Consider the following 72,089-nt stretch of genomic DNA (forward strand, 5'->3'; position numbering starts at 1 on the left):
TGAAAACCAAGTGTCTTAGTCTGTGTTTGTATGTCTTTAAGTCAACATTACTGAATTTTTTCATGTGCTGATTATTTGCTTTCTGTTTCACTAGAAGTCTTCCGAGAAGGGTTTGAATGTTGAAAGTCTATTTATGCCAGCTGTATAAGATACCTGATGAAAACTAAGAATCTCGTACTAAAAAATTTGAGCTGAAAATCAAGTCCTGTAAATAGGACACTGGGCAGTTATAATACTCACGGCCAATTTCCTTTTCTGTCAATAATTCTAATATGTATTGGCAGAAAATATTCCAATCAGCAGAAGAGGATGTAGAAAACTTGCTTCTGAGGATATAGAGGAAGATGTGGTTGTATTGCCAGCTGATATTGTTGAAATGACAGATGAAGGGAGTTTCGATGACGATGAAACAGGGTGTCCTAAGGAGCTGGATATTCCAGGGACTGTAGAAATCAAAGTGCCATAGGACGACGACGACGACGTTCCAAGCTATTTTGAAACATTTTCATGTAATGCCAAGGAAACGGAAGGTCAGTCACAACCGCAGAATGCTTCCTGTAAAAAGAAAAAGCGTGAACCAACGAAAATATGGTCTAAGACAAATCCTAATTACAGTTTCGGCGATGTAGGTGATCTGACACAAATTAAAAACGAAATTATAGCGTGCGCTCTGGAGAGGTATATGCCACTGGACATTTTTGAGGAGTTGCGTACTTCTGAGTTGCTAAATAGCATTATGGAAGAAACTGAAAAGTGTACAAACAGTGGAAAAACGAGCCACAGTATTCTACCTAAGTAGATGAGCTGCAAGCTTTCATTGGTTTCTTAAGTAGGAAAAGGAAGAGAAGGAAAAGTAGTAGGTGAATACGGACTGAGGGTAAGGAATTAAAGAGGAAGCCACCTGGTAGAAGACAGAAATTTCGGAAACAGGTTTTAAATTGTAAGACATTTCCAGGTGCTGATGTGAACTCTGGCCACAATTCTTTGGTTCTGAACTGTAGACTAAAACTCAAGAAAATGCAAAAAGGTAGGAATTTAAAGAGATGGGAGCTGGATAAACTGAAAGAACCAAAAGGTATAGAGAGTTTTAGAGAGAGCATTAGAGGAATAATAGGGAGCTTAGAGAAATGAAATAGTGAAGCCAGCAGAGGATCAAGTAGGTAAAAAGAGAAGTGCTAGAAGAAATTCATAGGTAACAGAGGAGATACTGAATTTAACACACGAAAGGAGGAAATACAAAAATGCAGTAAATGAAGCAGGCAAAAAGGAATACAAACGTCTCAAAAATGATATGGAAAAGAAGTGCAAAATGGCTAAGCAGACATGGCTAGAGGACAAATGTAGAAGCATGTATCACTAGCGGTAAGATATATACTGTAGATACAGCCTACAGGAAAATAAAAGAGACGTTTGGAAAAAAGGAGACCACCTATATGAATATCAAAAGCTCAGATGGAAAACCAGTCCTACGCAAAGAAAGGAAAGCAGAAAGGCTGAAGGAGTATATAGAGGGCGTATACAAGGGCGATGTACTTGAAGGCAATATTATGGAAATGGAAGAGGACATGGGAGATATGATACTGCGTGAAGAATTTGAAAGAGCGCTGAAAGACCTAAGTCGAAACAAGGCCCCAGAAGTAGACAACATTCCATCAGAACTACTGATAGCCTTGGGAGAGCCAGCCATGACAATACTCTTCCATCTGGTCAGCAAGATGTATGACACAGGCGAAATACCCTCGGACTTCAATAAGAATATAATAATTCCAATCAAATGGCTCTGAGCACTATGGGACTCAACTGCTGTGGTCATAAGTCCCCTAGAACTTAAAACTACTTAAACCTAACTAACCTAAGGACATCACACACATCCATGCCCGTGGCAGGATTCGAACCTGCGACCGTAGCAGTCGCACGGTTCCGGACTGCGCGCCTAGAACCGCGAGGCCACCGCGGCCGGCAATTCCAATCCCAAGGAAAGCAGGTGCTTACAGGTGTGAAAATTACCGAACTACACTATGTGATCAAAAGTATCCGGACACCTGGTTGAAAATGACTTACAAGTTCGTAGCGCCCTCCATAGGCCATGCTGGAATTCCTTATGGTGTTGGCCCACCCATAGCCTTGATGACAGCTTCCACTCTCGCAGGCATACGTTCTATCAGGTGGTGGAAGGTTTCTTGGGGAATGGCAGGCCATCCTTCACGGAGTGCTGCACTGAGGAGAGGTATCGACGTCGGTTGATGAAGGCTGGCACGAAGTCGGCGTTCCAAAGCATCCGAAGGGTGTTCCACTGGATTCAGGTAAAGACTTTTTGCCGGCCAGTCCATTACAGAGATTGTAACCACTCCGCCACAGGCCGTAGATTATGAATAGGTGCTGGATCGTGTTGAAAGATGCAATCGCCATCCCCGAATTGCTCTTCAACAGTGGGAAGCAAGAAGCTGCTTAAAACATCAATGTAGGCCTGTGCTGTGATAGTGCCACGCAAAACAACAAGGGGTTCAAGCTCCTCCATAAAAACGCGAGCACAACATAACACCACCGCCTCCGCATTTTACTGTTGGCGGTACACACGCTGGCAGATGACGTTCGCCGGGCATTCACCATACCCACACCGTGCCGTCGGATCGCCACATTGTGTACCGTTATTCGTCATTCCACACAATATTATTCCACTGTTCAATCGTCCAATATTTGTGCCCCATACACCGAGCAAGGCGTCGTTTAGCATTTACCGGCATCATGTGTGGCTTATCAGCAGCCGCTCGACCGTGAAATCCAAGTTTTCTCACTTTCCGCCTGACTGTCATAGTCCTTGCAGAGGATGCTGATGCAGTTTCGAATTACCGCGTGTTGGTCTGGATAGATGTATGCCTATTATACTTTATGACCATCTTCAACTGTCGGCAGTCTCTGCCAGTCAACAGACGAGGTCGGCGAGTACGCTTTTGTGCTGTACGTGACCACGTTTCTACTTCACTATCACATCGGAAACAGTGGACCTATGGATGTTTAGGAGTGTGGAAAACTCGCGTACAGATGTATGACACATGTGACACCCAATCACCTGACCGTAAGTTCCGCGGAGCGCCCCATTCTGCTCTCTCACGATGGATAATGACTACTGAGGTCGCTGATATGGAGTACCTGGCAGTAGGTGGCAACAAAATGCACTTCATATGAAAAACGTATGGTTTTGGGTGGTGTCCGGATTCTTTTGATCACATAGTGTATCAGTTTAATAAGTCGCGGTTCTGAAATATAAACACGAATTCATTACAGACGAATGGAAAAACTGGTAGAAGCCGACCTCGGGGAAGATCAGTTTGGATTCCGTAGAAATGTTGGAACACGCGAGGCAATACTGACCCTACGACCTATCTTAGAAGATAGGTTAAAGAAAGGCAAACCCATGTTTTTAACATTTATAGACTTAGAGAAAGCTTTTTATAATGTTAACTGGAAACTCTCTTTCAGATTCTGAAGATGGCAGTGATTAAATACAGAGAGCGAAAGGCTATTTACAATTCGTACAGGAACCAATGGCAGTTATAACAGTCGAGGTTCACGAGAGGGAAGCAGTGGTTGAGACAGGACGGGGGCGTGAAGGGTAAAAATCGTAAAGGGAAACCAAGAGAAGAATACAGTAAGCAGATTAAGAAGGATGTAGGTTGTAGTAGTTACTCGAAATGAAGAGGCTTGCACAGGATAGAGTAGCATGGAGAGCTGCATGAAATCAGTCTGTGGACTAAAGACCACAACAACCACACATTGCCACACTCGTTTGAAGATGATAATTGGATGATGCCACTTGCAAGAAGTGCCACACTGCGTAATAAATACCCTGAACTAAAAGCAATGCTTCAAATTGTAAATAATAATGAAACGAATGCTAACAAAATTGATCGAATTTTCAAGGTCAGAAATTTGAGTGTCACTATGAATAAAAATTTCCACAAGTAAGGAATTTTTGATAAAAATCTCTCGTCGATGAAACCATCAGATGCTGTGGTCGTCATTCCCTGAAGCAATTTGTAAAAGGGAAAACCATTAGGTTTGGGTATAAATTTTGGGCTTTGTGTGGAAGTGGTGACTATTAATATAATTTTGATATATACTGTGGGAGGTATATTTCTGAAGATTCCTAACCTTTGGAAAATCGAGTCGTTAATAAAATGCTAGAGTGTCGCTGACCCGAAGTGCCATATCAAATACGTCGAAAACTTTTTTAATTCATATGACCTGTTTCTAGAATTAAAACAGAGGGGGTTCCGTGACACAGAAGCAAATAAAATCTTAGCAGGAAAGAACAAGGAAGTTATGATTCCTGTTTCGACAAAACCACAAAATCAGCAAGGCACGCTGGAATTGCAACAGCGGTGTTTCATTGGGAACAAGTTTTGATCTAATTAAGCCTCGGTTTCAGTTTCTAGACGACAAAAGGGACAAAATGAAAAGAACCTCGTCAAATAGCCTCATCTTGTGGGTTAGAACAACAAATATATGGACGGCGTAGACCACCATGTCTGAATTCTGGAGAAACATCCGATTGCCGTTCTTGGGAAAGAATGGTATTGGCCAATTTTCATTAGAATTGTTGACATGGGTGTGGTAAACACATATGTACAAAAATGTATCACAGGAGGCCAAAAGTATCAAGGATATTCGGAAACACACTGCCACCTCACATCTGAAATTTGAGCAGAATGCATGAAAAAGTACTGGCAGACCAATACCATTGCAGATCTCTAGGAAGAAAGTCTGGATACTGTGCGGCTGGATGGGAGAGGTCACATCATTGAAAAAAGAGAAAAACAGAGAAGATACCAATTCCAAAACTGTTCAGGGAAGCCACTAACAATTTGTATTAAATGTGGTGTAACTTTATGTACTTCAGTTTTCCTAAATTTCATAGTGAACCCGATTTCCCAAGAAAGTGGTTTGATTTCAGTTGTACCATCCAACCATCTATTAATTTTAATGAATACTTGTTTTCCAACATTTAGATGAATTATAATCAGTTTTAACATTTTTAATAAGTGTAACTCTTAGGCCTGAATGTTCTAATCACGAACGTTTGTTGATAATCACAATTACTATTGTTCACCAAGTCTATAACTGATGTGACTCCATTTAGAGGCTAACGACAGATATTTATTCATTATTTCTCATAATCTTTCGAGAGTACTGAATGTATTTATTAACTTGAGAATTTAAATAAATCCTTTCCTACTTTGAAATTTAGTGTTTTGTTTCTAATTTATCTCCTTGATAATAATTGGAACAAAACTTATAAAACAAGAAAGAAAGTTCAAGACAGATTGTTTTCTTCATAGGACACCGCAAGTTCCCAGCGTCCTATTTATAGTACGTGATTATTTTTATTTCTGCCAGAGTGAATCAATTTGAACTTCAGCGATATGTTATTTTAGATCTTTTAAACAGTTCCGTTACAAATTTAAAAGGAATTCATATAAAAGAAAAACAAATTAGGAGCGAATGGGTTACGAATACTCCATGGATGCTCATAAGATTTGTCGACGTAGCATTCGACTATTTAGAATGGTGCAAGATGTTCGAATTCTCAGGAAAGTCGGGCAATATGTAGAGCATGTACAAGAACTGCGAAGGATCGAGAAGAATGGAAGACTAAGAGAGTTGTGCACGAATTAAAATGGGCGTAAGGAAGGGATGGAGCGTGTCTCCTCCACTGTAGAAACAAAAACAGTACTAAAAGTAAATGCAATTTTTGGGACCTGCCGGTCAGTGTGGCCGAGCGGCTCTAGGCGCTTCAGTCTGCACCGCGCGACCGCTACGGTCGCAGATTCGAATCCTGAGTTCTAGGGGACTGATGACCTCAGATGTTAAGTCCCATAGTGTTCAGAGCCATTTGAGCCATTTGTGACTTGTAAACAGTCTTAGGATGAAATTTGTTCTTTTGTTTTGTGACCGGTTTTGACATTGCGTCTTTCTTCCTGAACGAGTAAACATATAAAACAAGCTGATACAGCCACAGCCAAAGGTGGTATAAACATAGCAAAAACGCAGTATGCTGACAGTGAACCTACAGTATGGGCCGGTTACGTTTTACACATTTTTATTATGCCTTAGTTACTTTGGACGGTGCCTATCTATGTTTACGTTTTTAAATTTGGTTTTATAGATGTGGACGACAAGAGCATCTGATAAACACAAGGAAATCGGTCATAAAATAAAGAAGAAAACTGTAATCGGAGAGTGTCTTCGGGTCCATAAATTTTGAACTTCAGTGTCCGTGTGCCACAAGGGCTTCTACTGATTTATAGTGCTGGATATGCTGAAAAAAACGTTGTGAGGTTTCCAAGAATGTACTGAACGGATCGCAGTAAGAAGTCTGTTACTAACAGATAACATCATATTTATTGAAGTACGTAACTGACGAACTTTAAATAATGTACTACTATTACTAGCGGTTTTCCACATCCCACTAGGTGAATACCGGGCTGGTCCCCACGTTCCGCCTCAGTTCCACGACTCGGAGACATTTGAGAAACGTTCGCACTATTTCACGGTTTACAGTAAACGCAGACAGCTGTGGTACATTATTTCTGTCCCGGAGGGTACGGGGTGGCGTCAGGAAGGGCATCCGGCCACGCTCTGAAACTAACATTGTCAAACTTTATAGTAACGATCCAGACGCTGCAGTAGCTGGAGCGGGATCCGGATACAACAACTACTACTAATACTGTACCCGATGTTTGGTCATACAATTTGTTCTTTTGCGAACAATAAATATGGCCAGCAAAGAAGGATTGCTAAGTTTCTAACTCCCTGCGATCCATTCTGACCTGCTACATTGACACACGTGAAAATTTCGAACATATTCTCAATTTCTGTCTTTATGATCTGCCTTGAGATTAAGGAATTCTGGACGGCGTCAGCCAGATGGCAGAATTTACAGTTTTTCGTTTAGGCCCTAGACGGAACGGTCTTTGAAGCTTTCATTCTATTAAACAATCTGACTCCATCATAATGCAAGCAGGGAATAAAGAAAAATATAGTTATTGATTGTATTGTAATCGACAAATCAATGCAATGAAACATAATGTAAATAAATAAATTACATAATTAGATAGTGAAACGGCCCCTTAGAAAAATTATACATGACTGTGGTTAAACTGACACACAATATTTTTTGGCGCAACGCAATCTGACTTTCAAAAATCCCTACAAAAGAATGGCCCTGACTAACCTTAACCTATACCTTTCACAAATCACTTACCTCACAAAAATCTTCGTTACTCGAACTACTGCAATACAGCGAGCGCCACTACTGCCAGCTAAATAAAAGATTCAAACTACTGAAGGCACTAACTACTGATAGGTATAGTTAGCAAATGAAAGATTTTGATAAAGAACAAACAATGTATTTACCTCAATAGTGTTCAAAAGTCATTATATATATATATATATATATATATATATATATATATATATATATATATATATATATATATATATATAACAGTTCATGGCATACAGTCTTACAAATTTACTGTCTCTGTCCAAAACTCCGCCATCTCACTCCCCACATCCACCACTGCTGGCGGCTCACCTCCAACTGCGCAACGCTACGCGCTGTTAACAGCCAACAGCCCAACACTACAATAGCGAATGTTACAACAATGCCACCCAGCCACAGACTGCACACAGAACAGCCAGTGATTTTCATACAGAGCGCTACGTGGCGTTACCAATATAAAAACTTAGACAGCCTACTTACAATAGTACTGATATTGTAATCGAACTTAGAAGTCGGAAACAATAATTCTAATTCTAATTTCACTTTCACTTTAAAAAAATCTTTCGCCATGCGCCAGCTAACCAGCTTTACGCCAGAAGAGCCACAGCAATCACATCTACCGCTTTCGCTGAATATCCTGTCTAGGGCGCATGTGCTCCATTACGAGTATCGCACAAGTAGCTCTCAGTTCAGCACTACGAAGTGCCGCTTCTCCATTGCAGAAAAGCGAACTGCGGGAGGAACTTCCGTGTCTCCGGAAAGTAGGAGAATGGTTTGGGTAAACGGCGCTTACCTAACATACGCGTAATGTAGGCTCCTGTCGTGCCACTGTCCATCGAAAAGAAATGGTGAGTAGTGGGATCAAATATCGGGGTGAGGGGAATGGATTTGTTGATGACATTCCTACTGGCAATGAAAATCAAGAGTTGCATAACCTCATGAATAGAATGACGCAGTGTGAATAGCCGCGCTAGAATTCCATATTCCCCACAGAACTGCTGTGCCGCGTGTACTCGCCGGCTGGCCACAGTGCTCTGTGCTGCGAGCTGCAGCGGCGGCAACAGATGGCGGTGTCCGCCCCCAGGGCTGGCCGGCGGCTGCGCGGAATACAAACTGGCGGAGCGGAGCGCCGGGCCGCCTCCCTGGGGGAACCCCCTCTCACCTTGCAGCGCACGTTCCCTCCCTCCGCCCGACCACAGCGGCTGACCCTAAATTAATTCATCTCGTAAATCCGGAGCGACCACGCAGCTCCGACGTCTGGGGACCCCCACCTGCAGCGACGTGGTTCTGCCTTGGTCAGATGTGTATGTAAGGCCAACAGCAGGCTCCGGTGGGTTCATTCTCCTTGCAGTTGATGTTGGCGCTACACAACCATCATTTGGGCATTATGTTTCATGCGCACTAAGGATGTTACCTGTAGTTTCCATTTCATGACATATGTGGAGGTGCAAACAAGTCTCGCATTGTGGACAGCGTTAGGTTGCGAGGTTCTGTTCCACCTGTGCATTCACAAACATATGCATAGTATCCATAAAATTGCGCTATTAGAAACCATAGCTTGGAAACTATTAGAGATGGAGATTCCTTGTTGCAAAACGTATAGGTCTCTTAGTAAATTTTTTGTCTTTATCCTTTGTCCATTTGAATTGTTGAGCATAAAAAATATGACACACTAGAAGAAGGTGCTATGTGTCTTGTGCTATACTGAATCCAAATCAGAGACGATTACTGGTGCCACTATGGGAGGGTACCACCGGCAAGAACAAGGATTTAAAAACTTTAATGAGAAAGGCAATGTCAAAAACCTTCATTGAAGTGAATGTACCCTTGTATCTCAAACATGTGTTGACAGAATGCCAGCTGTATGTCAATTAGTCAATATTTTTCATGCATCACAAGGAATGCAGGATGCAAGGTCAGCTGTCCATAAAGTGTTCCATAAGCTGCTAGGCTTTTTTGTGTACAAAGTTTGTGTACAAGAATTGGAGTCAAGCCTTCATCCAATGCTGTAACGTTAATGTCCTCCATGCTACTTCGTGAAAAGCTCCTGTTTCCAGATGATGCCACGTTTGACGTTTGTGGCCATGTGAACTGCCTCAGCACTACGATTTGGGGCTCCAAAAGCCCACAGAACAAACACAAACATATCTTTGATGGCCTGAGACTAAGTGTTTCCTGTAGCCTAATGCACAATAGGATAGTAGACCAATTTTTCTTTGCAGAGAAACTCATAAACAGAAATTTACAGATGAGAGTATTTTTTGTCTGTCGTTACAACTACAAAATGAGTGATTTTTTCATCAGACGCATTTCGCTTTATTGAGGTAAAGCATCATCAGTGGTGATGAGTTACATCGCTTACATCGGGAAATGCGGTCACTATAGCCACACAAACGAAGAATTTACAGATGATTAGCAACTGTATGAAATACTATTCCTAATTATTCACTGAATGTTAATTTCATGACATTAGCTGCAGTAGGTACAGATGAATTACCCAACTGTGCCAGGCCAGGACATGATCCCAGACATCACTTTATCTTACGTGGTCGACTTAACTACTTCGACTATGCGGACACGCCTTCTGGCCCAACCTAAGCCTCCATATGTCATAATCAATGTCCTTACATCATAATATTTCCCTTTTAAACGGTTGCCGGCTGCGGTGGTCTAGCGGTTCTAGGCGCGCAGTCCGGAACCGCGCGATTGCTACGGTCGCAGGTTCGAATCCTGCCTCGGGCATGGATGTGTGTGATGTCCTTGGGTTAGTTAGGTTTAAGTAGTTCTAAGTTCTAGGGGACTGATGACCACAGATGTTAAGTCCCATAGTGCTCAGAACCATTTGAACCATTTTGAACCCTTTTAAACTTGGCACATAAACCGGGACAAGGGCATCTGACAATAAAAATGTTATCGATTCCTTGTGGTGATGTCATTCTCCATAAATGAAAATCAAATAATGTTGCAAGCTGAAAAGAGAGACTTACATGAAATTAGGACATAAGGACGTGGACCGCGACATATGGAGGTTTGTGTCGAGCCGGTTGAGGCGACTTCTCGATAATTGAGAAATCCGAGTTCAGCCCTCGGTCTGGCACAAATTTTTATGTGTCACAACTGGGTAATACATTTATACCCACTGCAGCTGATTTAATGAAATTAGTATTCACTAAATAATTTGGAACAGTAAATAGAAATGTTTATCTGGATATGATCCAATGTTGCCTGATACCACAGATCGAAGAACTGCAGCTGTCCATCATGTTCCAGCGTGACTATACTCAACCACATTAGAGTTTCAACGAGCGGGATATGCTGAATGATACATTTCCTGAGAGGTAGATGGGCCTTGATGGTCGTATCGCACAGTCTCCTGATAACTGCCCAATTAGACTCCTTTTGGTTGTGTTACATAAAGGATCACGTGTATACAACAAAGTCATTGATACTACTTCCCTTAATGTACAAATCGATGAAGCCATCAGAGATGCTCATGTTGCAACGCTGACCTGTATATAGGGAGAACTTGAATATCGACTTGATGTTTTACGAGCGACGAACGGTGCACACACTGAAATCCTGGCATAACAGACAAAGAATTCTGAAAGGTGCTAAACTTTCTATGACAAACCACGGTGTTCTTTATCTAATAATATCCTAGTTACGATCTTTTGAAATGGTAGCAGGAGTGTACAGACACCCTCTATAACACAATTCTATAGTTAAAGCAGTCTGTCCATCCATAAACACGTACTGCACAATTCTACATAAAATCAAAGAATTCTTCTGCCAGATACCGCTTATTTCCCCTCTTCCGGTAACTCGGTAATGTGTCCGTAAGACAGTTAAGTGTGAACCTCAGAGTAACTGTGTATGTGTAGATGCAGATATAAAAAATAAAAAGTCGCACTGTAACTTGGAAAACACGTCAAACTGGAGGTTTCCCTATTACTGGCAGTGTAAGTCTGTGTAGCGAGTAGAGGAAGGCAAGGGAATGCCACACCGATTAGAGGCACTTCTGTACTCTGTATGTCAAAAGATCACTGACAGCTAGTGGCGCTGTTGGTAGCTTCAACCGCAAAGTGCAAACGTCCGCCGCAAAACCGAAAGCGACAGTTGCGTAATCGTGTGGCAACATTGACACGTTGCCAGAAACACGTAAACAAACAAAACCGCGTTATGTGATTGATCGTGGCAGATGCGCAAAGCAGCAGTGTCAGGGCCAATTTCACTCTCACGTTCCTTCTCTCTTTCTGTATTGACTATGATAAACCACTACAGTACTCAAACCAGTTTAAAAAAAAGCCGTCACCTAAGAGAGTGGACAAACAGATTTTGTTATTTTTCACTAAAAGTGGTAATTTGTTCTAGGTGTGAATAGTAAAACGGGTTTGTTGCAACTAACAACCAGATTTTACTCATCTACCTTTAGCCACTGCTGGCTGTTGTGGTCTAGTATGTAGAGCACTCTGGATTCAGACCTCAAAGATCATAGGTTCGACACCAGACAGCAGTGGGGTACTTTTCTCGTTCCAGTTACTCCTGGACGGCGCTTGGTCCACTGAGCCTGCTATCAAGTGAGTTGCTGTGGGTTTTCCTTGGAGTAAACGCAGTCGGGGCGAGGGGTCCATTCTGCCTGCAGTCACTTCAGCACCTGGTAATAGGCTAGTAATACATATCTTATTTACTTTTACCTTAAGTCATTGGAGTTACGTGTTCCACAGAGATGATTATTTTCAGTGATAAAGCATTATTTCTAATGTTTTAGCTGAAGACTCACGGCTGGGAGTTGGTTGTGGTCTACAGGACGAACACAGATTCAATATAACTCTCCAAGCTAGTCTATCCTCGGCAAGCCTCTTCAGCTCTGCATAACTAGGAGCTAGCCGATTCGAAGAAATTTGCACCACCATTATGTGACCATTTAGGGGAAGAGAGTTGGTGGTATGTAGTTTCTAATTCGTAGATCTTCATCCACTGTCGTAGATTAAACTTGTCCTTTCAGCGTCTCGTCATACTGTGACAGCATGTTTATAGTGATCTGTCCATTGGATGAAAACATAAAACGTTGGGATCCTCATGGCACTATCTGAAAGGGGTTCGTTGTGTTCTTGCACTGGGTTTTCTACACATCCCACTCATCAATGTGACTACTGCTTATGTTTGACGTCAGTGTGCAATAACCACATTCAGACGGCAGGTGGCAGCACAAGCATTGTCGGGGAATCTGGCAAACAGCACAGTCGCCGTAATGCGCAAGCGGAGTGATTTATCTGACGTCCAAAAGGACATGATCATTGGCTTTCGGGGCAAGGTTGGAAGCATTTCCGAAACGGCTCAATTTGTAAACGGTTTGCATGCCGCCGCCGTGGTTAAAATAATTTGTGCATGGCAAAATAGCGCTATCCAAAATAGGCGCTAAGGCAACTGTGGTCCACCATGGGCCATTGATGGCAGAGGCATGTTGACAACAGTGAGCTTGTCTTGAGGTTTTATTTTAGTGACTTCATTTTCAGTTTTCGTGGTGTGAGTGCTGCTGTGGCCGCCCACTTCATAAATCGTAGCGCCTATTGCATCTGCATCCCGCTTCACGTCCAACCAACACGGGATGCCTGCAGCACAGGTGGTATATTCACCACGAAAATCTACGATATCACACAAATATTTACCGGCAGCCACAACACAACACAATACCAGGTCTCCACCGGCGGCCTCCAGGCACCACTACCCCTTCGCAGAGCCTGCAGAACACCTTCACCAGAGATCGCAGCAAGCCCAAGAACTACTTTGATACTCCAGGCACGTGTTCGCAAATAGATCCGGCAGATATATCCGCCAAACGGGCTTTATAGGGCGGTGCACTGCCGGCAAAGGGCAGTTCGATACCCCGCTTGGAAGTTTACAGATCTGCCACGCCGGCAGCCACGGGCAGACGCCTCTTCTAGCTGGCCGATCTCTTGCGAATGGACTTGCGATATTCGACAAGCTTATTGACACTGTATAATTGTTTCGTTGTGATCTCTGCCTGCGAAGAGACGGGTCTTTCCCATTATTATTTCGTATTTTATATTTGCGACGATCCGCAGTCTGGATCGAGTCTGTTGCTCTTCTGGAGACTGTATTATTGTTTCGTTAGGTGAGTTCAATAAATTGTTTCCGGACCTGTGTTTTCCGCATTTCTATGCTGCTCGTGCAGATACTTAAAGTGAACGAGATATTTATGTACGTTCTGTGCGCGGCCGTGTTCCTTGACATTATAAAAATATAGATCTGTTTTTTGTTTGCTTTTTGTTACGTTGTATTTTTTTGGTCCTCCTCTATATTAACCAGTGCTTTGAATCCAATGAACTAGGTGAAAATAGGAAAGTGGACTTTAGCATCCTTACTAAGTTTGTCTGTAATGGAATTTAACAAACTGACAGACAGAACGCGTTAAAGAATTGTTCAGTTACAAACGTGAGGAAGCGTCAGAATTTTTGCCTTTAATTAACGGCTCTCTGTCACCAGCTGTGATACACTTTGACATGAAATTATACACATCTTATTAAATATTACGGTCACATGAGGTATGATATTTCGTCATTACAACATTTCCTCGTTTTTTTTCATTTTTTAGTTTTAGTGCTAAACACACGCAGTCTCATCTGGTTCCCATTAATACCGGGAGAAATGGAACAGTAGGTAATGCAACTGACTGGAATTTGGAACGACGGCACTTGAATTTCGGTCTCGCCATCCCGGTTTATAAATTTCGTAGTTCCCTACGTGATTTAAAGGGCATTTCCAGGTTCATGAGCAACGTATGTGTAAATTTTGCGCCGTTAAGAATGGCATGCAGAGTTCTATCTACTAAGAAGTTCTCAACCTGGTCACAAATTTCGATCGATATTCCATAAAGTAGTCTCTTAGTCACCAAGCTCCAGCGTAGAACTGAATGGGATATCTTCCGTAAGTCAAAGAATCCAGCTGGGTGCGCTTGTCCAGGTCATCCTGGATTTCATGGAGCGAACAGAGCGTGCTGAGTACCACAACATCCCTGTCTGCGCAATACATGACGGTTTTATAGAAGAGATTTTCTTTCTACAAGAACGTCGTAGCGTTTAAAACGTGTTCCACACCCCTATACCATCCGTTCGACTACACATGTAAATGGAAATGAACTGTGGTTTTCTTGTCAACCACTTCGTATGCTTCTTGCTCCCGTGCCTACGATAAACTGGCCTAGAAAGGGAGCAAAATCGTAGGACATTCTCCCTGCATCATAACTGTCTAAATGACTCCACTTCTCATATACATTCAATTTTGTTTATAAGTTGATAGGTCGGTTGGTTGTGGATTAAGGAACTTAACGGCGAGGTCTCCAGTCACTCGATCAAGAGTTAGTTCATCTAGAGTTGTCATCCACAAATTGGAATGAATTATGACCGTATTTATGAGTGATAGAACTCGAGACATCGCTAGTAATGTTGATGCCAGAGCTGAGATATAATTTAAAGAGAAGTAACAGTAGTGTATATGGGTCGGCCGTTACATAGATCTTGGAAGGTGAGACATCTTTCACTTTTCATTTGCGGTGACAGGAAACCCACCTGCCTCTTTTTCCCCGCTGAACCGGTTAAGGGTGAAGACAGTTAAAGAGTAAGGAATGCCTTTGAGCTGAGAGATTCGTTATACTAAAAGAAGAATTAAGGCGCAACGTGCAGGAGTTGGTCTGGCTATAATAAATATGAAAGGAATAATCAGGCCAGTAATACGGTGGAGTTTGCCAAGTGTTCCCTACGGCTCTGTATGTGATGAGGGCCGTCCCTCCTACATTGGTCCCACACCCGTTCCTTTTTAGGTCCAAATAGTCCGTAAGGCTCAATGAGGAAGACAACACCCACTATTCACTGGAGCGCTACCCCTAAAAAGAAAAAGAAGGTTCGGGATAAAACTGGAGCTAACGACATCTAAAAGAAACAGACTAAAAAGGGATGAATACGGCACTGGAAAAGCAAGTAGGTTAGAGGGTCTTCCAGAGCCAGCATGCAGCAGGAGACGCCTCAACCGCAGTCGCTCTGATCCCGCTCCGCAAGTAGCTTGAAGCCTTAATATCAGAATAAAAACCACTTTCACAGAGATAATGAAAAACCAGTTAAACTGTCCGTGAGTCTTTCGACACTATTGGAGACAACGAATCCGGAAGTTAATGTTAGTATGGAGATTAAGGAGGAGGTGGCATTCCACCAGGATGTGAGGTAATGTCTGAAGATTCAGAATGGATCGCAACAAAATATTTGAATTATGGGCTAATCTCGAACAGCTAATGAGAAACCGAAATAGGATGGTGGGTTTCTTCTTGGAGGAACGCAAGGTGAAGCGCCATACAGCAGTAATCTGCTTGATATGGCAGAGTTTATTAGATGAGGCAGTAGCCCCTCGGAGGTTTTTTCCATTTTCGAACGAGCAGAGGTCTTATTTCCACCTGAATAGCCACACCTGGAATTACCAAAGCAAACGCAGGGTGAGTAATAGCTACACTGGATTACCCACATGACTTGGGACCTACAGAAAGACAACTGAGCTAAAGTTTTCTGAATGGCTGTCATATCAGCCGTGAAAATACTACATGTTCCCGGTAAAAAATACTGTACCTGATTGTCAAGAGTTGTTCAAGCCTATCCCGTCTTATCTGTGGCTTTAGCGCCGTCCGTGCAATTGAAGGCAGGGCCCTCATACTATTGAAGAACTGAGAGGAACAGATGCCGAAAGGTCAGTTGGTGGTGGGGGGCTGAAACTTTAGATCCCCGAAATATATCGGTCCTAATTCGTGGTCTGGGTATTAACGAAGAAGGGGGGGGGGGGGGGGGAGGAGTGATATGTGGGTCAGGAAGCCATGGAGAGCACATTCTAAGGAGGTAAGATGGAGATCCTAGCAGATGACCCAGAGAAACTCATCCCAACTGCACATCCCATAAGAGGGTTGATGCTATTACATGACCAGCTTGGGGAGTGAAAGAACTAGGCAGTTGGGAAACTGAAAATCATTCATAACAATAACACAATTTATTAAATTTACCTGAGCTGTGAGAAACACATAACAAGGTAAAAATTCTAATACTACGCGGGAAACTAGAAAATATGAAAAACAAATTGCTAAGGCTCACTCTAGATATAGCTGGGGTGGTGAAGTGAAATGGAAAGACGAAGAGGATTCTGGTCAGACAAGTATAGGGTAATGTCAACTGCAGCAGGAAGTGATGTGACAGTAGTAAGATTCGTTATGAATAGGAAGGTAGGGCAGGGTTTGAGTTAATATAAACAGTTCTGTGTCAGAGTTAGTTCAGATGGCTCTGAGCACTATGGGACTTAACTTCTTTGGTCATCAGTCCCCTAAAACTTAGAACTACTTAGACCTAACTAACCTAAGGACATCAAACACATCCATGCCCGAGGCAGGATTCGAACCTACGACCGTAGCGGTCGCTCGGTTCCAGACTGTAGCGTCTAGAACCGCTCGGCCACCCCGGCCGGCTGTGTCAGGGTTGTTTTGTCAGAATCAACAGCGAATCATCACTGAGAACAGTAGCTCAGTTATACGTCCCGACGTAGCAAGCAGAAGTTGAAGAGATAGAGAAAGTGTATGAGGATACTGAAAGGGTAATTCAGTACATAAAGGGAGATGAAATGTAATACTCATGAGGGACTGACAAGCGGTTGCAGGGGAGAACATGGGCTTCGAATTTGAAATGAGAGAGCAGAAAGCCTAATTGAGTTCTGTAATAAATAATGATTACACCTCGTTCAGGTAGAGATATAGAAATCATATATTGGACTGTAAGGCGTACCCAGGATGAAATATAGACTCAGATGACGATTTAGTAATAATGGAGAGGGGACTGAAGTTTAAGAGGCTACTCAGGATGAGTCAATGCATAAAGAAGTAGTACAGGGAAGCATTTAGGAATGAGGAGATACGCTTGAAATCCTCTGAGGCTATAGATGATGATGTAACGACTAGCTGAGTAGGGAGTTCAGTTACAGAGGACCGGACATGTCTAAACAGGGCAAGCACAGGAGATGGAAAGAAAAAGGTAGGCAGAAGGAAGGTAACTGCGAAGGCATCTGGGGGAACAGAAGAAATACTTCAGTTGATCGACGAAGGAAGGAAGCAGTGTGCTCCCTGCCGCCACTGGATAAGCAGCTGCCAGCAGAAAGTCGTATACTCCTAGCTCACTCATTTGTTACATAATTTAATTCTTAATTTTTTGCGTGTTTTTGGTACTTGCATTGTTTAATTCATAAATTTTGGGCGTATTATAGTATTTGAGAGTTGTAGCATCGCGTTTTAGTACCTGAATAGTGTAAATTCGCGTAGTTGTCTGTCTTCTGTTTTTGTTTTGAACGGCCAGTGTCGGTTGGTCACAGCCAGTGTGCTCGCTGCCGCCGTTGGATAAGCAGCTGCCAGCAGAAAGTCGTATACTCCTAGCTCACTCATTTGTTACATAATTTAATTCTTAATTTCTTTGCGTGTTTTTGGAACTTGCATTGTTTAATTCATAAATTTCGGGCGTATTATAGTATTTGAGAGTTGTAGCATCGCGTTTTAGTACATGAATAGTGTAAATTCGCGTAGTCGTCTGTCTTTTTTTTTTTGTTTTGAACGGCCAGTGTCGGTTGGTCACAGCCAGTGTGCTCCCTGCCGCCGTTGGATAAGCAGCTGCCAGCAGAAAGTCGTATACTACTAGCTCCCTCTTATGTTACATAATTTAATTCTTAATTTCTTTGCGTATTTTTGTTACATGCATTGTTTAATTCATAAATTTTGGGCGTATTATAGTGTTTGAGAGTTGTAGCATCGCGTTTTAGTACCTAAATAGTGTAAAATCGAGTAGTCTCCTTCCGCCGCCAAGCAGTGTGTCAGCAGTGCGCAAGTAGCAGTATTACTGCATTTACTAGGCAATCTTGTATTTTAATAACCGTTTAAATTTTGTGTCGATTTGTTTGTGCTCTCTGTAGATTAATTCAGACATTCTTTGCAAAACAGTTTTTAGCATGGATAGAGACTGCAACTGCTGTGTTCGGATGCAGGCCGAGTTGGCATCCCTTCGCTCCCATCTTCAGGCAGTGTTGGCTTCGGTCACACAGCTTGAGGCTGTTGCCAATGGGCATCACTGTGGGGGTCCGGATGGGGGTTTGTCGGGGACGGCCAGCTCGTCCCACGCATCCCCCGAACGGACTAAGACTGTGGCTGCCGGAGATACTGCCCACATTGAGGCTGATCCCTCACCTGTGGTAGAGTGGGAGGTCGTCTCGAGGTGTGGCAGGGGGCGAAAGACATCCGGGAGGGCTGAACGGAAGGCCTCTCCAGTTTGTCTTACGAACCGATTTCGAGCTCTGTCTCCGGCTGATACTGATCTTTGGCCGGAGATGGCTGCCTGTCCTGTTCCAGAGGTTGCCCCTCAGTCTGCAAGATCCGGGCAGTCGCAGAGAGTGGGCTTACTGGTAGTTGGGAGTTCCAACGTCAGGCGCGTAATGGGGCCCCTTAGGGATATGGCAGCAAGAGAGGGGAAGAAAACCAGTGTGAACTCTGTGTGCATACCGGGGAGAGTCATTCCATATGTGGAAAGGGTACTTCCGGATGCCATGAAGGGTACAGGGTGCACCCATCTGCTGGTGGTCGCTCATGTCGGCTCCAATGATGTGTGTCGCTATGGATCGGAGGAAATCCTCTCTGGCTTCCGGCGGCTATCTGATTTGGTGAAGACTGCCACTCTCGCTAGCGGGATGAAAGCAGAGCTCACCATCTGCAGCATCGTCGACAGGACTGTTGGCGGACCTTTGGTACAGAGCCGAGTGGATCGTCTGAATCAGAGGCTGAGACGGTTCTGCGACCGAGTGGGCTGCAGATTCCTCGACTTGCGCCATAGGGTGGTCGGGTTTCGGGTTCCGCTGGATAGGTCAGGAGTCCACTACACGCAACAAGCGGCTACACGGGTAGCAGGGGTTGTGTGGCGTGGACTGGGCGGTTTTTTAGGTTAGATGGCCTCGGGCAAGTACAGAAAGGGCAACAGCCTCAATGGGTTCGGGGCAAAGTCAGGACATGCGGGGACCAAGCAGCAATCGGCGTTGTAATTGTAAACTGTCGAAGCAGCATTGGTAAAGTATCGGAACTTCAAGCGCTGATAGAAAGCACCGAAGCTGAAATCGTTATAGGTACAGAAAGCTGGCTGAAGCCAGAGATAAATTGAGCCGAAATTTTGACAAAGGCACAGACGGTGTTTAGAAAGGATAGATTGCATGCAACCGGTGGTGGCGTGTTTGTCGCTGTTAGTAGTAGTTTATCCTGTAGTGAAGTAGAAGTGGATAGTTCCTGTGAAATATTATGAGTGGAGGTTACGCTCAACAACCGAGCTAGGTTAATAATTGGCTCCTTTTACCGACCTCCCGACTCAGCAGCATTAGTGGCAGAACAACTGAGAGAAAATTTGGAATACATTTCACATAAATTTTCTCAGCATAATATAGTCTTAAGTGGAGATTTTAATTTAGCAGATATAGACTGGGACACTCAGATGTTTAGGACGGGTGGTAGGGACAGAGCATCGAGTGACATTATACTGAGTGCACTATCTGAAAATTACCTCGAGCAATTAAACAGAGAACCGATTCGTAGAGATAACATCTTGGACCTACTGATAACAAACAGACCCGAACTTTTCGACTCTGTAAGTGCAGAACAGGAATCAGTGACCATAAGGCCGTTGCAGCATCCCTGAATATGGAAGTTAATAGGAATATAAAAAAAGGGAGGAAGATTTATCTGTTTAGCAAGAGTAATAGAAGGCAGATTTCAGACTACCTAACAGAAAATTTCTGTTCCGACACTGACAGTGTTGAGTGTTTATGGAAAAAGTTTAAGGCAAATGTAAAATGCGTTTTAGACAGGTACGTGCCGAGTAAAACTGTGTGGGACGGGAAAAACCCACCGTGGTTCAACAACAAAGTTAGGATACTACTGCGAAAGCAAAGAGAGCTTCACTCAAAGTTTAAACGCAGCCAAAACCTCTGAGACAAACAGAAGCTAAACGATGTCAAAGTTAGCGTAAAGAGGGCTATGCGTGAAGTGTTCAGTGAATTCGAAAGTAAAATTCTATGTACCGACTTGACAGAAAATCCTAGGAAGCTCTGGTCTTTCGTTAAATCAGTAAGTCTCTCGAAACAGCATATCCAGACACTCCGGGATGATGATGGCATTGAAACAGAGGATGACACGCGTAAAGCTGAAATACTAAACACCTTTTTCCAAAGCTGTTTCACAGAGGAAGACCGCACTGCAGTTCCTTCTCTAAATCCTCGAACAATCGAAAAAATGGCTGACATCGAAATAAGTGTCCAAGGAATAGAAAAGCAACTGGAATCACTCAACAGAGGAAAGTCCACTGGACCTGACGGGATACCAATTCGATTCTACACAGAGTACGCGAAAGAACTTGCCCCCCTTCTAACAGCCGTGTACCGCAAGTCTCTAGAGGAACGGAAGGTTCCAAATGATTGGAAAAGAGCACAGGTAGTCCCAGTCTTCAAGAAGGGTCGTCGAGCAGATGCGCAAAACTATAGACCTGTATCTCTGAGGTCGATCTGTTGTAGAATTTTAGAACATGTTTTTTGCTCGAGTATCATGTCGTTTTTGGAAACCCAGAATCTACTCTGTAGGAATCAACATGGATTCCGGAAACAGCGATCGTGTGAGACCCAACTCGCTTTATTTGTTCATGAGACCCAGAAAATATTAGATACAGGCTCCCAGGTAGATGCTATTTTCCTTGACTTCCGAAAGGCGTTCGATACAGTTCCGCACTGTCGCCTGATAAACAAAGTAAGAGCCTACGGTATATCAGACCAGCTGTGTGGCTGGATTGAAGAGTTTTTAGCAAACAGAACACAGCATGTTGTTATCAATGGAGAGACGTCTACAGACGTTAAAGTAACCTCTGGCGTGCCCCAGGGGAGTGTTATGGGACCATTGCTTTTCAATATATATACTAATGACCTAGTAGATAGTGTCGAAAGTTCCATGCGGCTTTTCGCGGATGATGCTGTAGTATACAGAGAAGTTGCAGCATTAGAAAATTGTAGCGAAATGCAGGAAGATTTGCAGCGGATAGGCACTTGGTACAGGGAGTGGCAACTGACCCTTAACATAGACAAATGTAATGTATTGCGAATACATAGAAAGAAGGATCCTTTATTGTATGATTATATGATAGCGGAACAAACACTGGTAGCAGTTACTTCTGTAAAATATCTGGGACTATGGGTGCGGAACGATTTGAAGTGGAATGGTCATATAAAATTAATTTTGGGAAGGCGGGTACCAGGTTGAGATTCATTGGGAGAGTCCTTAGAAAATGTAGTCCATCAACAATGGAGGTGGCTTACAAAACACTCGTTCGACCTACACTTAAATATTGCTCATCAGTGTGGGATCCGTACCAGGTCGGTTTGACGTAGGAGATAGAGAAGATCCAAAGAAGAGCGGCGCGTTTCGTCGCAGGGTTATTTGGTAACCGTGATAGCGTTACGGAGATGGTTTAGCAAACTCAAGTGGCAGACTCTGCAAGAGAGGCGCTCTGCATCGCGGTGTAGCTTGCTCGCCAGGTTTCGAATATATTGCTTCCCCCTACTTATACCTCCCGAGGAGATCACGAATGTAAAATTAGAGAGATTCGAGCGCGCACGGAGGCTTTCAGACAGTCGTTCTTCCCGCGAACCATACACGACTGGAACAGAAAAGGGAGGTAATGACAGTGGCACGTAAAGTTGTAAGTAGGCTGTTTATGTTTTCTTATTGGTAACGCCACGTAGCGCTCTATATGAAAAATCACTGGCTGTGCTGTGTGCAGTCTGTGGGTAGTTTGCATTGTTGTCTGCCATTGTAGTGTTGGGCAGCGGCAGCTGGATGTGAACAGCGCGTAGCGTTGCACAGTTGGAGGTGAGCCGCCAGCAGTGGTAGATGTGGGGAGAGAGATGGCGGAGTTTTGTAATTTGTCAAGAACTGCTATATACACTCCTGGAAATGGAAAAAAGAACACATTGACACCGGTGTGTCAGACCCACCATACTTGCTCCGGACACTGCGAGAGGGCTGTACAAGCAATGATCACACGCACGGCACAGTGGACACGCCAGGAACCGCGGTGTTGGCCGTCGAATGGCGCTAGCTGCGCAGCATTTGTGCACCGCCGCCGTCAGTGTCAGCCAGTTTGCCGTGGCATACGGAGCTCCATCGCAGTCTTTAACACTGGTAGCATGCCGCGACAGCGTGGACGTGAACCGTATGTGCAGTTGACGGACTTTGAGCGAGGGCGTATAGTGGGCATGCGGGAGGCCGGGTGGACGTACCGCCGAATTGCTCAACACGTGGGGCGTGAGGTCTCCACAGTACATCGATGTTGTCGCCAGTGGTCGGCGGAAGGTGCACGTGCCCGTCGACCTGGGACCGGACCGCAGCGACGCACGGATGCACGCCAAGACCGTAGGATCCTACGCAGTGCCGTAGGGGACCGCACCGCCACTTCCCAGCAAATTAGGGACACTGTTGCTCCTGGGGTATCGGCGAGGACCATTCGCAACCGTCTCCATGAAGCTGGGCTACGGTCCCGCACACCGTTAGGCCGTCTTCCGCTCACGCCCCAACATCGTGCAGCCCGCCTCCAGTGGTGTCGCGACAGGCGTGAATGGAGGGACAAATGGAGAGGTGTCGTCTTCAGCGATGAGAGTCGCTTCTGCCTTGGTGCCAATGATGGTCGTATGCGTGTTTGGCGCCGTGCAGGTGAGCGCCACAATCAGGACTGCATACGACTGAGGCACACAGGGCCAACACCCGGCATCATGGTGTGGGGAGCGATCTCCTACACTGGCCGTACACCACTGGTGATCGTCGAGGGGACACTGAATAGTGAACGGTACATCCAAACCGTCATCGAACCCATCGTTCTACCATTCCTAGACCGGCAAGGGAACTTGCTGTTCCAACAGGACAATGCACGTCCGCATGTATCCCGTGCCACCCAACGTGCTCTAGAAGGTGTAAGTCAACTACCCTGGCCAGCAAGATCTCCGGATCTGTCCCCCATTGAGCATGTTTGGGACTGGATGAAGCGTCGTCTCACGCGGTCTGCACGTCCGGCGCGAACGCTGGTCCAACTGGGGCGCCAGGTGGAAATGGCATGGCAAGCCGTTCCACAGGACTACATCCAGCATCTCTACGATCGTCTCCATGGGAGAATAGCAGCCTGCATTGCTGCGAAAGGTGGATATACACTGTACTAGTGCCGACATTGTGCATGCTCTGTTGCCTGTGTCTGTGTGCCTGTGGTTCTGTCAGTGTGATCATGTGATGTATCTGACCCCAGGAATGTGTCAATAAAGTTTCCCCTTCCTGGGACAATGAATTCACGGTGTTCTTATTTCAATTTCAAGGAGTGTATATTATGACTATTAAGGTAAATACAGTGTTTGTTCTCTATTAATATCTTTCATTTGCTAACAATCCCTATCAGTAGTTAGTGCCTTCCATAGTTTGAATCTTTTATTTAGCTGGCAGTAGTGGCGCCAGCTGTATTGCAGTAGTTCGAGTAACCAAGATTTTTGTGAGGTAAGCGATTTGTGAAACGCATAGGTTAATGTTAGTCATGGCCATTCTTTCGTAGGGATTTTTTGAAAGTCAGATTGCGTTGCGCTAAAAAATATTGTGTGTCAGTTTAAGCCCAGTCACGTGTATAATTTTTCAAAGGGGACGTTTCATATGTCGACCCACAGCCTAGGATACCTCACTGGAATCTTCTGATTTTATTCTTGTAGTTTGTGTAATTAGTGTAGCTATTGTTTATTGCAAGCGCGTGATCATAGAGAGAATTTCCTTTGTAGTTGTAGTTTTTCATTGTTGTACAGTAAAACAGTTGTGGCATGCATGTAGATTTGCACCAAGTATTTCGAAGCCGCAATTAACTAGATATTATTTTCAGTGTTATGTTAATGTGTTCTCTTATTTTTGCTCTTCAAATTGTGCTTTTCTGTGTTGTCGTGTGAAATATTGTGACAATAATGGCGTGTGAAAAACGTAACACTAGGCTCCAAAGTAAACTGAGTAATAATAGTGACGACGAGCGTAGCTTGCCAGCACCACTGTGTAATGAATTAACAGACATTCAAAGTAGTAATTTGGTAACTGTGCACAAGGAAATGGAGCGGGCGTCAAATAAGGGCGTAGACAATGAAACAATTAGTGAAGAGGAAAGCATTATCGATCGATCGGTCGGCAACAGCTCGCCTCAGGAATCGGGAATGACAGGACACAATTTTGCAAATATTGTAGATTCAGGTTTTGGGTCCTCACCGTTTTCTCAAATGAGTCAAGACACATTTTCCACTTGTCAAAATGTGAATGTTGCCGGTGCAAATTCACTGCCGAAAAGCACTGAGGAACATGTTCCAGACACCAGTGCATTGTTATTACAATTAATACAACAAATGGGACAAACACAGCAAAAGCTTCAAAAGTTAGACACAACGCTTGAACAAAATCAGAAACAAATGTGACAAAATCTTCAAAAGTTAGACACAATGGAACAAAATCAGAGACTAACACAGCAAAAGCTTCAAAAGTTCGACACCACACTTGAAAAAACACGTGAAGATTTAACTACTGAGTTACATAATATTGAATCGAATTGTCAAAAAGTCTGCAATGACGTAAAAACACATATTTGTGTGCATTTTCCACCTATTTTTTCGCGGCATGAAAATGCATTACAGAATCACGAAGCAGCCATAAAAGAACTGCAAGCCATTGTTCATGAAAATCATGAGACCTTGTCGGCTAAAATTGACTCAGTTGCATCTACCGATACGGTTATGCAACTTGCAAAAACTCAAGAAAACTTAAAGGACACAGTAGATTCGATTTCAACACAAATGGACACTCTGAAACTTGGTTCAGAAAAACACACTGAGGAAATGTGTTCACTATCGGAGAAAGTAGCCGAACTTTCGGATCAGTTCACTAACTTATCTACGAAGGTAGATGATAATCTGAACGACACAAAACCGGTAGTCTTTCGTGACACAGAAGAGTGCGAACAAATTAGGAAATTCAAACAAAATCAGAATCAAATTAATATGCAACACCAAAGAGAAATCCGGGAAGTATCAGCTGACTCAGGTAATACAAGAATTACGTATTTCAGAGGCCACTCGCGCTCCAATACAGGAAGAGGGACTTAGAAATACGGAACAACCGCAAAATAATAACACAGGACACTTCGGAAGTTATGAAAGAAATTGGCAATGTGCACCGAATTTTGAGATGGAACGGCCGACACGACCTAACAATGACCGATATGCGACTCGCCGACATGATGATTTTGACTATAAGCTGTTGATTACTACACGTAAATTCAAAACATTTAAGAATTCTGGCAACGACATTCATCCACAAGCATGGCTCCATCAATTCTCTCATTGTTTTCCTCCAAACTGGTCATTGGAGCACGGATTAGAATTTATGTGTGGCTATTTAGAGAATGAACCAGCTGTAAGAATGCGATCGATCATTCACGATTGCCACAGTGAAGGAGAGTTTTACCATGCCTTCCTCTCAGCATATTGGTCTCAAGCCACACAAGACCGAGTAAAACATAGCATCATAATGATGAAACGTTTCGAACAATCTGAATTTTCCAGTCTTGTGAAATATTTTGAAGACATGTTACACAAGAATCAGTATCTTTCAAACCCATACAGCCCCTCAGAACTCATCCGTATTTGCTTAATCAAACTGCCTGAACATTTACGACATATTATTTTGGCAGGACGTTGCAAAGACGACATTGAAGCTTTTCAAGGACTCTTACAAGAAATGGAAATTGACACTGACAATCGCGGAACGCACGAGCACAACAATTACAGATCACATCCGTCGCAATTCCGCGATGAAAGAAATAATAACTGGACGCGACAAGGCTATTCTCACAACACAAATCGTGACCGAAACAGACACCACCCGTATGACAACTGTTGGCAGAGTAGTAATAATTACAGGGAAAGATCACCTCTCCGCAGTAATGACTATCACAGAGACAATCAGAGAAACAGACAATATGGGAACCAAAACAATTATTATTACGGCAGACAGAATAACTTTAGACGCAACGGTCCACCGTGCAGTGATAATTCAGGGAGAAATTCTCCACCACTTACCTGAGAAGAAAGAAACTACAGGAACTACCGACATGACGACAGACGATATGATCGTAGCGACAGACCTGAATTGCATCAGAACTGGCGGGATTCAAACAGAGCAGGGCCCTCTCGACAAAGTGAATTTGTAGAAGTTAGGTCTCCAAACCCCAATAACGACCCGCGCCAACAAAGAGACAATAGGCAATGACTCATACCGCTGGCAGCCACAAAACGTACGTATGAAACTAACGACGCAGCTGCCGTAGCTAGTAACTACGTAAAAATGGAAGACATTAGGGACATCTTACTCCAGGAACACGACATAAAACATAACAACATTGTATATCCTGTGATTCACATTACTGTAAATGACGTAAAATTTACGGCAGTACTTGACTCTGGCAGTCCCATTTCAGTAATTAGTGAAACAGCTTTTAGCAAATGCAACAAATCGAACGATTGCCCCACACTTCCGTTACGTAAGATTAAATTACAAGGTGCAATCTTTGGAAAAAGTGTAGATGTACGCCAACAAACCAATTTAGAATTCTTTTGCCAAAGCCACAGCTTCTCTATGAACTTTCTTATAGTTCCATTATTATCGACGGAAATTATATTGGGAGTAGACTTTTTGAATGAATACAAAGCAATCTTAAACTTTCACAATGCGGAAATAAGTTTAGAGAAGGAAGGTAAGTCAATAGCTTTGAAATTTGAAGATTGGCTCTCAAACCATGACGAGGAAGTTAATCGGCTTTACCTTCTGTTAGACAACAGTTCAGAATTTTCTACAGCACTAGACACTAACAATCACTCTGCAAGTACTGACAGGGATGATATCGACGCCATATTTGAAATTAATGAGTTAATTCAGAATAAAATTCAAACAATTGAGAATTGTAATGACACTGATAGGTAGGACCTTTTTGAGATTTTACAAGCACATTCCACAGTTTTTACTCACAAAACAGGAACAATCAAGGGATTTCAATACCAATTTCGTGTTCTTGAGCATACTAAATTTTGTGTTAGACCATACGTAATTCCAGCACATTATAGGGACCGTGTTAGAACAGAAATACAATCTATGCTTGACAAGGGCATTATTGAGCCTGCAGTAAGCTCATACAACAATCCGTTACATGTTGTTGAGAAGAAAAATGGATCGATCAGACGTGTCTTAGATTCGAGACAAATCAATACTATCATTATTCCTGAAACAGACAGGCCGCAAACGTTGGAAGAACTTCTTCAAAATTTTAATGGCGTAAAAGTGTTGTCTTCTATTGATCTCAGATCCAGCTTTTATCAGATCGAACTTCATCCAGAATGTAGAAAATACACAGCTTTCCTTTGTTTCGGCGTTTGTTATCAGTTTCGGAAACTTCCTTTTGGTTTGAACATTTCTTCGGCAGCATTCATTCGCGGGCTAAATTCCATATTACCTGAGTTCTTAAAACGTCACATCACCTTATATGTAGACGATATTCTGATAGCAGAAGCCTCACGGGAACAACACAATCGCATCCTCAACAGCGTGTTACATATTTTTGCAGAATCTGGAATTACAGTTAACTTGGAAAAGTCTGAATTCGGTAGGACAAAGGTGAAGTTTTTGGGACATATTATTTCTTCTGAAGGCATTCAGCCGGATCCTGAAAAGTTAGAAGCAATCAGAGCCATTCCAGTTCCATCCAAAAAAAGACAAGTCCGCAGTTTTCTAGGTCTCGTAAATTTTTACCGTCGTTTTCTGAATATGCAAATTCTTGTTACACCAAAACTTTGTTCTCTCACTCGAAAAAATACTATTTGGAACTGGGACGAACAAGCACAGTTGGAATTCAATTCTTTGAAAGAATCGCTACTTAACGTGCCAATACTAGCTCATCCATATCTGTCACAAGATTTCTGCCTTAGCACGGATTCTTCTAAAGTCGGTCTTGGTGCCCATTTATTTCAAGAAGCCATAGAAAATGACATTACTGTTCAGAAAACCATTGCTTTTGCTAGCCGAGTGCTAACAAAATCTGAAAAATATTATTCCGTTACTGAATTAGAAGCTTTAGCTATCGTTTGGGCATTTAACAAATTCCGTTTCTTTCTTTCTGGTAAGCACGTAAAAGTATACAGTGATCATCGTGCATTACAATTTCTTATGTCTTCAAAATTAAATCATGACAGGTTAAAACGTTGGGCATTGTTTCTGCAAGAATTCCGCTTCACAATAGTCTACATTCCCGGCAAGGAGAACATTGTTGCGGACGCGCTGTCACGCGCACCGGCTGGGCTTGAGAAAAGTAACACAGAAGGCAACCTCGAGAAAAATTTCAGTATTCTTTACTTTCAGAAAGTCGCCTTTGAAAACTTCATCACCACATCTTTAAAGGACATTGCTCATGAACAAGATAAAGATCCGATTTGGAAAGACATCAAAAGCAAATGGCATGAAAAGACACACACACAGATTCGGCATTATTATTTGGTTAGAAACAACATACTGTTCAAACGCTGCACTGTTGATGACAAGCTATGGGTACTTTGCATTCCAGGCGATTTTGTTAATAAGCTCATTTGGTAGATTCATTTCAGCTACGCACATTTTGGCCCACGAAAATGTTATCATATTCTTCGAACGACTTGTTATTTTAACAATATGGAAAAGAGAATTCGAAGAGTCTTGTCTATTTGTAAACTTTGTCAAAAGGCGAAACCATCTACTATCTCACATCGTGCTCCGTTGTTTCCTATCATTCCTTCTAAATTAAAAGAATTTGCTGCAGCTGATCTATTGGGACCCCTTGTCAGAACATGGAATGGATTTTCGTACGTTCTAGTCGCTGTTGAACTTACTTCAAAATTTGTTTCTTTCACACCGTTACGTAAAGCCACTGGACGGTCCGTATCCAACGCCTTTGTTAAAAATTTCTTACGTGAAGTTGGACACGTTAGTAAAGTCATTTCAGATAACGGACCGCAATTCAGATCTGCTGGTTGGTCACGCATGCTTCGCAACCATAAAATCAAACCTGTTTTTATTTCATTGTACTCACCACATTGTAATCCCTCCGAACGGATTATGAAAGAAATCAATAAGCTTTGCAGACTTTATTGTCACAGAAAGCATCAGCATTGGGACAGATATTTACACTTATTTTAAAACGTGCTGAATGAAATGTCTCATGATTCCACTGCTTTACCGCCTACTCTTGTACTGAAGAATGAAAAACTACCAAACAGAATCAGAGAGCTTGTACCTTTCCCGAATACACGTAAACTTCGACACAAAGACATAATTGATTTGGGTATAAAAAATATAAAATCTGCAGGAGACAAAAGGAGAAAACTACACGGTAAAGCAAATGCAAAGAAATTATATATTGGTCAGAAAGTTCTCATTAAAGCTCATTCATTGTCACATAAGAAGAAACACTTGAGTCACAAATTCTTTCTAGTTTACAATGGACCTTACAGAATCCGACATATACCACATGATAATTGCGTTGAAGTTGAAACTCTGCGTACTAGGAAGAGTAAAGGTTTACACCACATTTCACATGTAAAACCGTTTATTGAAAAATAATCTACTGTTTAACTTTGTCTTTGCCATAAAACTTTTCACTTTACATTACTAGTATGCTTGTCACACTGAGAAACTGTTAACATGCAACAATGTTTGAAGTTAAATATCCAGTCAAGAACCAAGAGAACTTATTTCAACAGGAATTACGAATGCATTGTTATAGCGAACAGACTACACAGTGTTGTATTTGTACATTCTTGCTTGTTAGTTGCACGATTACGTAACAACTATAAGGCTTACATACTTAGGACACATACTGGTACTGCTAATGAGATTTTAATGCAACATTTTGGTTTATTTGAAAATACATTCTGGATTTAAAGTACTTTCAGTGAGATACCAGATGACACAGTGGTTAGTTTATGTGACAGCTACACGATTTTATCACGACGCTACTAATGAGTGACAATTTACAATGTTGCTTTTGCAGTGTTTCTGTTTTATATCTGCACAGTTTTCTGTTTTATTCTGGAAAGTAAAACATGTTTTAGTAGTAACTTTTGTGGTATAGCTACAATGAGACAGCCTTTTCCGTAGCACAACAATACGTTACAGTACAGTACTTTCTTCATCACAACAATAAGCGTAATAACTACGATATCTATACACAAAGCATTTCACTTTTGTTTATCATGAGGTAAGTACATTGACTTCTGCAGAACTTAGCTTTCGGAGGACGATAAATACGAGAATTCCACAGAGATTATCTCACAACATGACGCACAGTTTAGCGCTACAGTACACGTATTTGAGTGATTAATTTCGCACTTAAAACATTTATTTTTTTAAAGATATTTGAAGTGAAATGATACAAGGGTTTTCCGTGATACATTTCATTCCATTGCTGTAATCTGTAACACCTGAGGGTATAATTACATTAATCCTCAGGGGGTACACGCTTACTTTGTGTACCATGTGTTTGGCAAGCACAAGGAGCCCTAGCTAATATGGTATTTGCTTATACAACTTTACACATCAGTACCATATTTCTCCAACACATAAATTACACAGCTATCTGATCATTTAACTGAGAGATAAACATTTTTTTTTACTACATCAGTGACACATGTTTACGCAATTACACAGTTGGGTAACTTCACACTTACGAAATTGTATTTAGTCTGTACTTTGTGGACTGTTCATATTTTTATGGAACCATTGTGATACTATGAGAGCTTTGAATGATGTATTTAGTAAGGGAGCATGATTTTAAAGTACGTTTGAGGTAGATGACACTATTGAAATGAGCAGAGAATTTTTTTTAATTATTGGAGGAAGCTACGACGTTTTTGAGATTTGACTGAGGTGTTATGATGTTATTTTTACGACGACGATTTGTATTATGCTGTTGAGGTATGTTTATGATCAATAAGATGATGCTACCGTATATGAGGAATCTGATTATGCTATGTATTTATTACTATGTAATATTGAAGTGTCGACGAATATGTATATGTGTAATAAGGTAAGGAATAATGAGTAGTGGTTAGGGACGCTGATTTGTGAAAAAGGTTGTTGGAAACCAAGGATCGCACTTTAAGAGTTATGAAATGTGTGTAAATGCATAATGTATCACAATGCCGACGAAAACGTTTTGAACACCGTTATATTTATAGGATTTTGTTTCTACACATTCGTAATGCAAATTCTCGACCTCTGAAATTTTTTTATATAAGACTGTCACTGTAGCACAAACTGCTGTCGTAAATATTTCGGTAAGGAAGCTAAGTGACTCAGGCGCCCAGGTGTGCCAGCCACCTGGGGAAAAAGCCATTAGGCGAAAAAAAGAAGAGGCCATTATCCTCGCTGTTGACATTCCTTTGCAGAAAGCATCACAAGTACGACACGCTTATTACTTGGAAAGATACTTACATCTGCACACCTCAATAATGACAAGCGTATTTCTACGAGAATTGAGAGAATTTCTACTAACTTATGAAATGCCACATGACTATTGAATGATATTTTTATGCTTTGTACATAGTTGCTTATTTCATTTGATATCTGTTTTCCAGCTATTTTGCAGCATTGGTTTTATAAAATAAAATTAAATGCATTTGCTAATGTGAAAACTTTCTGTCAACAGATCTATAAAATAATAATTTTATGATCCACATTCTTCGAAAAAGGAGCACTTGGAAAGGAAAGAACAATAAGAAGGGATTAATAACAGTAACTGCATACATAATTTTCTTTTCAACTGCTTGGTAATTTTTTTTTTTGGTAGAGTAAGTTATCGTGATGCATCACTCTAGTGTTAAGCTGTGACATAGGTATTAGACATGGCCATTTTTGGGTAATATTTTTTTTCTGCTTGAGCTTTGTCATGTTTACATATAAGCTGCTGTTTGCCAGGCAGAGTGCTACTGAATTTTAATTTGTGTTACTCTGCTAAGCCAGATTTATTTTTCTTGTTTGCTGCACATTGCCTTATATTAGTTGTAATTTATGCTGCTGCATTGCCTCGTCCCTTAGTTTAGCATCTGAGCTCAGTAGATTTAAGTTAGCTTAAGAGGGGGTAGACTATATAAGAGAATGAATTGCGATGAATTGGAAGAAATGCATTGAGAAGTTATACGAAAAAAGTACAGAAAGCAGGTATAGATAGGACCTTTTGGAAATAATGAGGAACGAAGGGAGATCTCCGAGAAGTAAAGAAAGTTTTGTTTGCAAAATACTGCAGTAAAAGAAACCCTGTCCTTTCCTTGTGTTATCCCACTATGTGTTTGTGTTCCCTTGTGTATTTGTGTATTTCCTGTCTTGATGTGTTTAGCTAATAAGAGTTATGTTGTAGAATTTTTCTAATAATATGTTATTTACTTCGTAAAGATGTTTAGACATTATTTATTCTGTTCTGTGTTGTTGCTCACATGTGAAGTTGATGTTTCAAAATTTATTCTGATCTTTTATGTATCAACTTATCTCATAATTCCTGTAACATTGATGTATATGTTTATTTCTATTCTGCTGTAAAACCTGTACTACAAATGTTATCTGTATTGTTATGTTCTTTAATGATGTATTTTGTACCTTTGTAATTGTATTCTTATGTTATAAAATTGTAATTGACACCAGTTCATCAAATTAAGTAACTTGTAAGTTCCATTTCACTGCACACGTTTCTGTTGGTCATAGTATATGGACAATATGTGAGAAGTAGGGACTGATAGTGTTTGCACGTGTGTTAATAATTCAGCAAGGGACTGGATAACAGCATTGCTGGTTCTAAGGACAATTTCAAAAACTTTGTGAGTGCACAAGTGGTGGTTTATGGACTTGCTATATTGTCCACAAGACTCTTCGATGGTGATTGTGCACCTGCACAGTTCCAACAGATGGCTGCTGGCCGTCTCTACAAGGACTACAGTGGGTCTGCATCTTTGATGACCCAACAATACCATTATTTCTACAAGGACTACAGTGGGTCTACACTTTTGCTGACTCACCAGTACCATTATTTCTACAAGGACTGCAGTGGGTCTGCACCTATGGTGGCCCACCAATACCATACTCTCTACCAGGACTACAGTGGGTCTGCTCTGTGATGACCTACCTACCAATACTCTTCAAAACTTCGACTGACTCTGCTGTGGGTTTGCTCTGTTGTGGCCCATTACCTGTCAGCATGTCAAGAGTCAGCACTGTCTTTCCGTTGGAAGGACAACACTACTTCTTCAAGACTGCATGGAAATCCACTACTTCTGTGTGCAATTTCTTTTACTAACGAGACTTTGTGAAAAAAAAAACTGTAATTACTATTATGATGAATGATCAGAACTATCTTTATGCACTGTGAGAAAATTTTAGCTTTTGACAAACATTGTATCAATAAGTGTGTGCATTTGATTTCTTTGTTATTGTAATTACGATTATGAAAAATTTTAACAAATATGTATTGCCCAGTGCCCAAAACAATTTGTAAAATTTTTTGTGGGGAGCATGGGGGCTATGTATTTTGGCTGTTTATGTTTTCTTATTGGTAACGCCACGTAGCGCTCTATATGAAAAATCACTGGCTGTGCTGTGTGCAGTCTGTGGATAGTTTGCATTGTTGTCTGCCATTGTAGGTTGGGCAGCGGCAGCTGGATGTGAACAGCGCGTAGCGTTGCGCAGTTGGAGGTGAGCCGCCAGCAGTGGTGGATGTGGGGAGAGAGATGGCGGAGTTTTGTAATTTGTCATGAACTGCTATAAATATTATGACTATTAAGGTAAATACAGTGTTTATTCTCTATTAATATCTTTCATTTGCTAACTATCCCTATCAGTAGTTAGTGCCTTCCATAGTTTGAATCTTTTATTTAGCTGGCAGTAGTGGCGCCTGCTGTATTGCAGTAGTTCGAGTAACCAACATTTTTGTGAGGTAAGCGATTTGTGAAACGCATAGGTTAATGTTAGTCAGGGCCATTCTTTCGTAGGGATTTTTTGAAAGTCAGATTGCGTTGCGCTAAAAAATATTGTGTGTCAGTTTAAGCCCAGTCACGTATATAATTTTTCAAAGGGGACGTTTCAAAGTGCCCAACGCCACATACCGTTGGGTGGCTTGCGGAGTATAAATGTAGATGTAGACGTAAAATGTGGAGGAAAATTCAGAAATGACAAGAATGATTGCAGAAGAGTGGAAAAGAAAGCTCAGAATCCACTAGATAACGATCAGTTTGGCATAAGGAAAGGTAAGACACAAGAGAGGGAGTTCTGACATTAGGAATGATACTGTTAGCATGAATGAATAAAAATCAAGACTCACTCATAGGATCTGTCGCCCTGACAAAAGCGTTTGAAGATGTAAGATGGTGCAAGATACTCGAACTTCTGAGAAAAGTAGGGGTAGGCTGTAGGGAAATATGGGTGATATATAATATGTACAGGAACGAAGAGAGAATAATAGGAGTGGAAGACAAAAAATGAAGTGTTCGGAATGAAATGAATGTAAGAAAGGGATGTAGTCTTTCGGCCTATTGTTCATTCTGTATATCGAAGAAGCAATGAAGGAAATAAGAGAAAGGTTCACGGTTGGAATCAAATTCACGGTGAAAGTACGTCAGTGATAAGATTCGCTAATGACATTGCAATCATCAGTGAAAGTGTGTCGTGTCCTGACATAGGTTGGAGAGGGAGAAAGGGGGTTACTGGTCAGTCTTCACTTCCGAGCAATACAGAGCAGAAGGACAATTCACAGTGAAGGCATTTGATTGTTTTCTTCTATCTGAGCCAACACTGGTACAGGCATTTACTAGAAATGCACGTGGTGAGACTTGGTAGGGAACTCGTTGTGGAGACTCTTGGACAAAGAGGGTTTTGAAATAGTTGTTTATTCCAGACAGGACAAACTAATACATTGGAGGCTAGTTCTAAAAACATGAATAACACTGTTACGAAAGAAGCCAGTGCAGATGTCCCAGGAGTGGATGCTAACTGTGATGTCACCGCGAGACACCACACTTGCTAGGTGGTAGCCTTTAAATCGGCCGCGGTCCGTTAGTATACGTCGGACCCGCGTGTCGCCACTACCAGTGATTGCAGACCGAGCGCCGCCACACGGCAAGTCTAGAGAGACTTCCTAGCACTCGCCCCAGTTGTACAGCCGACTTTGCTAACGATGGTTCACTGACAAATTACGCTCTCATTTGTCGAGACGATAGTTAGCATAGCCTTCAGCTACGTCATTTGCTACGACCTAGCAAGGCGCCATTACCAGTTACTATTGATGCTGTAAAACATGTACCGTCAAGAGCGATGTTCACCAATTATGGATTAAAGTTAAGTATTCCAGAAGATACTTACGTTTTTTGCTAGTCTCAATTCCTTGTCCTGTTCCAGACCTCACGCCAGCCTGCGTGAGTTTAAACGCGTGACTTTCGGCTTCCTTATAGTGGGTTGGCTGTCTTGCCAATCCACAACACTAACCACAGTAGCAAACACTAGTAGCATCTTAAGGCAACAACTTAGTAGCAAAACAAAACATACTGAATGTGACACTCCAAGCGAGAGAGCAGATTTACGCGGAGCTGGACCGAGACTTGAGTCGACGGACGTGGATTCGGTGCCCAGATCGTCTGACTGAGAACTCCGCCAAAATGGGGAATCTAGGGGTTTTAAAGAGTCCCATGGGGGCACTGTTTTTCCCACTTAGAGCTAACCAGCCAATCGCAAAGGTCTCTTGCAGGCGCCTCCCAATCACAGTTTAGTTAGGTCCCCTGTACTGCTCCTAAGGCGGGTATGTTAAAGCAGTTGCACTAAGTCTGTATTTGGTATCAACATTGTACAGCCGAAAGCTAACCGTAACTGAGCTGCCAAATAAGGCTTGCAACATTATTGTAATACGTCATTTATCCCCGGAGTAGGGGGTGTTAGGTCAACAGTTTATTGGCGTTTTCGCTCTCTAACCCTTGTGAACTTATTGACGTTGCTGTTCTCAGGGCTGGTATCAAGCTGGCTTTATATGCTAGTACGTGTCTGTTGGTTACTAAGTTCTACGGTGGCAACCTACCACTGCGTCTAGACGACATATGAAGGTACATGTTAATTCTTTGATGAGTAGCTAACGCCCTGGGAACGCGTTTTCGCATGGCTCTCCCCTTACAGTTTACTTCATGTAACAATATCTCTCCTAGTTTCGTCTGCCCTCAGCATCGTCTCTGCTTCCACGCCTTGGAGCGCCTGTCCTCCTTTCTCACAGCTTCAAGATAACACTACAGTAGCAAGGAATAATGAATACACTACAAGTGAAGAAGAATTACAGGATTTGTTGAATAGAATGAACAGACTAGTAAGTAAATAATATGGACTGAGAGTAAATCGAAAAAACGAAGTAAGGAGGAGTAACAAAAATGAGAACAGCGAGAAACTCAACATCTGTATTGGGGATCACAAAGCAGACGAAGTTATGGAATTCTGTTACTTTGGCAGCGAAATAACCAATGATGGACGGAGCAAGGGGGTCATAAAGATCACTGGCAAAAAGGGCATTCCAGGCCAAGAGACACCTGCTAGTACATGGTACATGTACGTGTACTGTGAAAGGTGGACTGTGGAGAAATCGGATCTTAGGAGAATCACATCTGCTATGTGGTGCTACAGAAGAATGCTGAAAATTAGGCGGAGTGATGAGGCAAGAAGTGAGGAAATTGTATGCAGAATCGACGAGGGGAGGAAAGGAATATGTTGAAAGCACTGACAAGAAGAATGGACAAGATAGTAAAACATCTGTTGAGACAAGAGTGGCCAAGATTTTGACTCACGGCCATTGAAACGTCCCCTTTTAACAATTATACACGACTGTCCTTCAACTGACACACAATATTTTGTTAGCGCAACGCAATCTGACTTTCAATAATCCCTACAAAAGAATGGGCCCTGACTAACATTAAACTATACCTTTCACAAATCACTTACCTCACAAAAATCTTCGCTACTCAAGCTACTGCAATACAGCTGGCGCCACTACTCCCAGCTAAATAAAAGATTCAAACTACTGAAGGCACTAACTACTGATAGGCATAGTTAGTAAATGAAAGATTTTGATAGAGAACAACCAATGTATTTACCTCAATAGTCATAATATATGTAGCAGTTCATGACAAATTTCAAAACTCCGCCATCTCTCTCCCCACATCCACCACTGCTGGCGGCTCACCTCCAACTGCGCAACGCTACGTGCTGTTCACAGCCAGCTGCCTAACACTACAATGGCGAGTATTACAACAATGCAAAGCAGCCACAGACTGCACACAGCACAGCCAGTGATTTTCATACAGAGGTGGCGTTACCAATAACAAAACCTAAACAGCCTACTTACATAGCCCCCATGCTCCCCACAAAAAATTTTACAAATTGTTTTGGGCACTGGGCAATACATATTTGTTAAAATTTTTCATAATCGAAATTACAATAACAAAGAAATCAAATGCACACACTTATTGATACAATGTTGGTCAAAAGCAAAAATGTTCTCGCAGTCCATAAATACAGTCCTGATCGTTGAATTGCAGTGTTTTTCCCGAAGTCTGAGCAGTAAAAGAAAATGCACACGGAAGTAGTGGATTTCCATGCAGTCTTGAAGAAGTAGTGATGTCCTTGCAACGGAAAGACAGTGCTGACTCTTGACATGCAGATAGGTAATGGGCCACAACAGAGCAAACCCACAGCAGAGTCAGTCGAAGTTGAAGAATATTGGTACGTAGGTCATCACAGAGCAGACCCACAGTAGTCCTGGTAGAGATTATGGGATTGGTAGGCCGTCAAAGGTGCAGACCCACTGTACTCCTTGTAGAGACGGCCAGCAGCCATCTGTTGCGACTGTGCAGGTGCACAATCACCATTGAAGAGTCTTGCGGATAATATAGCAAGTCCATAACCGCCACTTGTGCACTCACAAAGTTTTTGGAATCGTCCTTAGAACCAGCAATGCTGTTATCCAGTCCCTTGCTGAATTATTAATACATGTGCAAACACTAACAGTCCCTACTTCTCACATATTGTCCATATACTATGACCAACAGAAACGTGTGCAGTGAAATGGAACTTACAAGTTACTTAATTTGATAACCTGGTGTCAATTACAATTTTATAACATGAGAATACAATTACAAAGGTACAAAATACACTCCTGGAAATGGAAAAAAGAACACATTGACACCGGTGTGTCAGACCCACCATACTTGCTCCGGACACTGTGAGAGGGCTGTACAAGCAATGATCACACGCACGGCACAGCGGACACACCAGGAACCGCGGTGTTGGCCGTCGAATGGCGCTAGCTGCGCAGCATTTGTGCACCGCCGCCGTCAGTGTCAGCCAGTTTGCCGTGGCATACGGAGCTCCATCGCAGTCTTTAACACTGGTAGCATGCCGCGACAGCGTGGACGTGAACCGTATGTGCAGTTGACGGACTTTGAGCGAGGGCGTATAGTGGGCATGCGGGAGGCCGGGTGGACGTACCGCCGAATTGCTCAACACGTGGGGCGTGAGGTCTCCACAGTACATCGATGTTGTCGCCAGTGGTCGGCGGAAGGTGCACGTGCCCGTCGACCTGGGACCGGACCGCAGCGACGCACGGATGCACGCCAAGACCGTAGGATCCTACGCAGTGCCGTAGGGGACCGCACCGCCACTTTCCAACAAATTAGGGACACTGTTGCTCCTGGGGTATCGGCGAGGACCATTCGCAACCGTCTCCGTGAAGCTGGGCTACGGTCCTGCACACCGTTAGGACGTCTTCCGCTCACGCCCCAACATCGTGCAGCCCGCCTCCAGTGGTGTCGCGACAGGCGTGAATGGAGGGACGAATGGAGACGTGTCGTCTTCTGCGATGAGAGTCGCTTCTGCCTTGGTGCCAATGATGGTCGTATGCGTGTTTGGCGCCGTGCAGGTGAGCGCCACAATCAGGACTGCATACGACCGAGGCACACAGGGCCAACACCCGGCATCATGGTGTGGGGAGCGATCTCCTACACTGGCCGTACACCACTGGTGATCGTCGAGGGGACACTGAATAGTGCACGGTACATCCAAACCGTCATCGAACCCATCGTTCTACCATTCCTAGACCGGCAAGGGAACTTGCTGTTCCAACAGGACAACGCACGTCCGCATGTATCCCGTGCCACCCAACGTGCTCTAGAAGGTGTAAGTCAACTACCATGGCCAGGAAGATCTCCGGATCTGTCCCCCATTGAGCATGTTTGGGACTGGATGAAGCGTCGTCTCACGCGGTCTGCTCGTCCAGCACGAACGCTGGTCCAACTGAGGCGCCAGGTGGAAATGGCATGGCAAGCCGTTCCACAGGACTACATCCAGCATCTCTACGATCGTCTCCATGGGAGAATAGCAGCCTGCATTGCTGCGAAAGGTGGATATACACTGTACTAGTGCCGACATGTGCATGCTCTGTTGCCTGTGTCTATGTGCCTGTGGTTCTGTCAGTGTGATCATGTGATGTATCTGACCCCAGGAATGTGTCAATAAAGTTTCCCCTTCCTGGGACAATGAATTCACGGTGTTCTTATTTCAATTTCCAGGAGTGTACATCATTAAATAACATAACAATACAGAGAACATTTGTAGTACAGGCTTTACAAAGGAATCGAAATAACATATACATCAGTGTTACAGGAGTTATGACATAAGTACATACATAAAGATCAGAAGAACTTTTGAAACATCAACTTCACACATGAGCATTAAAACAGAACAGAATAAATAATGTCTAAACATCTTTACAAAGAAAATAACATAGTATTTGAAAAATTCTACAACATAAATCTTATTAGCTAAACACATAAAGACAGGAAAAACACAAATACACAAGGGAACTCAAACACATAGTGGGATAACACAAGGAAAGGACAGGGTTTCTTTTACTGCAGTATTTTGCAAACAAAACTTTCTTTACTTCTCGGAGATCTCCCTTCATTCGTCATTATTCCCAAAAAGTCCTATCTATACCTGCTTTCTGTATTCTATTCATATTTCTTTCAAAATAATTATGTCTCAGTGTACAATACTCATTTTGGCCCAAATCTTTTTCATATAACTTCTCAATGCATTTTTTCCCTATTGTCCATAGTCAGTTTCTTATATAGTCTACCCCCTCTTAAGCTAACTTAAATCTACTGAGCTCAGATGCTAAACTAAGGAACGAGGCAATGCAGCAGCACAAAACAATTAACACAAACACCAATGATCAAAAATACAAATGGCGAAGCAAGCAGCATAAATTACAACTAATATAAGGCAATGAGCAGCAAACAAGAAAAATAAATCTGTAGTAAACTGGATTAACAGAATAATACAAAGTGAAATTTAGTAGCACTATGCCTGGCAAACAGCAGCAAAAAAATGCAAAATTTATATCTAAACATGACATAGCTCAAGCAGAAAAAATATTACACTAAAGATGGCCATGTCTAATACCTATGTCACATCTTAACACTAGAGTGATGCATCACGAGAACTTACACTAGCAGATAAGTTACCAAATCGTAAAGAAATTATTAATGCAATTCCTGTGAAGGGAAATGTCTATTTATGTGCCCTCGTTTTCTTGGAAGTAGATCATAAATTTCTTATTGACTGGATCTGTAGGCATAAAATAACTATATTAGTACATATATTAAATTTTATTTTAACCAATGCTGCAGTGCAGCTAGAAACTAGATATTAAAGAAAATGAGCAAATATGTACAAAGGACGGCATGAAACATCATTCATTAGCCATATGGCATTTCATAAGGCAGTAAAAATTCCCTCAATTCTCGAGAAAGACGCTTGTCATAATCAGGTGTGCAGATGTAAGTATCTTTCCAAGTAATGAGTGTGTCGTATTTGCGGTGCTTTCTACAAAGCAATGTCAATAGCGAGGATAATGGCCTCTTCTTTTTTTGCACCTAATGGCTTTCTTTTGTCAGACGTATACCTCTCAGCTGGGCGCCCAAAACACATTACGCCAAGGTCACTTACCTTTCTTGCTGAAATATTTACGACGGCAGTTTCCGCTGCAGTGACAGTCTCATATAAAAATATTTCAAAGGTGAAGAATTTGGGTTACAAATCTGTAGAAAGAAAGTCCTATTGATATAACAGTGTCCAAAAAATTTTCGGCGGCATTGTAATACATTCACGCATTTACATACATTTCATAACTCTTAAAGTACGATTCTTGGTTTCCAACAACCTTTTTCACAAACCAGAGTCCCTAACCACTACTCATTATTCCTTACCTTATTTGTCGACACTTCTTCAATATTTTATGATAACAGATATGTAGCATACTCAAATAACTCATATAGCATCAGCTTATTGATCATAAACATACCACAACAGCATAATACACATAGTCATCGTAATAATAGCATCATAACACATAAGTCAAATCTCAAAAACGTCGTAGCTTCCTCCAATAATTTCAAAACCTAAAAAAAATTCTCTGCTCATGTCAAAAGTTTCGTCCACCTTAAACGTACTTTAAAAATCGTGATCCCATACCAAGTACATCATTCAAAGCTCTCATAGTCTCACAATGGTTCCATAAAAATATGAACAGTTCACAAAGTACAGACAAAATACAATTTCATAAGTGTGAAATTATCCAACTGTGTAATTGCGTAAACATGTGTCACTGATGTAGTAAAAAAAATGTTTATCTCTCAGTTAAATGATCAGATAGCTGTGTAATTTGTGTGTTAGAGAAATATGGTAGCGATGTGTAAAGTTGTATAAGCAAATACCATATTAGCTAGGGCTCCTCGTGCTTGCCAAACACATGGTACACAAAGTAAGCGTGTACCCCCCTGAGGATTAATGTAATTATACTCTCAGGTGTTACAGATTACAGCAATGGAATGAAATGTATCACGGAAAACCCTTGTATCATTGCACTTCAAATATCTTAAAAAAATAAATGTTTTAAGTGCGAAATTAATCACTCAAATACGTGTACTGCAGCGCTAAACTGTGCGTCATGTTGGAAGATAATCTCTGTGGAAGTCTCGTAGTTATCGTCCTCCGAAAGCTAAGTTCTGCAGAAGTCAATGTACTTACCTCATGATAAACAAAAGTGAAATGCTTTGCGTATAGATATCGTAGTTATTACGCTTATTGTTGTGATGAAGAAAGTACTGTACCGTAACGTATTGTTGTGCTACGGAAAAGGCTGTCTCATTGTAGCTATACCACAAAAGTTACTACTAAAACATGTTTTACTTTCCAGAATAAAACAGAAAACTGTGCAGATATAAAACAGAAACACTGCAAAAGCAACATTGTAAATTGTCACTCATTAGTAGCGTCGTGATAAAATCGTGTAGCTGTCACATAAACTAACCACTGTGTCATCTGGTATCTCACTGAAAGTACTTTAAATCCAGAATGTATTTTCAAATAAACCAAAATGTTGCATTAAAATCTCATTAGCAGTACCAGTATGTGTCCTAAGTATGTAAGCCTTATAGTCGTTACGTAATCGTGCAACTAACAAGCAAGAATGTACAAATACAACACTGTGCCGTCTGTTCACTATATACTACGGAAATGCGATCTTTCTCTGTAACTATTGTTACTCTGCCAGTGGTTGTCATATGGGTGGTGTCTGTTTTGTTCACGATTTGCGTTGCAAGAATAGCCTTGTCGTGTCCAGTTATTACTTCTTTCATCGCGGAATTGCGACGGATGTGATCTGTAATTGTTGTGTTCCTGGTTTTGCGTTCCGCGATTGTCAGTGTCAATTTCCAGTTCTTGTAACAGTCCCTGAAAAGCTTCAATGTCGTCTTTGCAACGTCCTGCCAAAATAATATGTCGTAAATGTTCAGGCAGTTTGATTAAGCAAATGCGGATGAGTTCTGAGGGGCTGTATGGGTTTGACAGGTACTGATTCTTGTGCAACATGTCTTCAAAATATTTGACAAGACTGGAAAATTCAGATTGTTCAAAGTGTTTCATCATCATGATGCTATGTTTTACTCGGTCTTGTGTAGCTTGAGACCAATATGCTGAGAGGAAGGCATGATAACACTCTCCTTCACTGTGACAATCGTGAATGACCGATCGCATTCTTACAGCTGGTTCATTCTCCAAGTAGCCACACATAAATTCTAACCTGTGCTCCAATGACCAGTTGGGAGGAAAACAATGAGAGAATTGATGGAGCCACGCTTGTGGATGAATGTCGTTGGCAGAATTCTTAAATGTTTTGAATTTACGTGTAGTAATAAACAGCTTATAGTCAAAGTCATCATGTCGGCGAGTCGCATATCCGTCATTGTTACGTCGTGTCGGCGGTTCCATCTCAAAATTCGGTGCACATTGCCAATTTCTTTCATAACTTCCGAAATGCCCTGTGTTCTTATTTTGTGGCTTTTCCGTATTTCTATGTCCCTCTTCCCGTACTGGAGCGCGAGTGTCCTCTGAAATACGTAATTCTTGTATTACCTGTGTCAGCTGATCTTGTACTTCCCGGATTTCTCTTTTGTACTGTGTATTGATTTGATTTTGATTTTGTTTTAATTTTCTAATTTGTTCATACTCTTCAGTGTCAGTGAAGGCTACAGGTGTTGTGTCATTCAGATCATCATCTACCTTTGTAGATAAGTTAGTGAACTGATCTGAAAGTTCGGCTACTTTATCCGATAATGAAATTATTTCCTCTGTGTGTTTTTCTGAACCAAGTTTCAGAGTATTTACTGTGTCCTTTAAATTTTCCTGAGTTTGGGCAAGTTGCATAACCGAATCGGTAGATGCAGCTGAGTCAATTTTAGCTTGCAGGGTGTCGTGATTTTCATGAACAATAGTTTGCAGTTCTTTTATGGCTGCTTCATGATTCTGTAATGCATTTTCATGACGCGAAAAAATAGGTTGAAAATGCTCACAAATTTGTGTTTTTACGTCATTACAGACTTTTTGACATTTCGATTCGATATTATGTAACTCAGTAGTTAAATCTTCACGTGTTTGTTCAAGCTTATGTTCCACTGAGTGTAACTTTTGAAGCTTTTGTTCCATTGCGTCTAATTGTTGCTGTGTTTGTCTCTGGTGTTGTTCCGTTGTGTCTAACTGTTGCTGTGTTTGTCTCTGATTTTGTTCCATTGTGTCTAACTTTTCCAGACTTTGTCCCATTTGTCTCTGATTTTGTTCCATTTGTTGCATTAATTGCAATAATAATGTATTAGTGTCTGGAATCTGTTTCTCTATGCTTTTTGGCAGTGCATTTTCACCGGCAACATTCACATTTTGACAAGCAGAAAATGTGTCTTGACTCATTTGAGAAAACGGTGAGGACCCAAAACCTAAGTCTACAGTATTTGCAAAATTGTGTCCTGTCATTCCCGATTCCTGAGGCGAGCTGTTGCCGACCGATCGATCGATAATGCTTCCCTCTTCACTAATTGTTTCACTGTCCACGCCATTGTTTGCCGCCCGCTCCATTTCCCTATGCACTATTACCAAATTACTACTTTGAACATCAGTTAATTCATTACTCGGTGGCGCTAACACACTGCTTTCGTTTTCACTGTCATTTCTCAGTTTACTTTGGAGCCTAGTATTACGTTTTTCACACGCCATTATTGTCACAGTATTTCACACAACAACACAGAAAAACACAATTTGAAGAGCAAAAATAAGAGAAGACATCAACATAACACTGAAAATAATATCTAGTTAATTGCAGCTGCGAAATACTTGGTGCAAATCTACATGCATGCCACAACTGTTTTACTGTACAACAATGAAAGACTGCAACTACAAAGGAGATTTTCTCTACAATTACGCGCTAGCAATAAACAAAAGCTACACTAATTACACAAACTACAAGAAAAAAAAAATCAGAAGATTCCAGTGAGGTATCCTAGGCTAAGGGTCGACATATGAAACGTCCCCTTTGAACAATTATATACGAGACTGTGCTTAAACTGACACACAATATTTTGTTAGCGCAACGCAATCTGACTTTCAATATCCCTACAAAAGAATGGGCCCTGACTAACATTAAACAATACCTTTCACAAATCACTTACCTCACAAAAATCTTCGCTACTCAAGCTACTGCAATACAGCTGGCGCCACTACTCCCAGCTAAATAAAAGATTCAAACTACTGAAGGCACTAACTACTGATAGGCATAGTTAGTAAATGAAAGATTTTGATAGAGAACAACCAATGTATTTACCTCAATAGTCATAATATATGTAGCAGTTCATGACAAATTTCAAAACTCCGCCATCTCTCTCCCCACATCCACCACTGCTGGCGGCTCACCTCCAACTGCGCAACGCTACGCGCTGTTCACAGCCAGCTGCCTAACACTACAATGGCGAGTATTACAACAATGCAAAGCAGCCACAGACTGCACACAGCACAGCCAGTGATTTTCATACAGAGGTGGCGTTACCAATAAAAAAACCTAAACAGCCTACTTACACCATGTCAGGGATCGAGTGCCAAAGCGGTCAGCCTCGCTTCACATTTCCTCCTTCGCCATACTGCGCTGTCTGACCATGACGAATGGGAAGAGGGGAAAACAGCGAACGCACCGCGTTTAAATGGCATTACAGTCGTCCTGCTTATGATTTGATTTTCTATTTCACATTGCTCAGCAATACAGATCACAAGCCGAATAAGTTTTCAGTATTAATTATTTTTTGCATTGTCAGCACACAGACTCAATTTTCCATGTGCTCGTCACTTAACTTAGTTTCATAATCGAAAAAAGATCTTTCACACAAATATTTCGATCGAAATACAGTAGCACTGGCAGTCTCGCTATGGAGACTTGGGAAATCTATCTGAGAAAAGCAGTGAAGGCATCACTGTCTGGCTCCACCTCCTTCGTGGGTCCCAAATTTTAGTTTATTAAGCTGGTGGGTGACGATGTCTTCATTCTCCAGTGTGTTCAGTTTATTTTTATGTAAAGCTGAGAGGACAAGTAACAAACTTCATTAAAATATTTTCAAACAGTAATAACGGACGTAACGTAGCTTGACATCGTCGTAACTTGTTCATTCGTTTTATTAAGCGAGCTCAGTCTGATTCAGTGAACAAACACTATTTGTTTTTATTTAGAACGAATTTCAAACACTCAGAATTGAAAATGTCTTAAAACCTTATATTCGCCGTAATTAATTTTCACGTCAGATTATACGCTGAAAGTCAGAGAGGTTGCTGGAATGAAGTCGGTGAAATTCTTCAAATAAATGACAGATGATCTCTCTGTGCTGCAGTCGGAAGTTAACTTTATCATGAAAATTGTTTAACTGCTTTTGAACTGAGACTGACTTCAAAACTGAAGTAAGTGCAGTCCTAGTATTTTTAAACCAATCAACCTCAGATGTAAAATCGTTACACTTTTATAGTTAATAGCACGTATAAAAATCCATTCTTTTATCGTAACTCGTACGAAACGAAACAAAAATAAATGTAACCGAGATTCTAACTGCGAGAGAGCTAATAGAAGATATCGCTACGGTCTAAAACATATACTACCAAAAACAAAACATTGAACAATGGAACACCTACTTGTTATTCTGAAGCCTTTATTTTCTTTGAAAAATATAAATTATTTTATTACAGTAATAAAGTTATAAATTTCAAACAAAATATTGACAAAACAACACATCAAAAAACACAAATTAAATAAAAATAAATATCTCGATTAATATACTACGAAAGAGTGGCTTCAGTGGACAGTTTTAATGTAAAAAGATTTGTAATTAAAAATGGATTTTGTTACAGGTCAGTCAGTTACATCTGCACGTGCACAGGCAATCATTCAACTGAAACAGTAAACAGTCTCGAAAAAAGATCTAAAACTTTCTAAAAGTGTTGCTGTAGTCCTTGAAAGACAGCAATGAATTCTTCAAACCTCGCACTTTCCTTAATGCCAGTGAACGTAGGGAACTGGATGGTCTTTGTCAGAATGCGTCCCTTCTACAACGCGATTTTATTTTTAAATGCATCCCAATCAAATCAGAAAGAAGTTATCTTGCAGTTACTTACTGTGGGCAGCGTTCAGCCAAGTCCTCTTAAAATGCGAAGTCTGCAATCCATTCCAGTTTTTCTAGTTTTGGTTTCTTCATAAATTTGACACTAGCGAGATTTAAATCGAAAAATCGTTACAGGTGAGCCGCTTGACTAAGCCAGCGCATTTTGTAGTCATATCAAACCGCCACATTCTTTGTTGACTTCCAGTGAAAATTGTTGCAACTGAAAATGGAATGATGGGTGCTACTACAGAAATTTTACCATGCGTACCACCGATTTCTTCAGGTGCTCTATGCCCGTAAATTTAACAAAAAGTGTTTCTTGATGTACATAACGGTGAATCCCGTCTGTCGATTGTTGTAATTTTTTGCCTAAATAAAAAGAAGGAAAAGTGAGTTGCTCACTGATGAAATAGTAGGCCTAACTTCTCTGAAAAAAACTCAGTGTTATGGTGGTGACATGTAGTAAAATGAAAATCCTTCCGTAAAATGACACTAAACAGCTGAATTCAAATAACAGGAAGAGCCAAGTTTGGAAGTTAACGCCCTACCATTATGTTTAAGTGGATTAACAATAATTAATCACTAAATTCCGGGACAAAATTCAAGTGAAGCACAAATTCTTAACGCGGCCACAGAGCCACATAATTGGCGGAAAAAACTATTAATGGCACACAAACTGTTGTAGCGTAACAAGACAGCCACGCCACTCGGAAGTAGCCGAAAGGCACGCGTTAACTCACGCAGGCTAGTAGATAGGTCTGAAACAGGATACGTAATGAATGCTATAAAGAAAAGTACGTAGCTCCTGGAATACTTAACTTTAATCCATCCTTGTGGTACGTCGCTCTTGACGATACAAGTGAGACTCTTTAGATACAAGCTATGTAATGCTAATGGCGCCTTGCTAGGTCGTAGCCATTGACTTAGCTGAAGGCTATTCTAACTATCGGCTCTGCAAATGAGCGAGGCTTCGTCAGTGTGCATCGCTAGCTACGTCGTCCGTACAACTGGGGCGAGTGCTAGTCCGTCTCTCGAGACCTGCCGTGTGGTGGCGCTCGGTCTGCGATCACTGACAGTGGCGACACGCGGGTCCGACATGTACTAATGGACCGCGGCCGATTTAAAGCTACCACCTAGCAAGTGTGGTGTCTGGCGGTGACACCACACAAACTACTCGTGACCCAAAATTAATATTACTGACGAAAGTCCAATTAACATTTGGCATATAGTAATAACACAATTTGAATAAACCTCAGAATCAATTAATAAACACAGGAAACAAGAATGAAGTTGATTACAAATGTACACCACGCGATACGGAGCCCTACTATAGATACAAATATTGATTTTTAGAATCTTTTGAAAATGATACTTGTTTGGTTTAACAGCACTTGGAGATTAACATGGTTGACACAAGGGTACATTTCTCCAAAGTTATCAAATGTCAGTCACACAACATGTTGGCCAACACTTGATACCAAGCTATACTTCTTCCGGTTGATACAAAACAGCCGAGTGACCATGATGCACCATTTCGAGAAGGCGTTGACGTGGTGCAGCCTTCTGGCTGGGGCATGCCGGTGGTAGCAGATCTGCTTAGATTTGTTAACCGTGCCCTCACAGTCGATAGTTCCCTCCTCTGAGGTCTGCTCCCCATGCCCTCCAGGCCGCCCTTCGACAGACGAGGCATTGCTAATATGATTTACTCTGCGTGCCGGTGTAATCTGCCATGATCCAGTACAGTCTGTGTATCCTTGACCAGACGGAAAACCTCCTGTCTCGGCTGTTAAAGACAGACTTCCCGCTCGAACGGTCGATCCCGCACTGCTCAATGAGGCCAACTGCCCTCTGCTTTCTCTTCCCGCACGACCAACGTGCTCTCTGAATATGGGCAGTGAATCTCGGGCTCAGTCGGAAGAAGCGACCTCAGACAATGGCAGACTCCTCTTCAAGCGATCATGTCCTACCATGTCCGTATCCCGTCAAGGAAGAGAACTCGGTGCGTGTCTTCCGCACCACCTATCGGCGAACGATGTCGAGGGCAAAATTTGTGGAACTAAGATGTGTAGCATGAGCTATTGATCCTCGCAGAACAGCTCAGATGCATCTTGTATGCTAAAATAATTTTTTTAGTTGGATAATTAGGAAGGAAGAAAAAAGAAAGAGTGGGGTTTAACACCCCATCAACAGTGAGGTAATTAAAGATGATGTAGAAGCTCGGATTGTTTCAAAGACGAGGCAGTAAATCGACCGTGACCTTTCAAAGAAACCATCCCGTCATTTACCTGGAGAGAGTTAAGGGCAATCACAGAAAACCTACAATATGTGATCAAAAGTATCCGGACACCTAGCGCCCTCCATTGATAATGATGGAATTCAATATGGTGTTGGCCCACTCTTAGCCTTGATGACAGCTTCCACTCTCGCAGGCATACGTTCAGTCAGGTGGTGGAAGGTTTCTCGGGGAATGACAGCCCATACTTCATGGAATGTTGCACTGAGAAAAGGTATCGATGTCTGTCGGCGAGGCCTGGTACGAAGTTGACGTTCCAAACATACCAAAGGTGTTCTATAGGATTTAGGTCAAGACTCAGCGCAGGCCAGTTCATTACAGGGATGTTACTGTTGTGTAGTCACTCCGCCACAGGCCGTGCATTGAACAGGTTTTCGATCGTGTTGGAAGATGCAATCGCCATCCCCCCCCCCCTTAGGGGGTCCACAACTCTTTTGTGGATACGTGCGTAGCGAGCACGGGACCCCAAGCTAATGTGGCCTTCCTTCCTTTCTGGGCTGCATACCTTCCTTTTCCGCATCCTTCCTTCTCCCCCATCTTCGCCCCTCCTCCCCTCATCACTGGCTCTTTCCTTCCCTTTCTCCCCCTCTGGGAGTATGGTTTGTGCCTACGTCCGGAGACGGACGCTCGTAATTGTACCGCATTCTTCACCTTCTATGCTTGTATGTCTTCATCCTTACTTTGTCCTTCTCCTTTCCTTACCTTTTCTCTTTAACCTTTTCTCTGCTGTGGCGTTAGAGACCTCTCCTCTTTCCTTTCCCTTTCTTTGTTTTTCCCTTTCTCTTTCTTCCTCCCTGTGCGTGTCTGAAGGCCGACCCACGCATTTTTGTGCGTAGCAGGTGACGGGGTAACGCGTAATTCCCCGCCCCGGGTAGACAGGTAGGACACATACGTACCCCCTGGTAACGGCCAGGCCCAGGGAGGGGTGATTACCCGAGCTGATACCTTCCGAAAGTGCCGATTGGTCCTTCCGTCCTTTTGTCGGAAGGTGTGACCTGAGGTGTGAACAATCACCTAAGGCGCGAGTGCCCTCAGAGAGGGCCCCCACAAGGTAGGAGCGCGCCATCGGAGACGCCGGTAATCATGGGGGATTCTTCCGCAATGGTTTCCTCACCGTCCACTATGTCTGCTCACAAGCGTAAGTTCACTGAGTCTCAGCCACACAGTTCTTCCATCGTTGCCACAGTTCCTTGTTGTTTCTCGGTCTGACGAAGGTCACGACTTCTGCACGGTCAACCCTTTCATTATTCAGAAAGGTGTCGACGCAATTGCAGGTCCTGTAAAGTCTTGTTCCAGATTACGGAATGGCACCCTGTTGTTAGAAACAGTCAGTGCCCTCCAGGCACAAAAATTGCTGTGTACTACGCTGCTCCACACCTTCCCTGTCCGGGTTGAAGCGCACCGCAGTTTAAATTCCTCGCGTGGAGTCGTTTATACACGCTCCCTCGATGGATTGTCTGACGAAGAAATTCAGCACTACCTGTCTGACCAGGGCGTAACGGCTGTTCATAGAGTTATGAAAAGGGTTGACACGAACATCATTCCAACCCGCACTGTCTTCTTGACATTTGACAAAGTTCAACTCCCATCGAAAATCAAAGCAGGCTATGAGATAATTTCCGTTCGCCCTTACGCCCCAAACCCTACACGTTGCTATCGGTGTCAGCGGTTCAATCACACCAGCCAGTCCTGTTCCAATCCGGCCAAATGTGTTACGTGTGGCAAGGATGCCCATGAGAGTGCTTGTCCACCTCCATCCCCTCGCTGCATGAACTGTGTGGGTGACCACGCTGCTTCCTCTCGAGATTGCCCCGTTTTTAAGGACGAAAAGCTCATCCAGGAAATCAGAGTGAAGGAAAAGGTGTCGACCTTTGCTGCTCGAAAATTATTCGCCAGTCGACAGCCCACCGTGCCTCAGACAGGAAAATACAGCACTGTCCTTGCTTCTCCTTGGCCAAAAAAGGAGGCGGCCATGCAGACTTGCGACCTCACCTTTAGTGCCACGGTCGTCAGATCGGCCAGCGCAAAAATTGCCCGTTCAACCTCCCCACTTTCGCCTGCCCACTCTCTGGCTCACCCTTCATCGGGTTCTGCTAAATCTCGAGCCCAAAAGTCAGACACCAAGACTTCGAAGAAAGAGCATACTCGTGAAGACTTTTTACGTACCCCAACTTCACAACCATCGGTTCCTCCTTCATCTAAACATCATATTTCCAAGAAGGCTACAAAGAAACCCAGTTCATCTCCTCCGCCAAGGCGTGTCCCATCTACAGCACGACCTGGCGGAAATCGCCCTCGGCCGTCTTCTGTGTCGCCGAGGCGCACTGCTGGCGGCCGATCAACCGGACGATCGCTGGTGGCAGCAGCTGCTCCTGAACAACCTATGGATCAGGATCTTCTGCCTTCGTCTGAATGCCATTCCATGCTGTCGGTCGCAAGCTCTGAGCAGTCGTCGAGCTGACAGCAACCTTGGTCACATTCCTCCATTTTCTGTTCACCCTATGTCCATTATCCACTGGAATATCCGCGGCATTCGAGCCAATCGGGATGAATTGTCGATCCTCTTACGATCCTACTCGCCGGTCATTTCTGTCTTCAGGAAACAAAGCTGCGTCCCCATGACCGCTTTGTTCTCCCTCATTTTCAGTCCATCCGATATGATCTCCCCTCTGTTGAAGGCACTCCAGCCCATGGAGGACTCATGATTCTTCTCCATGAAACTCTCCATTATCACCCAATCCACTTAAACACTTCCTTCCAAGCTGTCGCCGTCCGTCTTTCCCTTTCTGGATACACGTTCTCTCTTTGTACTGTATACATTCCATCGTCCACACCAATGGCACGAGCTGATCTCCTTCATCTTCTTGGTCAGCTTCCACCCCCCTATTTGCTGGTTGGGGACTTCAATGCCCACCACCCGCTTTCGGGATCTCCACATCCTTGTCCACGTGGCTCACTATTGCTAGACGTCTTCCACCAAGCGGATCTAGTTTGCCTCAACACTGGGGTCCTTACATTTTTGTCTGCCTCCACGACAAATTTATCTCATTTGGACCTTGCGGTCGGTACTGTTCCGCTAGCTCGGCGCTTCGAATGGTTCGCCCTTGATGATACACACTCGAGTGACCACTTTCCATGTGTCCTTAGACTGCAGCCTCAACTGCCATATATGCGCCCGCGACGCTGGAAGTTTGCCCAAGCCGATTGGACACTTTTTTCGTCTCTAGCGACATTCGATGACCGTCACTTTCCCAGCGTCGACGATGAGGTCACACATATTACCGACGTTATTCTTACAGCTGTGGAACGTTCAATACCACGCACCTCCGAATTGCCTCGGTGCCCCCCCCCCCCCCAGTTCCTTGGTGGAACGAGGCATGCCGTGACGCAATACGTGAGCGGCGACGTGCTCTTCGCGTTTTCCACCACCATCCTACTTTGGCCAACTGTATTCGCTATAAGCAGTTCCGTGCGCGATGCCGTCGTGTCATCCGCGATAGCAAGAAGGCAAGCTGGAAATTCTTTATTAGCTCATTTAACACCTTCACTCCCTCCTCGGAAGTTTGGAGTCGGCTTCGACGGTTCTCAGGCGCGCCTAGTTTCTCCCCGGTCTCTGGGCGCACTGTCGCGCATGATACATTAGTGGACCCCGTCGCAATTTCTAACTCATTGGGTCAGCACTTTGCTGAGATTTCGAGCTCTTCAAATTACCCGCCAGCGTTTCTCCCGAAGAAACGTGCAGCGGAAGTGCGACATCTTGCTTTCTCCTCTCAAAATCGCGAAAGCTACAATACTGTTTTCTCCATGCGGGAACTCCAACATGCACTCTCTTCTTCTCGCTCCTCCGCCCCAGTACCCGATGGTATCCGCGTCCAAATGTTGCTGCATTTATCAACCCATAGTCTGCGCTACCTCCTTCGCCTTTATAATCGAATTTGGACCGACAGTACTTTTCCCAGACGATGGCGGGAAGCTATCGTCGTTCCTGTTCCGAAACCTGGAAAGGACAAACATCTCCCCTCTAGTTATCGCCCCATTTCTCTCACGAGTAGTATCTGTAAGGTTTTGGAGCGTATGGTGAATTACCGTTTAGCTTGGTGGCTGGAATCCCGCAGTCTTTTAACACCTGCCCAATGCGGATTCCGAAAACATCGTTCTGCAATTGACCATCTTGTTGCTCTCTCCACTTATATCATGAACAATTTTCTCCGGAAACGCCAAACAGTAGCAATATTTTTTGATCTGGAGAGAGCATACGATACCTGTTGGAGGACAGGCATCCTCCGCACACTGTTCTCTTGGGGCTTTCGAGGTCGGCTGTCCCTTCGCGAATTTATGGCAGAGCGAAAATTTAGAGTGCGGGTGAACACTCTCCCGTACTTTCTCCCAAGAAAACGGGGTACCGCAGGGCTCCGTGCTGAGTGTTGTACTGTTTGCCATTGCCTTAAATCCAATTATGGATTGTCTCCTTCCTGATGTCTCGGGCTCCCTCTTTGTGGACGATTTTGCGATCTACTACAGCTCTCAACGGACCAGCCTTCTTGAACGACGTCTTCAAGGATGTCTCGATCGCCTCCACTCTTGGAGCATCGAAACCGGCTTCCGTTTTTCTCCCAGTAAGACCGTTTGTGTTAATTTTTGGCGACGTAAGGAGTTTCTTCCACCCTCCTTACATCTAGGACCTGTCAACCTTCCGTTTTCAGACGTCGCTAAATTCTTGGGTCTTATGTTTGACAGAAAACTGTGCTGGTCCTCCCACGTTTCCTATCTTTCGGCTCGCTGTCTGCGATCCCTCAACACCCTCCGTGTCCTGAACGGTACCTCCTGGGGAGTGGAACGAGTGGTCCTTCTCCGCCCCTATCGCGCCTTAGTGCGCTCGAAATTGGACTATGGAAGCATAGTCTACTCCTCTGTTCGGCCGTCTATTCTTCGGCGTCTCGACTCTATCCACCACCGTCGATTACGTTTAGTGTCTGGAGCTTTTTACACCATCCCTGTGGAAAGCCTTTATGCTGAGACTGCTGAACCTCCGCTGCCCAATCGGCGAGCAGTCCTTCTGAGTCGTTATGCTAGCCATCTGTCTTCCATGCCTGCTAATCCAGCCCATGACATTTTTTTCGACGCCTCCTTTGATGTAGGGTATGCAGGCCGCCCCTCCTCCCTTCTACCACCGGGAGTCCGCTTCCGTCAACTGCTCCATTCTTTTTCCTTCCGCTTTCCTAAAACCTTCTTGACAACTTGGGGTACAGCACCGCCTTGGGTCCGTCCTCGGATCTGCCTGCTCCTTGACCTTTGACGTTTTCCCAAGGATGGTACCCCTCCACTTGTTTATCGTCGGGCATTTGCTGCTCTATGTGCACAAATGACGGAAGCCACATTTATTTACACCGATGGCTCGAAAACATCGTTAGGTGTAGGGAGTGCCTGTATTGTTGGCGACACCCCACATCACTTTCGGCTTCCCGACCAGTGTTCTGTTTATACTGCGGAGCTTTACGCTGTTCTCCAGGCTGTCCACTACATCCGTCGCCATCAGCGGCTACAGTACGTTATCTGCTCAGATTCTCTCAGCTCTCTCCTCAGTCTCCAAGCTCTTTACCCTGTGCACCCTCTGGTCCACCGGATTCAGGACAGTCTGCGCTTGCTCCACCTGGGGGGCGTCTCGGTGGCGTTCCTCTGGCTCCCGGGACTCGTTGGTATCTGTGGAAATGAGGCGGCCGATAATGCAGCCAAGACTGCAGTCTCTCTTCTTCGGCCAGCTACTCAATCGATTCCCTTCGTCGATCTACGGAGCGTTTTATGTCGTCCTGTTGTTCTTTTATGGCACGCACATTGGTCGACACTTCCCCATAATAAATTGTGGGACGTGAAAGCTCTTCCTTGTGCTTGGACCTCTTCCTCCAGAACGCGTCGTCGGGAGGAGGTAATTTTAACTAGACTCCGGATAGGGCACTGTCTTTTTAGCCATCGACATCTTTTAAGCGGCGATCCTCCCCCACTCTGTCCCCACTGCTCTCAGCTGTGGACGGTAAGACACCTTTTAATTGAGTGCCCCTATTTTAATCCGTTACGCTCCCGTCTACAGCTGTCGCCTGATGTATCGTCGATTTTAGCAGATGACACGCGCTAAGCCGATCGCGTTCTCGAGTTTACTAGTGCCAGTGAAATGACGTCAGTCATTTGAAGCTTTTTATGGGGCAACCAACCCCTTTCTGTAGTGGATTTTTAAGCCTTCCTTCTGCTTTTAGTTTCTCCAATTTTATGACTTTCGTTCCCATTGCTGCTGGTTTCCAATTTCGGTTTTTTACTGTTTCCTAAGTCACGGACCGGGCGCTAATGACCATAGCAGTTTTGCGCCCTAAAACAAAAAAAAAAAAAAAAAATCGCCATCCCCGAATAGCTCTTCAACAGTGGGAAGCAAGAAGGTGCTTAAAACATCATTGTAGGCCTGTGCTACGATAATGCCTCGCAAAACAAGGGGTGCAAGCCCCATCCATGAAAACACGACCACACGATAACACTACCGCCTCCGAATTTTACTGTTGGCACTGCACACGCTGGCAGATGACATTCACCAGGGATTCACCATACCCACACCCTGCCATCGGATCGCCACATTGTGTACCGTGATTCGTCACTCCACACAACGTTTTCTCACCAATCGTCCATTGTTTGTGCTCCTTACACCACGCGAGGCGTCGTTTGGCATTTACTAGAGTGAGGTGTGGCTTATGAGCAGCCGCTCGACCATGAAACCCAAGTATTCTCACGTCCCGCCTAACTGTCATAGTACTTCCAGTGGGTCCTGATGCAGCTAGTAAATCCTGTGTGATGGTCTGGATAGATGTTTGCCTGTTACACGTTATGACCCTCCTCAACTGTCGGCGGTCTCTGTCAGTCAATACAAGAGGTCGGCCTGTACACTTTTGTGCTGTACGTTTCCCTTCACGTTTCCACTTCACTATCACATCGGGAACAGTGGACCTAGGTATGGTTAGGAGTGTGGAAATCTCGCGTACAGACGAGAGACACAAGTGATGCCCAATCACCTGACCACGTTCGAAATCCGGAAGTTCCGCAGAGGGCCCCATTCTGCTTTCTCACGATTACTATTATAGTGACTACAGAGGTCGCTGATATGGAGTACCTATCAGTAGGTGGCAGCACAATGCACCTAATATGAAAAAGGTATGTTTTTGGGAGTGTCCGGATACTTTTGATCACCTTCTCTGAAAACGAATCCCCTAAAAAGGGAGAATAAACGCAGTGGTGTCAACTTATTTGTGTGGCGGATCTCGGCATACATGAGGTACGAAGTGAATCCCTCGCGGCTCCCGGTGTTCGCGAAGTTTTCATCCGTCTGTAGGAATAGGTTCTGATGAAAAATTAATCTCGGAATAGTATTTAGTTTCTTATGCAGTCTTACGGTTACAGCTTCACCACTAAGTTGTTTACAACTCTAGGACTAACTCGCTTCAGATGGAAACACTACGCACTGACTAAAAGATGAGAATCCGACAAATGTGTGTTCAGCAATCTCTGTGAAGAACACTGCCTTAGCAGAAAGTAAGGACCACCAAGGATAAGAGATCGTCAAATGTGTTTTCAGTAATCTACGAGAAGAACACTGGATTAGTAGAAAGTGAGGACCATCATCTGCTTGGGTAAAAACGAGGAAGAGACAGATTAACTGTAGCACCGACAACGTTAAACGGTAATCGATGGTAGCGTTATACCTCTGCGAGGAATTTTTTGAAAACGATGTGACCGAGAGGTAAGCTAATGAGAATAGAACACTCAGACTGGTATTCGTTTTCTAAACACTGCAGCAGAACATAACCAACAGTAAACAGCAGGGTCGGGAACAGCCATTCTCCCAGCACAAAAACAAGTTGCAGTATTATGTATTAATATAGGTCGCCAGCCCAATTAGGCATTCTTGTGTAAAGCAATATAATAAAGCAGGAGGCAGTGCTAAGGCTAAACTACCCTCCCTTGACACACTAAACTCTCTCCTTGTATCTGTTCACACTACAAAACAGTAACCTAACCTTATAGATAAATGTACTACGAACTTGGAAGTCAGACAAACAAATAGCCAATTATACAGAGTAAACAGTAACATATGCCTCTCAACAATACGTACCTTATATGAGTTAGATGTAGCATTTTGTAGAACCAATCACCAACGCACATGAAACTAATAGCAATACTATACAGGGAAGAGCATGCAATGATTCTGACTTAAATCAGGGGATATATTAATAATTATACTTTATAATATCGTTGCTTAGTACTGGGTCTCTATGCCTGTGCATTAACCAACTTGCAATAAAATAGCTAACACAGTAAACATTTCTTTCTTAAGCTCGGATTGGAGCAGTTAAGCAGAATGCAAATCTAACTACACTTTCCTTCATTAACTAACTAGCCTAGCACATGAGGGTCCTTAAAGCATCATGGTCTGAAGAAACATGCTCATTAACAAAACTTCACAAGTACATATGAGAAATGGTGAGTATTCTCATTAATATTTATTATTTAAGCAAAGCACAAGAACCTATAACTCTTTAAATAACAAATGTGCTTTGATAAGCAGTGTTTCAGCCTACTCAACATATGGTTGGCTATGAAAATGTCAACACAACATTAAATTCAACTTCAAACACTTTCTTATGAAATGAACGCTGATAAAACTTTGTAATTCTGACCAAAGTGCATAAATGCAACAATTAACAATCTCTTTCACTTCAAATCAATATTATTGGTCTTTAAACTAACAGCTTTACTATTTTCAGTCAGCTTTTCAAGTAAGGCAAATTATTTAATAAAATAACTGCACATTGATTCAAAAATGCATTGGAAGTATAGTACTTCTCAAACTATAAAACTGAACTTTAAACCTATGACTCCACATATTATAAAGCAATCACAACTATTTTCACAGCTGCCAAATACGTGTTTCCATTATACATTAGGACACTCGGAATTAAATTCACTAGTATAGGATTCCTACCCAGGTTTGCTATTTGGAATAACCATGGATTTAAGATAAAGTTTTTAGCAACACCACGATTATTATTAAAATCAACCAAATTTCACAAATACGGAGTGTCAAATGCAAACAGTTTAGTGGAAGGCTGTTGGCACTGGTGACGTAATTTACAGTGCCTGTTAACATGGCGTCGATGCAGTCATGGCAGTACTGATGGCCTCGCCTTGTTACAGATCTTCTTGGCACTGGAATTATATTTTTACAGGGTCAAAAACCATGCCGTGATAATAGTATCATCAAATGCACCATCCAAGGCCCGTACATACTGCTCTTAAGATCCTCTGGCCTCAAAACTCCAAGAATATGAGCCACAATGATCCGCTACTGGTTGTGAGATGTTAACCACAGCACTGATTGGTCCTGACTCCTTACCCGTCAGAAAGGACGAGTTGCCACTTGCGCCCAAACCCCACCTTTTCCCCTCTTCTGGCTATTTACCTAGCTGCGGGGCTTCCCCACATCATTTACATTTAACTCTACATTCCGTAACTATGGACCAAGTACTGCACAGTACCTTATACAACAATCATTCCAGTAGTTGTTTAAAACCATAAGCACAGTTAAAACAACAATGTTCAAAAAGTTCACGTAACTAAAATATATATACATAGTCAAAGAATTTCCATGACAGATACAACACTCCTCATAAGCAACACTACAAATTGACATAGAAATATCGGCACAGATACAAAAAGGTCGAAAATAGGTGTTACATATGCCCCATGATTAATTTATTTTTCCTGTTAGGAAAACATCAATGAATCATCAATAACACCTAAAGTGTCGAGCAGTTAGAAAACGATCCAACGAGAGTTTGTCATGAAAAAACTACATCACAAAACACTAAAACACTATACACTTCATACACATCATTCCCATAACAAGACTTATGTATCATTATTCAAATATGTACCCTATCATAATTAACTCTCATTTTATGAAACAATAAGTTGAGTAGTAATCAAAATGTTTCTGTACTGCCAAGAACATTAAGTAGCATGTTGTAAGTGCTCAAAATAATGTAGGTACACAATACAAGTATACGTCTAACAGTATCACAAGAGGTTTTACACTGTACATTTAATACATTTTCCAGTATAGTTTTGGAGTTACTAACCAAGAAACTTTCAATGCTGCTTCTAACAATAGCAGTACATTCATTGATGTTTACATAAACATACAAACATATCCAAATTTAACTTGGTATTCTTTTCTAATTGCCCTGATTTGAAACAGGCAGTCCATCTTTGAAAACCATAGCAATGCACCTACAACACTAACCAAGATAATAATCAAATAAATTGGCTGCTTCCAATAGCATCTGGCAGTCCATGTTTGCAAACATTTCAACACCATATATATACTATATATTACACGTCTGACTGCCCAGTTTGGGTTTTGGCAGTCTATTTCAGACATATTTTTCTGCCCCACTTTGGGAAGTCTTTTATGCTGCCCACTATGTATTTAAGGCAGTCCACATTTCTTTTCAGTTGGGCAACATTTGCCTTTAGTCATTTCAGTATAGGGTTCCACTCTTTTTACAACAATTTTTAGAATCTCAATCTTACAAGAAAGTATCTGCAATTTTACATAGGTAACACCATTTTTATAACGATGTAGCATACAGTTAAATAGTTAAATACAATACAATAGCTCATAAGATAGGTATATTACTTTTAGAGCATAGTATACATTTTTATTCCAGTATCATTTCTGAATATACTTCATTTACTCATTAAATAGTAGGCATTGTTGTGAGGTATTTCTTGTATAATGAATGGTCCATATATCACAATTCTGAAATTTCATAGTTATTAATTTTTCTTTTTCCAACCATTTACGCCAAGGATCATTTCAGTATTTAAATCTGGTACGACCAAGGAATCATGTTTAAGCTCTTGGCCTTTCATACTGAACTCAGCCAATGCTTGGTTCTTTTTTGGCTTACAGATTTACCTGTGGCATCTACAATCTTTACACAACTAACCGACATCTTGACCAGTCCAGGTTTATCACAGACATATTCGAAAAATGATTGAGATATGGTATTTATCTGAGAGCCAGTATCCAGAAGTACTTGTATTCTGACATTATAAATATCAGCCAGGATTATGGTCTGTTTGGTTGTTAAATTATTGTTTTTATATTGTTTCTCCCACAACAGATCTTGTTTGACCATAATATCGCCCAAAGGAATGTCCTTCTCCTGCAAATCTCTTACATCTGGTGGCTTCTCTGGTCTCTGGAGTTCAAAGTTCGATGAAATGGTACCATGTCATCAGGTGGTTCTTTCCTTCTTTGTTCAGTAATTAGACATTAGAACTTTGTTTTGAAACATCGTCATTGGTTGGTACAACATTGCAGCTAGTTGCACCTTCATATGTTTCAGGTATGCCGAAATTTTTGTCATCTGAGCAGTTGTCCGAATCCGACAACTCTACTTCGCTTTCTGGATCTGGAGCTTCACTACGACAGGCGCTAAGTTCGTTTTCTGATTTCTCGTCAGACCTTAACTCAGGCTCGCAGTTTTCTTCTTGTGAGCTATAATCCTCGTCAGCTCTAATAACTTCCACAGTTACTTCATACTACTTATAATCTTCATGGTCTTCAAGAACACGTAAACAATTTCCTATATTTTCATTATTTTCAAATTCGTGCCTTTCGGTAGGAGTTTACATAGTTTGTGACGCGTTAACACAGGTGATTCCATCATTAATACTGAAGATATCGCCCTGCAGCATCCTTCTGTACATAACGACCTTTCTATTGGCCTCACATGAATGTTGCATGGCTCTTTTTACCTTCTCCTCGTTATTTTCGGGCCATCTCACCTTATCCGCGTCCCTATTATCTCTCCTAGCTTGAATTAACTGTTTGGTCACATATGTTTTCTTAAAATCATCCCATTTGCGTTTTGTTAGGCCCCTGTACAGATCTTCCATCTGCACACACCATTCTGTCACCTCTGAAATCTCATTTTCGCCAGTTACACTACTATTTGTCATCGCGCTTTCTCTTACGTCTATGAACCCGCCCACTCTTTCCTCGTCTAGGCAACTATTATTTGCCCTAGTAATTTCGCTGCTACCTGCTGAGTTGTTTACATTTTGTTCCGCCGCTTCACATACGGCTTCTCTTGGAACAGCTGGAACATTCGTATCGGTTGTTGCTCTCTGATAGCTTGTAAGTTTGCTAAACCCAGGCCCATTGCCTGCTATTGGGGAATCACCCGAGCACACACCTGTCACTGTACATGTGGCGTCGCGCTGCGCCACGTGACTGCTTTCCTGTTTCATTATTCGGTGACTATTTCGGTAAATTCTGTCCGCGTCAGTTTGGCCCTTAACATCGGTGGTATTCAGCTGTATTCGCTTTGTTGTGCATTTTGTGCGGAAAGACATCTATAGTGACCGACAGAGTTTCCTCTTCCTCTGTCCCTAGCCATACCTCTTTAAATCACACTGATGGGATAACCATAGCTGTCGTTTTGTTCGTTACGATTACGGTTTTTTCTTTTAGTATTATTCTGGTAGTTATCTCTATTTCCTCGCCAGTGGTCTTCGTCTTCCACCCTTTCTAAGAACGCTAAGAAGCTTCAGTGGTTGCTTCCTACGTATCTTTCAGTATCTTCTGGGAGCTTTTTCCATAAGTTCCCAGATAATTTCGGTTTCTCATCATTTACTTCTGAAGTGTATCAACTTCCGGTAAATGTATTCGCAGAAATCTTTTAAAGAGTTCCTGCACCTATTATCATAGAGTTTATCTTTCGTAAACTCCCGCCATAAGTAATCCTGCTGTTGGTCAGACCAGTTCCCTTCTGTGAATTTTTGTTAAAGTCGTCAAAAGTCATTTACGCAGTGTTCAGGTAAGTCCCCAGCACTGGGCATTGCCTGCCAAGGCGCTGATCATCACATTTATCTTTTCCTAATCAGATAAATAATCAGGAAAATTTCTTTCACAATTCTTTACGGAATCAGACAGACGCCATCCATTATCTTTCTTGCCGGGATCGAACCTTTCCTTGCCTTACAAAAACTTGTTAAGTGGTGTTAATTTACTAATGACACTAGGCCTGTCTCGTATTTTACATTCAAGGTCAGAAATTTTTCCTTGAATTTGTGAAGTGTTTTGATCACACTTCAGTTCGCATTCAAGATCTTGTTACTTAAAACTTTTTGAATAACTGAAACTGTTCTTCTCAAATGTGAGATGTCGTTCTTGCAGTCGTCTACTATTTCAGTTTTCGGACCCAAAGTGTTTTCGTCCACTTTCGTCACTACCAAAGGTTCTGTGCTTTTCTGGATGTTAATGATTTCAACATCCAACCTTTCATTAATGTCATTAATTTATCCCTTCATATTAGCCAAGTTTTCATTTATGGATTTAATTTTATTTTTCATTCCGGTGACAGTACAACTTAAAGTACCTACTTTTTGGTCTACCTGTTCAACCCTGTAACTTATTTCCGTGTTATGAAACTTAATTTGATTTTTGAGATCGCTAACCAGTGTTTTAAGCTGGCTTTCAAGATTGCTACCTTGGGTTGCAATTCGGTTATCAAGGCCGCTAAATAGTGTTTTCATTCGATCAGACAACATTTTTAAATTGTTAATCACACTCAACGGTGGTCTACTTTCTTGTTCCGCCTCATATACTTCTTACGGTTCTTTATTTATTCGTTGCGAATGATTTGTTGAAATAACGTTATTGTCAACAAAGACTTCATCAATTACGGTCCCAACATATCTATCTGTTCATTTAAGTGTTCATGATGTTGCGTGTAGGCTAGTTGCCTATAACTAGCGCCATATGTTATTTGCTCACGTGAACTATACTTCTGCCGGCAGCACTTCCCATAGTGCCTGGAACTATTCATTTAAGTTCACTTGCGAAGTTACTGCACTCATACCTTTGTCCATCCTGATTTTATACTACAATTTACTTTTTTATGCAACGTCTACTGTTGTTCACTCTTCTGGACTTGATTGCACCCTCACTGCTCGAACCACACTAGTTTTTCACCAGATACTTATTGTATTTTATGATCGATAACAATAAACGTCCTGTCACGTGGCGCGAAGTGTAACGGTAACACCGACCATCGTAAATGGCAACCGATCCGATTCTAACGTTAAACCTCTGTAAGGAATTTTTGAGAATGTTGTAACCATGAGATAACCTAATGGGAACAGAACAATCGGATTGGTATTCGTTTCCGAAACACTCCAGCAGACTGTAACCAATAGTAAACAGGTGCATCAGAAGAGATTTCTCCCAGCACAAAAGTAAGTTGTAATATTACGTATTAATATCGGTCGCCAGCCTAATTAGGCATTCTTTTGTCAAGAAAAATAATAAAGCAGAAGGCAATGCTAAGGCTAACCTAACCTTCCTTGACACAGACACTAAACTCTTTCTTTATGTCTCTTCACATTACTACACAGTAACCTGTCCTAGCAGATAAAATTACTACTAACTTGAAAGTCAGACAAACAAATGGCCAATGAGATAGCAAACAGTAACACATGCCTCTCAAAAACACGTACTTTCAATGAACTAGAAGCACCAGTTTATAGAACCAGCCACAACACACATGAAACTAATAGCAATACTAAACAGGAAGAAGCATGAAATGGTTTTGACTTAAATCAGTGGCTCTATTAATAATCATACTGTATAACATCATTGCTTAATACAGGGTCTCTATGCCTGAGCAGTAACCAACTTGCAATAGAATAGCTAACACAGTAAATATTTCTGTCTTAAGCTCAGTTTGAAGCAATTCAACAGAATGTAAATCTAACTACAATGTCTCTGAACGAGCGTTTGCTTTGCTTTATTGATTAACAAGCCTAGCACATGAGAGCCCTTAAATTTTCATGGTTTGGAGAACCATGCTCATTAACCAAACTGCGCAAGTATATATTAGAAATGGTAAGTATTCTAATCAATAATTATTAATTAATTAAAGCACAATAAACTGTTTAAATAACAAATGTGCTTCGATAACCAGTCTTTTGACCTACCCAAAATGTAGTTCGCTGTGCAGATGCTAACACAACATTAAATTCCAGTTCAAACACTTTCCCATGAAATGAACACTGATAAATCTTTGTAATTCTGATGAAAGTGCATAAATGCAAAAACTAATCGTCTTTTTCACCTCAAATCAATAATATTGTCTTTTAGTGAACAACTTTACTATTTTCAGGCAGCTTTTCAAGTAAGGCAAATTATTTAAGAAAATGACTACAGTTTGGTTTAAAAATGTAATGGAAGTGGGGTATTTCTCAAACTATAATACTGAACTTTAAGCACTAGTTCTCTACAGATTAGAAAGTAATCACAACCATTTTTACAGCTGCCGAATAAGTCTTTCCATAATAAATTAACACACTCGGAATTAAATTCAATAGGATAGGATTTCTAAGGGCTCATCCACACGCGAAGGCGCTAATATAAGCGGTATCGATAAACAATATATAGTTGCAGTGAAAAAACAGCAAGTGTTTTAATACTCTACTTCAGCTCTGACTCCTCTCAAGCTACTTAGAGTGGTGCGATAATCTTGTTTCTGTACGGACGCATTTATTCATTGCTCCGTAACTCCAGACATTTTATTATATACTGAACATAGGCAGATTTAAAGAGGCGCATCGGCGTACTCATTTACATTAATATACTGCCAAGCAACAATTATTATTTATATATAAGTGTCTATTCATAATTTATGTGATTTCTTGAATATATATTTTATTAATCTCTATGTATTTTTTTCATTTTAGTAGTTTTAACAATGATGTAAGCGACAGCTACATGGCAGCGGTTTGTGGCCGTCTGATGAAAAATTATTAAGTCCTAGCATAAAAGAACCATAAGTTAATCTTCACGGAAATTTCCCTGCAAGAAGTGCGATATTTTGTTTTGGGAACTTGCAAGGCATACAGTGATACAAAAGTACTTAGCAAACGCACGACCTCAGCCACCAATGCCACTGTTCGCACGCCAGACAATGTGTGGGAAAATAGCATTGTTTAATCTTAATATTTCGAAATATTATTAATTATCTGATCTGTATGCTCATCCTCACATGCAGAAGCAATATTATTATTTATAATATTATTTATAGATTCCTGTCTAAGTATGTGATTTGAGATCATCACTGGTGTAAGACAGAGTTTTTAGCAAAACCACGATGATTATTAAAACCAAGCAAATTTCACCAATATCTGGTCCATTTACAGAGTGCCAAATATAAACAATTTAGTCGAAGGCTGGTGGCACTGGTGGCGTAATTTGCTTTGGCTGTTAACATGGCGGCGATCCAGTCATGACAGTACTGTTGATCTCGCCCTGTTACAGATCTTATTGGCGTCGGAATTATATTTTTACAGGGCCAAAAACCATGCCGCGGTAACAGTATCACCAAATGTAGCATCCGAAGCAAATACATACCTCTATTAAGCTCCTCTGGCCTCAAAATTCCAAGAATATCAGTCACAATAAGAACGTGCATTAGGATCTTAACGATGTGTACTGAATTTCGATTTGTCTGAAGAGAGTATCGGGACCTCTGCGCCACCAACTGATAACTGTGTTCGTTTCATAACGTCATATCTCCACAATGATGGCATCGATTCCGAATGAGTGCTCTAACCGCAGTCTCCATAGAGCCAGAACAAAGTCCACCTGGCGTAATGGTCACTGCCCGGAGTCCTCGACTACTTGGCATGCGCGGGAAGCTGGCATCTGGGACATCCCCATGTGGTGAGGGGGCTACCACCATATGGTTACCTGGGTACTGGCCGAGCTTCCCCGCATGACCCACTCATCCTACAAAAGAATTTTGAAAAGGTGGAGTTCAACACCACGTGTGGAACAAAACAAAAGTTCAACAAAGTATATAGTGTACAATAAAGGTAATAAAGTGGCAAAGTCTTAATTGACTTACTATGGGTGACTTATGTTGTCAACAGGGAATCTGTCCCAGCGAATAAGTTCGAGAAAAGGTATAGTCAGAGAGTAAAACTGCATCACAGGATAGGAGGAAGTATGAATCACAGCAAAGGAAGAAGTACTGCAGTGGCTTGCGGCACCTGGCGCTTTTGTGGGACAAAGTTAATACAGCTAAGGGAATCATTGTAAACGACAGCCACTTATATGCACGTGTTGACTAAAAACGCAATGGAAGTTCTGTAGTTCTGTAGGTAATGGTTAGTAGCTTGTCGTAGTGACTAGTTGGTGGTGGGACTAGCCTTAGCACAGTACTTACAAGGGAACCTCCCCATCGCACCCCCCTCAGATTTAGTTATAAGTTGGCACAGTGGATAGGCCATGAAAAACTGAACACAGATCAGTCGAGAAAACAGGAAAAAGTTGTGTGGAACTATGAAAAAAATAAGGAAAATATACAAACTGAGTAGTCCATGAGCAAGATAGGGAACATCAAGGAGAGTGTGAGCTCAGGAGCACCGTGGTCCCGTGGTTAGCGTGAGCAGCTGCGGAACGAGAGGTTCTCTGTTCAAGTCTTCCCTCGAGTGAAAAGTTTACTTAAGATCTGTCCGTTCGTTCATTGACGTCTCTGTTCACTGTAATAAGTTTAGTATCTGTGTTTTGCGATCGCACAGCAAAACCGTGCGATTAGTGGACGAAAGGACGTGCCTCTCCAATGGGAACCGAAAACATTTGATCGCAAGGTCATAGGTCAACCGATTCCTCCACAGAAAAACACGTCTGATATATTCTATACGACACTGGTGACGGCATGTGCGTCACATGACTGGAATATGTTGTCGACCCACCCAACTTGTACACTTGGCGAATAGGTAAAAAGATTCTTCTACCTTGCCCGATACTACGGCGCAGTTAACTCGCATCGGACGGACGGACGAACACGTAATAATTGTCTGAAAATAAAAAAAATTAAACTTTGCACTCGAGGGAAGACTTGAACCAAGGACCTCTGTTTCCGCAGCTGCTCACGCTAATCAGTCAGCCGGCACGGTAGCTCAGCGTGTTCGGTCAGAGGATTTATCTACCCTCTGTAACAAAAGAAACTGAGTGAACGGATCAACGATCAACCTGAACGGATGTCATCGGACGTCCGCCACGAACAAATTTAACGAACAATCTAGAACAAAACGAGATAAAAAAAAACAAAAAACACGGGACTACGGGGTTCCTGAGCTCAAAATATCCTTGATGTTGCCATTCTTGTGCATGGACTACTCAGTTTGTGTATTTTGCTTATTTTTTTCATAGTTCCACACAACTTCTTCCTGTTTTCTCGATTGATGTGTGTTCAGTTTTTCAAGGCCTATCCACTGTGCCAACTTATAACTAAATCTGAGAGGGGTGCGATGGGGAAGTTCCCTTGTTAGCTGCATGCTATGTATCTTGATTCCGTCACAGTTTAGTTTTCTATGTTTGAATAGAGAAGCTCTAATTATTGTCTTTTCCCGTCTGTGACCAAGAGCCTTATGTTCTAATTACTGTTGTGGTTGCCCGATTCTGTGTGCTGGGAAAAGGTTGATTTTAATTCTGTTTCACTGCGTGGAAGGTATTCAGTTATACGTGTGCCTGGCTTCAAGAATTATATTGGACTGCAAGTTAAGTTCTGTTTGTTATTGTTCTGTCAAGAAGTTGTTATGTTTATTAAATTCCTTGTAAAATTGAGCCCATGCCTGCTTATCCCCACCCCGAACGTCACTCCATCCACATCCTACGCTACAGTATGAAAAATCTGTAGGTAGTGAACTTCAACACAATCAGAATACGATGAAAAAGACTGAGCTGTTTCTTTAGAAAAGTACATATCTTTTTATATTAACAGTATAGTCTGGCTCTAGTGTGCATATGCACCTCCCTTCTTTAATTAAGTAAATACAGATTTCATTTGACTCGATACCGTAAAACACCTGTATCCACGAAAGATACCAGCAAACTGTATTTCAGTTCAGAACTCCTCAGATGTTCAGAGAGTACGGGCTTCGTTTGCTAAAACTAGAAAATATAAAGTTATTTCGTTTGCTTTTTGAGCGCTGCCTGACTTCTCTCCGGTCTTCCATTTTGGCGCTGCAGAGTTGACTTACCCGTAAATGTCTACTCGTGTTCACACTTTTCCTTGGCTTCGAGTAAGATTAAAGCTGCGTATGTAACTTACTCTATTGTTATCATTTACAGAATAATTTCCTTTTGACGAAATTTTAAATGTACAGGTATTTATTCACTGTTTTTCAGAATATTCAAAGGATAGAACAGAGAAGTCAGAAAGGAATTGTTGGGGTTGGGAAATGACCCAACAAGTACCGTGTTCAGTCATCAGTTTGCCTTTGAACACAATAAAAAGCGGTACTGAGATAAATCACCGTAATTTAAGCCGCCTTGCACAAAATTTCGTGTAAGCTGTGCTGAGATTGATTCGATTATTGGTCTCCAATCAGGGACGTTGTCGATCTACACTATCTGTCAGTCACATGCGCCACTCTACTTTTATAATCAATGGTGACAGATAAAACAAGATTAATATTCTCATTCAGTACTCTGTATTGGACGTATGTACTTATTTCCGCACGAAAACCATGCGATAACAGAATCACCACCAGCAAATGAAATGTCCTCACGTGACGATTATTGTCTATCACCTATTTACATGTCATTTAATTTAATTAACTCCGTTCAGTCGCCTCTCTGAGAACTTTTACTAATTTAAAGAAAGCGAAGGGAGGAAACTCTTCAATATCTTGCAAGGATCTAACTACTGCTGGTTCTGTCACCTAGGCGTTTTCAGCCGCTTCTGATCAAAAACTTTATCACATCTCTAACCTGATGGGTGGCTGGAAGAAGAATTACGTCCACCGATTTTGATCGTTATGAAAGTGATGCAGTACGCGATAAAATAAATAAATGTCGTGTGACTAGGGCCACCCGTCGGGTAGACCTTTCGCCGGTTCAAGTCTTTCAATTTGACGCCACTTCGGTGACTTGCGCGTCGATGAAATGATGATGATTAGGACAACACAACACCCAGTCCCTGAGCGGAGAAAATCTCCCACCCAGCCAGGAATCGAACCCGGGCCCTTAGGATTGACATTCTGTCGCGCTGACCCCCCTTTTTTTTTTAATCTCATTTTGTTCGTTGCATCTGCTCGGTGCGGACGTCGCAAGACATCCGTTTCAGTTCTACGTTGATCCATGAACTCAGTTTTTTTTATTGCAGAGGGCCCTCTAACTCTCTGACCGAACACGCTGAGTTACCGTGCCGGCGTTTTTTTTTTTTTTTTGGTTCGTTTTAGTTCGTTTAATCTGCTCGGGGCGGACGTCGTAAGACATCCATTTAAGTTCGTTGTTGATCTGTTAACTCAGTTTTTTTATTACAGAGGGCACGTTGCCCTCTGACCGAACACGCTGAGCTACCGTGTCGGCTACCACTCAGCTACCGGGAGCGGACAGTACGCGATAGAGAAGTGTCAAACGCCGCAAGCGACAGCCGCATTGTACGTCTGTTGCACATGTCACAGTGCTTACTCCATTGTGCGTCGGTATGTACAAAATCTACGAAAATACGTCTACAAAGTAAGCGCTACGTGGAACACTCTGCATGTGAGTGTCAGTTGGAAAAAAGAAATATTGTAATGGGGTGGCAAGAACAGTCTCGTTGAATACCAAATATTTGATTCCGGAAAAAAAGAAAGACAACGGATAAAGCCAACAGTTGTTGAAGATCTATATAATGTCCAGTTACATTAATGTGACCACCTGTCAAAAGTCTGAACAGCCAGATTTTGGAGCAAGAACTCCTGCAATACGTTCAGGAAGAGTGTCAGTGAGTTTCTGGAAAGTATAAACAGGAGTGTGGAGACATGTCGACTCAAGCGCTGTGGCGAGCTGCCCTGCATTCTCGGTTGAGGATCCATGGTGCAAATAGTTTGATCGAGGTGTCGTACACATTCTGATTGGTTTTAAGTTTGGTGACCATGGGAAGATGGTGCTCTTGAAAACACTCACGTACTATGAGAGATGTGGGATACATTGCAATGTCCTGCTGATAGAGGCCATCGTGCTGAGGAAAAACAAACTGAATGTTGGGGTGTACATGGTACGGAAGGATAGATGAATACTTGTGATGATCCACTGTGCCTTGCAGAATGACTTGATCTCCCAGGGAAGACCCTCCGGCCTGGACCCTACCGACGAGTGTTGCAGCTTGGTTTCTTTGAGACGCTTCACACCTTACACAACTAGGGCGATCTGTCCGATAGAGATGAAGTGTGATTCATCTGGAACAGCCACTCAGTGGACGGCCAGTTATGGTATGAAGTGACAATTCCAGCATTCATCACCGATGAACGGCAGTTAGCATGGATGTGTGAACCAGGTGCCTGCTGCGGAGGGTCTTAAGCAGAAATGCTTGCAGAACAGTCGTTGCGGAGACACTACTGGTAGCCCCTTGGTTCATCCGGCTGCTCTGTTGCTCAACAGCTGCAAGTCTGTTCACTCATGCACATCTCCGCAGCCATTGTCCACCCCCGTCATCTATGGACCGTGGTGCACCACGGGTTTTATATACTATCCACTGCTAGTGCTGCCACGTGCCGTCTGTGAGTGGTTATTGCGCGTTGGCGTCGGACATAGCGCGGTGGTCTCATTAATGTGAGTGGACCGTGTAATAAAGCAGCCCGTAGAAATAACGATTTAAGGCAGTTTCTCAATGCTGAATGGAATACCAGCTGAGGCTGATGTAGAGTCCCTTGTTGGCAGCCATTTGTCGAGGGCGTGTGTTAATGCCCACGCGATGAAAATAACGCAGCCTCCAGCTCCACCCCACTACATCCTTCTTCACCATCAGCGTGTGCAGGGACTCACATGCAAATGGAATGACATCCGCGGTGCTTCGACGTTTTACCTTTCACCTTCCTCCCCATGAAACTGAAGTTTAATTATTGTCGCTGAATAACATCTAGTTACTTGAATCGAAACTTTTGGGTGAGAGAAGTCGCTTCCCAAATATTTGTACATAATTATCTCCTGATCTTCCACGTAAAAATTTTGTTACTATTTTGAATTCTCAAGTCTATAAAACAAACTGATTAGAAGTTACATTTCATAATCGTACTCTGTCTGACGCTCGTTCTCGAAGTCAGTATCTGGTATGAAATCTCTGTGGTTCGGCAGAATTC

Source organism: Schistocerca nitens, chromosome 7 (assembly GCF_023898315.1).
Source record: "Schistocerca nitens isolate TAMUIC-IGC-003100 chromosome 7, iqSchNite1.1, whole genome shotgun sequence".
Classification (NCBI taxonomy): Eukaryota; Metazoa; Arthropoda; class Insecta; order Orthoptera; family Acrididae; genus Schistocerca; species Schistocerca nitens.